Raw genomic sequence first — 72,089 nt, 5'->3', positions numbered from 1 at the left:
AAAAATGGGTATGTTTGAAGGAATAGTGGTTCCAACAATGTTGTATGGTTGCGAGGCGTGGACTATGGATAGAGTTGTGCGCAGGAGGATGGATGTGCTGGAAATGAGATGTTTGAGGACAATGTGTGGTGTGAGGTGGTTTGATCGAGTAAGTAACGTAAGGGTAAGAGAGATGTGTGGAAATAAAAAGAGCGTGGTTGAGAGAGCAGAAGAGGGTGTTTTGAAATGGTTTGGTTACATGGAGAGAATGAGTGAGGAAAGATTGACCAAGAGGATATATGTGTCGGAGGTGGAGGGAACGAGGAGAAGAGGGAGACCAAATTGGAGGTGGAAAGATGGAGTGAAAAAGATTTTGTGTGATCGGGGCCTGAACATGCAGGAGGGTGAAAGGAGGGCAAAGAATAGAGTGAATTGGAGCGATGTGGTATACCGGGGTTGACGTGCTGTCAGTGGATTGAATCAAGGCATGTGAAGCGTCTGGGGTAAACCATGGAAAGCTGTGTAGGTATGTATATTTGCGTGTGTGGACGTATGTATATACATGTGTATGGGGGGGGGGGTTGGGCCATTTCTTTCGTCTGTTTCCTTGCGCTACCTCGCAAACGCGGGAGACAGCGACAAAGTATAATAAAAAAAAAAAATATATATCCCTGGGATAGGGGAGAAAGAATACTTCCCACACATTCCCTGCGCATTGTAGAAGGCGACTAAAAGGGGAGGGAGCGGGGGGCTGGAAATCCTCCCCTCTTGTTTTTTTTTTAATTTTCCAAAAGAAGGAACAGAGAAGGGGGCCAGGTGAGGATACTCCCTCAGAGGCCCAGTCCTCTGTTCTTAACGCTACCTTGCTAACGCGGGAAATGGCGAATAGTTTGAAAGAAAGAATATATATATATATATATATATATATATATATATATATATATATATATATTGTAAATCATACTTAATCGCTGTTTCCTGCGTCAGCAAGGTAGCACCAGGAAACAGACGAAGAATGGCTCATCCACTCATATACAAAAACATATACATAAACGCCCATACATGCACATATATATACACAAACATATACATATATACACATGTACATATTCATACTTGCTTGCCTTCATCCATTCCTGTCGCTACCTAGCCACACAGGAAATAGCATTGCTACCCCCTGCTTCAGCAAGGTATCGCCAGGAAAACAGACAAAAAGACCACATTCGTTCACCCTCAGTCTTTAGCTATCATGTGTAATGCACCAAAACCATAGCGCCCTATCCACATCCAGGCCCCACAGACCTTTCCCTGGTTTACCCCAGATGCTTCACATGCCCTGGTTCAATCCACTGACAGCATGTTGACCCCAGTATACCACATCATTCCAATTCACTCTATTCCTTGTACGCCTCTCATCCTCCTGTATGTTCAGGCCCTGATTGCTCAAAATCTTTTCCACTCCACCCTTCCCCCTCCAATTTGGTCTCCTGCTTCTCCTTGTTCCCTCCACCTCTGACACATATATCCTCTTTGTCAATCTTTCCTCACTCATTCTTTCCACATGTTCAAACCATTTCAAAACACCCTCTTTTGTTCTTAACCACACTATTTTTATTTCCATGCATCTCTCTTATCCTTTCATTACTTACTCGATCAAACCACCTCACACCACATAGTCCTCAAACATTTCATTTCCAATTCATCCACGCTCCTCTGCACAACCCTATCTATAGCCCATGTCTTGCAACCACATAACATTGTTGGAACTACTATTCCTTGAAACATACCCATTTTTGACTTGCATTTATTCATATTCATTCTCAACTTTCTCTTCTCACATGTTTTACTTAACACAGTCCCCAACTTCTGCAGTTTCTCTCAAATCTGCCACTAGTGCTGTATCATCAGCAAACAACAACTGACTTACTTTCCAGGCACCCTAATCCCTCACAGACTGCATACTCGACCCTCTCTCCAAAACTATCACATTTACCTCCCTCAACACCACATTCAAGAACAAATTGAACAATCATGGTGATATACTCCCTTACCACAGACAAACCTTCACTAGGAAACACTCGCTCTCCTCTATTCCCATTCATACACAAGCCATACACCCTTAATAAGAACTTCTCACTGCTTCACGCAGCTTTTCTCCCATCCTGTATATTCTTAAGACCTTCCATGAAACATCGCTATCAACCCCATCATTTGCTTTCCCATATTTATAAGTATTTCTTGCACATATTCTTTAAAGTAAACAAATGATCCACACATCCTTTACCACTTCTGAAACCAGGCTGCTCCTTCCCTGTCTGATGCTCTATACTTGCCTTTCCCAATAACTATGACCTGGCACATTTCAGAATACAGGTCTTTCATTTTCTTAAAAATTCATAAATACTTTCCCTTGTCTTTTTTCCTTCCGTTTCATAATTCTCTCTATATTTCAATTAAGGCCCGGCCTTGATGTGGACTTCTGTCTGTGACTGGAGCCTTCAAGAAGATAAAAAAAATCAGCCCCTGGGAAATACTATTCTGAATTAAAATCAGAGGCTGTATACAAACTGGTGCATTTAACTAAAATACTAAAAGCTAGCTCAACAGAAGCTTAGCAGTACAACAACTAAAGGAAGCTGGTTATGGCTAAAGTTTATGTGGGAAACATGCTACTTTACAACATACTTAATACAGGTATAATATGGCTTTCATGAATAACAGTATGACTAAACTCTATGTGATACTGGACTCCACCTGCAAGTCATTATACTGCAAGGAAAAATCACCTCTGACAAGACTGTATCATCATTAATATCTGGAAAACAGCACTGTCTCATCACGGACACACTTGCTCCAAAAGAATCCATCATTTCCTTGCTTCTACAGTTAGTGCAGCCTCTAAGCTGCAGGAACCTCTTAAAAGGAGCCCTAGAGTAGTATAATAACAATAACAGTCAAACTATTCCTGATTAACATGTCTTCAATGAAAACATTTGCTCTTAGTTCTCTAATGATCCAAATACTTTGGAAAGTAATATTTCCGTAACAGACTAAATCTGCTTTAAAATATGACCATCTTATGACATAAAGTTTTTGTGATTTTAAAATCAATGTAAAGACAATAAAAGCAGGATACATAATGTTATATTAAAAAAAATTATTAGAACAGAATAAAGTCAACAACTATGAAGCAAGGCAACAAAAGCAAAGAATTCAGAGTCAAAAGGAACAAGAAAGCTTGAGGGAATGAAATGAAATCTGGATACTGAGAAAAAATGCAATTACATCTAAATTCAATTATGTTTTAATAGTGATGAAAACTGACTTGTGGTATCTTCTCTTGTCCGAAATAGGGTACTTTAGATTTATACTAAATATTCTTAATCAGTGAGTTCATAAAATATAACCAAAGAAGTGTAAATTGCTTTGGCTTAAATCTTAGATATAACCATGATACTTTTAGATTTTACAAGCCTTGCTATTCATTCTTGCTTTTCATCTTTTTTCAATCATACACAAGTCTCCCAAATACTAATGGGCAGATGCATATTTAACTCTGGTGCAATCAGTACAATGCACAGATAGGCCTTTTATATTGCAGGTCCCTATAGTTATGTGAAAAGTAATTCTGAGTAATAATGTAAAATTTCTGAAATTAAACACATGAATTTCTATAAATGATCAGTACAGACAGGTCACCTAAATAACTGCACCAAGTAGTTTGAAGTGTTAAATATGCCTTTGCTTATGGAGTGTCATATCTCCAATGATTTATTTCTTACTACACAAACGATTTTAGTGTGTCTGGTACATTATATATGTATAACTTACCTTGCAAAATCAATGGAAACACGATTCTCTGCGATTCTACCTATACAACTTGCTTGGAAAGTGAAAAACAACTTACCATATGTGCCCTAAATTTTGGAAAATTCCCTTATATTTTCAATTAGGTTTTTACAGATAATCTTGGTCTTCTATTTCATAAAATTCTAATGAAATATTCAAGTCTATTTTTGTCATACATGCTGTATCTAATTTCAATGTAGAATGGTGTGCAAATATTTTTTAAATATTCCCATTAAAACTCATTCATATATCAATGCACAGAACTTCCATCAGTATTCAAAACAAGGGCTAATGTATTCAATAAGTTTTACTGACTAATGTAAAAGAAGCACTTATAAAAGTGCAAAGAAAAAAAATCACTGAAAGAGCAGTTAATGATGATAAAAATGAGAAAAACTTCAATTTTAAACAAGACAGAAAAACAAGAAATACCAGTGTCTTTAATACTATTAAGCTTAAACAAGAGATAGACCACAGAGTGTAACTTTAATAAACAGTCTTTGTTAAAAAAATTGATAACAGGATTACTTTTTAGATAAACAATAAAACTGTCCATAAGCACAACCTCAATGCATGTATCAATTGTATTAATATTCATCCGAAGGACTTAATCTAAAATAAATATATCTTCCCCCTGTACTTAGTTTAAATGTATGCAGTCATTATAGAAATATACATCGTGTCTTTTTCCCATGAAAAAGGCATAAGGAGATTAAGTTTTTAAGAACTACGTGTATATTTCACATTACGGTATCTCTTTAAACATGCTATAATCTGTCAAAAACTGCCATTAACATTAGCCTTTATGTAACAGCACAAAAATCGTCTAGTGATACACTAAAACTTTCGGAATTAATGTTAAATTCCTTTTGCAAACATACGCTGCTTTGACAAACTACACAAGTTTAAAGAAATGAGTGAAAAAGATATAACGTCTAATATGTTCCTCTATCTCAACTGCTACTATCTATATAATGATTTCCTATATAATTCGCTTATGGTATCAATGTTTTGATAACAAAACGTGTCTGTAATTTTGGCTATTTCCTCAATAAAGAATTGGTATTTGAATAAAAAATGTATCCACTGGATATGAATACTCACTCTTGTTTTTGATTATACAGGTAGCAGGGTTAAAAAACTTGACCTAAATGCAAAACTCAACCTAACAATGAACCAAAGAGACAACTCTTTTTATACTTTTGTCACTGATGTAGCACTCAAAAATATATAAAAGCATATATGAAGTTACATGATTGCAGTGACAACAGTGCCTGAAAAAATCAAATGAATGTGAGCCCTTCCATATTAATATTACTGCAGAAAACACGATTATTTTCCTCTCTTCATATCATGTTTCACTTATTTCAACGAAGCATGAATTCTGAGGGGCAATGAGTAATATTTAGAGATGGAGTAAATAGTAACTCAATTACTAGAATCAGAGCTGTGTGTTTATCAAAACTTCACCTACTTTCTATGACTCTCTTCACTATGCACCACAACATATTTTAATATAATGAATTACATAATCTTTTCAAACCACTTTGATAATAAATAAATCAAACCTTAATGCTTTTGGAAATACTAACACCAAACGAAAAAAAAAAAAAGCCAACTGATGGCATAAGTCATCCAGTCACCTGAACTTTCTAGACTAGAATATTGTTTTAATGCCCTTACTTACTGACTCGGATTATAAGAAAAAGAATCATATGATCTACAAACTATCTATCCATCTATATCTGACACCCATTCCTTTTGGGAACTCCCTCAAGAGGGTGGCCAAGGCAAAATTCTCCACAACTCCCAATGCCACTTCTTTGCCTTCAGTGCCTTACCCTTAACATGCCACTGGCTGAGGGCAACTCAAGCAGTGTTTTCAGAGGTTCATACCAAATGTTCCGAGTGACTACTACTACCTAATGTGTCTACCTAATTTTCCAACCGACTACTACAACCTAATGCCCCTTCTTAAACTTCTACCCTTATGTTTCTACCTAATGCTCCTGTCTAATGTTCTAATCTACAACTTCTATCTGTTGCTCATACCATTTTGTCAAAAGGCAGGACTAGTGCATAGCCCTCACTGCAGGAAAATATAGAGTTATGAAGAAATGAGTTATGTGTTGTCAGGTGTTATATGTGACAAAGAGATATTGTATGTTTGAGGACAGATTCCCAGCAGTCCACATGTGGGTGAGGCAGAAAATACAACTTGACAACCAATGAAGTGATGGCTAACTACGCAGCTGTCAAAAACCCTTCCAGTACCCAGGTGGATTGCTCTGGTAATGTTACCAGTAGTCTAGAAACCCTAGGTAATACCACCCTTATAGGGTCATTCTAAGTTAAAATAAGTATGTTTATTACTCATATATTTATATCATTTATTCATTATACTTAACTGCTGTCTCCCGTGTCAGCGAGGCAGCGCAAGGAAATAGACGAGGAATGGCCCAACCCACCCACATACACATGTATATACATAAACGCCCACACACGCACATATACATACATATACATTTCACCGTATACATACATATACATACACAGACATATACATATACACACATGTACATATTCATACTTACTGCCTTCATCCATTCCCGTCACCATCCCACCACACACGAAATAGCATCCCCCCCCAGTGAGGTAGCGCCAGAAACAGACAAAAAGGCCAAATTCGTTCACATACAGTCTCTAGCTGTCATGTGTAGTGCACTAAAACCACAGCTCCCTTTCCACATCCAGGCCCCACAGACCTTTCCATGGTTTATATCTTTGACGCTTCATTTGCCCTGGTTCAATCTACTGACAGCACATTGACCCCGATATACCACATCATTCCAATTCACTCTATTACTTGCATGCCTTTCACCTTCCTATATGTTCAGGCCCTGATTGCTCAAAATCTTTTTCACCCCATCCTTCAACCTCCAATTTGGTCTCCCACTTCTCATTCCTTCCACCGCTGACACATATATACTCTTTGTCAATCTCTCCTTACTAATTCTCTCCATGTGACCAAACCATTTCAAAACACCCTCTTCTGCTCTCTCTCAACCACACTTTTTATTACCTGGGGATAGGGGAGAAAGAATACTTCCCACGCATTCCCTGCGTTTCATAGAAGGCGACTAAAGGGGACAGGAGCTGGGGGCTAGAAACCCTCCTCTCCTAGTATTTCAACTTTCTAAAAGGGGAAACAGAAGAAGGAGTCAAGCAGGGAGTGCTCATCCTCCTCAAATGCTCAGATTGGGGTGTCTAAATGTGTGTGGATGTAATCAAGATAAGAAAAAAGAGAGATAGGTAGTATGTTTGAGGAAAGGAACCTGGATGTTTTGGCTCTGAGAGAAATGAAGCTCAAAGGTAAAGGTGAAGAGTGGTTTGGGAATGTCTTGGGAGTAAAGTCAGGGGTTGGTGAGAGGACAATTCTGAACACCCCATGCACCAATTATACCCTCAACTGCCACATTACTCACCTTTCAATTCAAATCACCCATCACTATAACCTGGTCTCGTGCATCAAAGCTGCTAACACACTCACTCAGCTGCTCCCAAAACACTTGCCTCTCATGATCTTTCTTCTCATGATCAGGTGCACCAATAATCACCCATCTCTCTCCATTCACTTTCAGTTTCACCCATATGAACGTAGAGTTTACTTTCATACACTCTATCACATACTCTCACAACTCCTGCTTCAGGAGTAATGCTACTCCTTCCTTTGCTCTTGTCCTCTCACCAACCCCTGACTTTACTTCTAAGACATTCCCAAACCACTCTTCCCCTTTACCCTTGAGCTTCATTTCACTTAGAGCCAAAACATCTAGGTTCCTTTCCTCAAACATACTACCTATCTCTTGGATAGTAAAGAAATACTTAGAAAAACAGATGGATTTGTATGTGGCATTTATGGATCTGGAGAAGGAATATGATAAGAGTTGACAGAGATGCTCTGTGGAAGGTATTAAGAGTATATGGTGTGGGAGGTAAGTTGCTAGTAGTAGTGAAAAGTTTTGATCGAGGATGTAAGGCATGTGTACGAGTAGGAAGAGAGGAAAATGATTGGTTCCCAGTGAATGTTGGTTTGCGGCAGGGGTGCGTGATGTCTCCATGGTTGTTTAATTTGTTTATGGATGGGGTTGTTAGGGAGGTGAATGCAAGAGTTTTGGAGAGAGGGGCAACTATGAAGTCTGTTGTGGATGAAAGGGCTTAGGAAGTGAGTCAGTTTTATAGTGACCTCTATACATGCTTTTAATACTGTTAATTTTATGAAAATAATCTCCAGACAACAGGATAATTTTAATTTCAAACCATATCTAGTTTTAGTCCTAACCAAAGCTTTTTTTAAAAGCAAAGTGTGGAGTGAAAAATTCAGTAGATGAATGAAGTGAGAAGTTTTCATTGTGGGTGTAAGGCACGTGTACAAGTAAGATGAGAGGAAAGTGAAGGTTGGTCTGTGAAAGGAGTGTGAGATGTCACCATGGATGTTTGTTTATGGATGGGGTAGTGAGCGAGGTATTTGTGAAATTCCTGGAGAGATGAGTATGCAGTCTGTTGGAAATGAAAGGGCCTAGAAAGTTAGTTGCTAGTTATTGATGATACAGCACTAGTGTCGGATTTAAGTGAAAAATTGCAGAACTGATGACTGCGTTTGGAGGTGTGTGTGTGAAAGGGGGTAGTTGACCATAAATGTAAACAAAAACAACATTATTTTGTTTAGTAGGGTTGAGGGATTAGTTAGTTAGGGTGTGAGTCTGTATGGAGAAAAATTGAATGAATGAAGTATTTTCGATACCTGAGAGTGGACATGGTAGGGAATGGAACCATAGAAGCAGAAGTGAGTCATAGTGTAAGTGAGGGGACAAAGGATCTGGGAGCACTGAACAATGTGTGAGAGAGATTGTTATCTGGGAAGAAAAAAATAGGCTATGTTTCAAGGTATAGTAGTCCAAAAAATATCATGTGAACGTGTGGATTGGGATATAGATAAGGCACAGATAAGGCTCTGTGGAGGAGGGTGGATGTGTTGAAAATGAAATGATAGAGGACAATATGTGGCATGAGGTGGTTTGAGTGAAGAAGTAATGAAAGGGTAAGAGAGAGGTGTGGTGATAAAGAGTATGATTGAGAGAGCTGAAGGGAGTGTGCTGAAATGGTCTGGGCATATGAAGAGAATGAAGAAAGGTTGACATACAGGATATATGTGTCAGAATTGGAGGAAACAAGGAGAATAGGAAGAGAAATTGGAGATGAAAGGATGGAGTGAAAAAAAAATTGAAGTGATCAGGGCTTGAAGCTGTAGGAGGGTGAAAGGTGTGCTCAAGATAGAGTGAACTGGAACAACACATACAGGGGTTGACATGCTGTCAATGGAGTAACCCAAGGCATGCGAAGCATTTGGGGTAAACCATGGAAAAGTCCTTGGGGTCTGTTTGTGGATAGGGAGCTGTGGTTCCAGTGCATTACACATGACAGCTATAGAATGGATGTTAGCCAATACAGACTTTCTTTGTCCATTCCTAGCATTGCCTCACTCATGTGGGAAACAACGATCAGGTGTGGGGAAAAAATTGCCACTGTTATTTAAGATGAAGAGAAAACTTTCTTCATTATACTAAACAAAAGTACTTTTAAAGGGAAAGTAAAAAATATTACAGCATTTTCTCCAGTAAAAGATACATCATGTTTTCAAAAAGCTGTTAAAAAATAAATAAATTCAAATCATATTTTCATTGGGTTGGGACTGTGGAGAAAGAATACTACTTATGTATCTCCTGGTATCATAAAGGGCAACAAAGAAGGGCAAAAGTGAAAGCTGCAAATTTTCCCCTCGTGAATTAGCTTTCAGAAAGAAAAAAAGAGCCAAGAGAGAAATAACAAATGAGCAACTGTCCATTCCTGATGCTACCTCACTGTGGCAGAAGGGGAAAGAAGACAGACATGCATATGTGTATGTAATTAATAAATTATATAACTCCATGGCTCACGTTATGGGGCTCCTTCAGCTCCAAGACAGCTCTATAATCAGTAGCAGGGAAATGATAACTTCTTTGGAGTCAAAATTTCTTTGACAGGATTGCAAGATAAAACTCAATTCATCCACTGACAATGACAAAATCTCACCTATGGTGACTTTTCAATTTTAGCATAACCTCATGCAGGAAGAGTCCAAAACCACACTACACACAAACATGGGATGACCTTGTGACAGCCTTTAACTTTTTAAAAGAAACAGGTGATGTAGACAGTTAACAGTCCTGCACAAGATGTGTGAACAGAGCAACCACAGGACATGACAAGAAGTTCAGCAAAAAATTTGCTAAAAGAGATGTAAAGAAGTTCTTTCACAGTGCTGTATAAGATTGGAAGATGAATGCAGAAAGGATCATGAAGAATCATCCTGGACCCATCTTACACCACCTACCAAGCTGCCCTCATCCTGCTAAACCTATTGATCCTCTATGACCAGTATACCAATACAGGCAGCTCACAAAGCAGTTTGACAATAAGCTGTTGACACCCCGTCACTGAGACCCCTTTCCCCTGATGCCCCACCCCCTCAGACTGCTATCCATCACACCATTTAACTTGTATCAGAGTTAGTACAAACAAATATGTGAACAGTCCTATACCTACCATTGTGAATGTAATAAACAGTCCATGAATAGGTACACTGCTAAGCATGTGAAAAGATTTATTCTTTCTTAGTTAATCTAAGTGATATATCAACTACTGTATAACCATAATGCAGAGTTTGTACTTGCAGAGTTTGTATTAACAAATATGTGAACAGTCTTATACCTACCATTGTGAATGTCATAAACAATCCTTGAATGAGTATATTGCTAAGCATGTGAAAAGTTAATTAATCTATGTGATATATCAACTACTGTATTACTGTATTTAAGTATTCATCATTTAACATTCAACTAATCATTACCGTATGCATAATCTATAAACTATTTACTCTACAACTTCCTGTATATCTGCCACTCTGACTATCTAGATGTACCTCACTCACGTGCTTGTCCAAAGTATGGAAATATCCAACCTTACCTTGATCTTAAGCTCTTTAATGATTAGTTAACTAGTTATTATTATGGCCTACCCATTACATAATACCTGTAATATCTCAACTATGCATTTTCAACTGAATGGCTGCCCAAATTCAATAGACTGTTCATTATTATCAATAACATTATTATTCTGTTATCATATACTACTGTTCAAGATGTCATTGGAAAGAGGTAAAGTGCCAAAGGAATGGGAAAGGGCAAAAATTCATATTCTCAGTGAGCCATGTAACTGAGATCTACTTGACTTGAAAACATCATATGTACTATATTGGCCAAATACATTGATAAACATAAAAGTTACATACTGAAATGGATAATCTTTCTTTGGAAGCCTTGACAAATCATTCACTTCACCACCACCTACTTCAAGCCTTCATCATCCACATTCTCAGTATCAGTGAATCTTTGGAAGGCTTGACAAACTATTCACTCCACCACCAACAACCTCAAGCCTTCATCATCAATGTTCTCAGTATTAGTGAATACCATCCAAAATACCAATGAAATCAAACAAATGCTGAATAAATTAATTTACATCATGACAGTGCTAAAGTGTTGAACTAAGCTATATTAGGTATAATCCATACACAAGAAATAAATTGGGAGAAATTTCTACTCAAGAAAGTAAACTGCTTATAACATGGTTTCAATTACTTGCACAGTGATAATCCACTAGAACAAAAGATCTCTGGTAATGTAGCCCTACTGCCCTGCAAGAACCCCGTGCTTATGTATGACCGTCTCTGTAAACAAGGTATTCCCAATTTAAGAACACAACCCCACAAGCTGTACATCCAAACTTACTTCCCAATTAACTTGACCCTCAACCCTACTGAGCCTAAAAACCTTATTCACATTTACTCTTAACTTTTACCTTTTACACACTTTACCAAACTCAGTCACTAACCTCAGCAGTTTCTCACCCGAATCAACCACCACAGCTGTATCATCGGCAAACAACAACTGACTCACTTCCCAAGCCCTCTCATCCACAACAGACAGCATACTTGCCGCTCTCTCCAAAACACTTGCATTCACCTCCCTAACCATCCCATCCATAAACATATTAAACAATTATGGGGACATCACACACCCCTGATGCAAACTGATATTCACTAGGAACCAATCACTCTCCTCTCTTCCTACTCACACATGCTTTACATCCTTGGTAAAAACTTTTCACTGCTTCTAGCAACTTACCTCCCACACCACATACTCTTAAAACCTTCCACAAAGCATCTCTATCAACCCTATCATATACCATTTCCAGATCCATGAATGCTACATACAAATCCATACATACATTCTTCAAAGCAAACACCTGACCCACACATCCTCTACCACTTCTGAAACCAGACTGCTTTTCCCCAATCTGATGCACTGTACATGCCTTTACCTTCTCAATCAATACCCTCTCATATTATTTCCCAGGAATGCTAAACAAACTTCTGCCTCTGTAGTTTGAACACTCAACTTTATCCCCTTTACCTTTGTACAATGGCACTATGCTTGCATTCTGCCAATCCTCAGGCATTTCACCATGATCCATACATACATTGAATAACCTTATCAACCTATCAACAACACAGTCACCCCCTTTTTTAATAAACTCCACTGTAATACCATCCAAAACCACCACCTTGCCAGCTTTCATCTTCCGCAAAGCTTTCACTACCTTGTTCTCTGTTTACCAAACCATTCTCCCTGACCCTCTCACTTCATACTTCACCCCAACCAAAACACCTTATATCTGCCATTCTATTATCAAATACGTTCAACAAACCTTCAAAATACTCACTCCATCTCCTTCTCACTTCATCACAACTTGTTATTACCTTCCCATTTGCCCCTTCACTGATGTTCCCATGTGGTCTCTTGTCTTATGCACATTATTTACCTCCTTCCAAAACATCTTTTCATTCTCCTTGAAATTTAATGATACTCTCTCACCCCAACTCTCATTTGCCCTCTTTTTCACCTCTTGCACCTTTGTCTTGACCTCCTGCCGCTTTCTTTTATATATCATCTAGCCATTTAAACTACTTCCCTGCAAGAATCGTCAAAAGCCTCTATCTTCTCTTTTCACTAAAAACCTTACTTCTTCATCCCACCACTCACTACCCTTTCTTATCTGCCCACCTCCCACCTTTCTCATGCCATATGCATCTTTTGCACATGCCATCAATCCTTCCCTAAATACATTCCATTCCTCTCCCACTCACCTAACATATATATATATATATATATATATATATGATTTGGTAAACAGCGAAGAGGTAGTAAAAGCTTTGCGGAAGATGAAAGCCGGCAAGGCAGCAGGTTTGGATGGTATTGCAGTGGAATTTATTAAAAAAGGGGGTGACTGTATTGTTGACTGGTTGGTAAGGTTATTTAATGTATGTATGACTCATGGTGAGGTGCCTGAGGATTGGCGGAATGCGTGCATAGTGCCATTGTACAAAGGCAAAGGGGATAAGAGTGAGTGTTCAAATTACAGAGGTATAAGTTTGTTGAGTATTCCTGGTAAATTATATGGGAGGATATTGATTGAGAGGGTGAAGGCATGTACAGAGCATCAGATTGGGGAAGAGCAGTGTGGTTTCAGAAGTGGTAGAGGATGTGTGGATCAGGTGTCTGCTTTGAAGAATGTATGTGAGAAATACTTAGAAAAGCAAATGGATTTGTATGTAGCATTTATGGATCTGGAGAAGGCATATGATAGAGATGATAGAGATGCTCTGTGGAAGGTATTAAGAATATATGGTGTGGGAGGCAAGTTGTTAGAAGCAGTGAAAAGTTTTTATTGAGGATGTAAGGAATGTGTACGAGTAGGAAGAGAGGAAAGTGATTGGTTCTCAGTGAATGTAGGTTTGCGGCAGGGGTGTGTGATGTCTCCATGGTTGTTTAATTTGTTTATGGATGGGGTTGTTAGGGAGGTGAATGCAAGAGTTTTGGAAAGAGGGGCAAGTATGAAGTCTGTTGGGGATGAGAGAGCTTGGGAAGTGAGTCAGTTGTTGTTCGCTGATGATACAGCGCTGGTGGCTGATTCATGTGAGAAACTGCAGAAGCTGGTGACTGAGTTTGGTAAAGTGTGTGAAAGAAGAAAGTTAAGAGTAAATGTGAATAAGAGCAAGGTTATTAGGTACAGTAGGGTTGAGGGTCAAGTCAATTGGGAGGTGAGTTTGAATGGAGAAAAACTGGAGGAAGTGAAGTGTTTTAGATATCTGGGAGTGGATCTGGCAGCGGATGGAACCATGGAAACGGAAGTGGATCATAGGGTAGGGGAGGGGGCGAAAATTCTGGGAGCCTTGAAGAATGTGTGGAAGTCGAGAACATTATCTCGGAAAGCAAAAATGGGTATGTTTGAAGGAATAGTGGTTCCAACAATGTTGTATGGTTGCGAGGCGTGGGCTATGGATAGAGTTGTGCGCAGGAGGATGGATGTGCTGGAAATGAGATGTTTGAGGACAATGTGTGGTGTGAGGTGGTTTGATCGAGTAAGTAACGTAAGGGTAAGAGAGATGTGTGGAAATAAAAAGAGCGTGGTTGAGAGAGCAGAAGAGGGTGTTTTGAAATGGTTCGGGCACATGGAGAGAATGAGTGAGGAAAGATTGACCAAGAGGATGTATGTGTCGGAGGTGGAGGGAACGAGGAGAAGAGGGAGACCAAATAGGAGGTGGAAAGATGGAGTGAAAAAGATTTTGTGTGATCGGGGCCTGAACATGCAGGAGGGTGAAAGGAGGGCAAGGAATAGAGTGAATTGGAGCGATGTGGTATACCGGGGTTGACGTGCTGTCAGTGGATTGAACCAAGGCATGTGAAGCGTCTGGGGTAAACCATGGAAAGCTGTGTAGGTATGTATATTTGCGTGTGTGGACGTATGTATATACATGTGTATGGGGTTGGGTTGGGCCATTTCTTTCGTATGTTTCCTTGCGCTACCTCGCAAACGCGGGAGACAGCGACAAAGCAAAAAAAAAAAAAAAAAAAAATATATATATATATATATATATATATATATATATATATATATATATATATATATACATTTTTTTTCATACTATTCGCCATTTCGTGCGTTAGCGAGGTTGCGTTAAGAACAGAGGACTGAGCCTTTGAGGGAATATCCTCACTTGGGATAATATATATATATATATATATATATATATATATATATATATATATATATATATATATATATATATATATATTTTTTTTTTTTTTTTTTTTTTTTATATATATATATGTGAGGTGAGTGGGAGAGGAATGGAATGTATTTCTCCCCTATCCCTGGGGATAGGAGAGAAAGAATACTTCCCACGTATTCCCTGCGTGTCATAGAAAGCGACTAAAAGGGAAGGGAGCGGGGGGCTGGAAATCCTCCCCTCTCATTTTTTTTTAATTTTCCAAAAGAAGGAACAGAGAAGGGGGCCAGGTGAGGATATTCCCTCAAAGGCCCAGTCCTCTGTTTTTAACGCTACCTCGCTAATGCGGGAAATGGTGAATAGTATGAAAGAAAGAAAGATATATATATATATATATATTTTTTTTTCTTTTTTTTTTTGCTGCTGTCTCCTTCGTTTGCGAGGTAGCGCAAGGAAACAGACGAAAGAAATGGCCCAACCCACCCCCATACACATGTATATACATACATCCACACACGCAAATATACATACCTACACAGCTTTCCATGGTTTAACCCCAGATGCTTCACATGCCCTGATTCAATCCACTGACAGCACGTCAACCCCTGTATACCACATTGATTCAATTCACTCTATTCCTTGCCCTCCTTTCACCCTCCTGCATGTTCAGGCCCCATTCACACAAAATCTTTTTCACTCTATCTTTCCACCTCCAATTTGGTCTCCCACTTCTCCTCATTCCCTCCACCTCCGACACATATATCCTCTTGGTCAATCTTTCCTCACTCATTCTCTCCATGTGCCTAAACCATTTCAAAACACCCTCTTCTGCTCTCTCAACAACGTTCTTTTTATTTCCACACATCTCTCTTACCCTTACGTTACTTACTCGATCAAACCACCTCACACCACACATTGTCCTCAAACATCTCATTTCCAGCACATCCATCCTCCTGCGCACAACTCTATCCATAGCCCACGCCTCGCAACCATACAACATTGTTGGAACCACTATTCCTTCAAACATACCCATTTTTGCTTTCCGAGATAATGTTCTTGACTTCCACACATTCTTCAAGGCTCCCAGGATTTTCGCCCCCTCCCCCACCCTATGATCCACTTCCGCTTCCATGGTTCCATCCGCTGCCAGATCCACTCCCAGATATCTAAAACACTTTACTTCCTCCAGTTTTTCTCCATTCAAACTTACCTCCCAATTGACTTGACCCTCAACCCTACTGTACCTAATTACCTTGCTCTTATTCACATTTACTCTTAACTTTCTTCTTTCACACACTTTACAAAACTCAGTCACCAGCTTCTGCAGTTTCTCACATGAATCAGCCACCAGCGCTGTATCATCAGCGAACAACAACTGACTCACTTCCCAAGCTCTCTCATCCACAACAGACTTCATACTTGCCCCTTTTTCCAAAACTCTTGCATTCACCTCCCTAACAACCCCATCCATAAACAAATTAAACAACCATGGAGACATCACACACCCCTGCCGCAAACTTACATTCACTGAGAACCAATCACTTTCCTCTCTTCCTACACGTACACATGCCTTACATCCTCGATAAAAACTTTTCACTGCTTCTAGCAACTTGCCTCCCACACCATATATTCTTAATACCTTCCACAGAGCATCTCTATCAACTCTATCATATGCCTTCTATATATATATATATATATATATATATATATATATATATATATATATATATATATATTGATACAGTGCCTGCCAATGAAATAAGTATGAGGAGGTTGCAGCCAATCATCAAGGATAAACATGAAATAAAACCATGAAAACTGTATTTTCACCACAACTAGTACTTTATTGGTATCCCTTTCCTCTTCTGTTTATACACTCCTTGAAATGTCCAGGAACTGAATCAGCATGGTTCTGAAGCAATTTAAGGTCCATCTTTGCCAACTTTCTTGAATGGCTACCTCTAGCTTAGGTAGCGATGAAGTATTCTAGTAATTTCATTTCCATAACTGCCCACAAATTTTATATTGGATTCAAATCCCATGAATTCCTAGGCTAGTCACTGAAAAATTTTTACTCCACCACCCTTAAGCCAATCAGTGACTTGACTGGCCCCATCCTGCATGAACACTAAGGCCTTGTACTTTTAGAGGTAACTAAAGTCTGTTTAGAGTTTCATTCTTTGGCAATACTGTAAGGTCCCCAACACCTTAATTACTGAAACAACCCACACCATAAGTGAGACTGGGAACTTTACACTGCTTACGATGTGCTTGAGGTCAAATGGATCAGAGCCTGGTTGACTGTACACAATACCCAATATTGCAGCTTGTTGCAGAAAAGGTGGACTCATCACTCCACAAGACAATTCTAAACTTAGCCGTATTCCACACTACATATTTTCTGTGGAAATAACTACTTTCTTCTGGTACCTACAGCATGTTGACCCCTTCATAAAAAAAGTAGCCAATTCACTCTATCCCATGCACACCTTTCATCCTCCTGCATGGTCAAGCCTCAATCACTCAAAGTCTTTTTCACTACATTTTTCCATTTCCAATTTGGTTTCAACTTCTTGTTCCCTCCAATTATAACACATATATCCTCTTTGTTACAGTCCCCTCATTCATTCTCTCCATATGTGCAAATAATTTCAGTACGCCCTCGTCAGCTCTCTCAACTACAAATTTTATTACCACACTTCTCTCACCATTTCATTACTTAATCAATTAAATAACCTCACACCACATACTATCCTCAATCATTTCATTTCCAACACATCCACCCATACATTTGTTTATGGATAGGGATCATTGGGAGGTAAATGCAAGAGTTTTGGAGAGAGGGGTGAGTATGCAGTCTGTTGGGGATGAGAGGGCCCGGGAAGTGAGTCAGTTGTTGTTTGCCCATGATACAGCTCTAGTGGCTGATTCATGTGAGAAACTGCTAAAGTTGGTGACTGAGTTTGGAAAAAAGTGTGAAAGGAGAAAGTTGAAAGCTAATGTGAATAAGAGCAAGGTTATTAGGTTCAGTATGGTTGAAGGGCAAGTTAACTGGGATGTAAGTTTGAATGTTGAAAAATTGGAGGAAGTGAAGTGTTTTAGATATCTGGGAGTGGACTTAGCAGCAAATGAAACCATGGAAGTGGAAGTGAGTCACAGGGTGGGGGAAGGGGTGAAGGTTCTGGGAGTGATAAAGAATGCATGGAAGGAGAGAATGTTATCTCAAAGAGCAAAAATGGGTATGTTTGAAGGAATAGTGGTTCCAACAATGTTGTATGGTTGCGAGGCGTGGGCTATGGATAGATTTGTGCGCAGGAGGGTGGATGTGCTGGAAATGAGATGTTTGAGGACAATATGTGGTGTGAGGTGGTTTGATCGAGTAAGTAATAATAGGGTAAGAGAGATGTGTGGAAATAAAAAGAGCGTGGTTGAGAGAGCAGAAGAGGGTGTTTTGAAATGGTTTGGGCACATGGAGAGAATGAGTGAGGAGAGATTGACCAAGAGGTTATATGTGTCGGAGGTGGAGGGAACGAGAAGTGGGAGACCAAATTGGAGGTGGAAAGATGGAGTGAAAAAGATTTTGTGTGATCGGGGCCTGAACATGCAGGAGGGTGAAAGGAGGGCAAGGAATAGAGTGAATTGGATCGATGTGGTATACCAGGGTTGACGTGCTGTCAGTGGATTGAATCAGGGCATGTGAAGCGTCTGGGGTAAACCATGGAAAGCTGTGTAGGTATGTATATTTGCGTGTGTGGACGTATGTATATACATGTGTATGGGGGTGGGTTGGGCCATTTCTTTCATCTGTTTCCTTGCGCTACCTCGCAAACGCGGGAGACAGCGACAAAAAAAAAAAAAAAAAAAAAAAAATAATATATATATATATATATATATATATATATAATTATTATATATATATATATATATTATATATATTATATAATTTATTTTGCTTTGTCGCTGTCTCCCGCATTTGCGAGGTAGCGCAAGGAAACAGAAGAAAGAAATGGCCCAACCCACCCCCATACACATGTATATACACACACGTCCACACATGCAAATATACATACCTATACATCTCAATGTACACATATATATACACACACAGACACATACATATATACGCATGCACACAATTCACACTGTCTGCCTTTATTCATTCTCCCATCGCCACCTCGCCACACATGGAATACCATCCCCTACCCCCTCATGTGTGCGAGGTAGAGCTAGGAAAAGATAACAAAGGCCCCATTCGTTCACACTCAGTCTCCAGCTGTCATGCAATAATGCCTGAAATCACAGCTCCCTTTCCACATCCAGGCCCCACACAACTTTCCATGGTTACCCCAGACACTCCACATGCCCTGATTCAATCCACTGACAGCACGTCGACCCTGGTATACCACATCGATCCAATTCACTCTATTCCTTGCCCGCCTTTCACCCTCCTGCATGTTCAGGCCCCAATCACTCAAAATCTTTTTCACTCCATCTTTCCGCCTCCAATTTGGTCTCCAACTTCTCCTCGTTCCCTCCACCTCCGACACATATCCTCTTGGTCAATCTTTCCTCACTCATTCTTCCTATGTGCCCCAAAACCCTTTCAAAACACCCTCTTCTGCTCTCTCAACCACGCTCTTTTTATTTCCACACATCTCTCTTACCCTTACAATTTCTTACTCGATCAAACTTACTTCCCAATTAACTTGACCCTCAACCCTACTGAGCCTAAAAACCTTATTCACATTTACTCTTAACTTTTACCTTTTACACACTTTACCAAACTCAGTCACTAACCTCAGCAGTTTCTCACCCGAATCAACCACCACAGCTGTATCATCGGCAAACAACAACTGACTCACTTCCCAAGCCCTCTCATCCACAACAGACAGCATACTTGCCGCTCTCTCCAAAACACTTGCATTCACCTCCCTAACCATCCCATACATAAACATATTAAACAATTATGGGGACATCACACACCCCTGATGCAAACTGATATTCACTAGGAACCAATCACTCTCCTCTCTTCCTACTCACACATGCTTTACATCCTTGGTAAAAACTTTTCACTGCTTCTAGCAACTTACCTCCCACACCACATACTCTTAAAACCTTCCACAAAGCATCTCTATCAACCCTATCATATACCATTTCCAGATCCATGAATGCTACATACAAATCCATACATACATTCTTCAAAGCAAACACCTGACCCACACATCCTCTACCACATCTGAAACCAGACTGCTTTTCCCCAATCTGATGCACTGTACATGCCTTTACCTTCTCAATCAATACCCTCTCATATTATTTCCCAGGAATGCTAAACAAACTTCTGCCTCTGTAGTTTGAACACTCAACTTTATCCCCTTTACCTTTGTACAATGGCACTATGCTTGCATTCTGCCAATCCTCAGGCATTTCACCATGATCCATACATACATTGAATAACCTTATCAACCTATCAACAACACAGTCACCCCCTTTTTTAATAAACTCCACTGTAATACCATCCAAAACCACCACCTTGCCAGCTTTCATCTTCCGCAAAGCTTTCACTACCTTGTTCTCTGTTTACCAAACCATTCTCCCTGACCCTCTCACTTCATACACCACCCCAACCAAAACACCTTATATCTGCCATTCTATTATCAAATACGTTCAACAAACCTTCAAAATACTCACTCCATCTCCTTCTCACTTCATCACAACTTGTTATTACCTTCCCATTTGCCCCTTCACTGATGTTCCCATGTGGTCTCTTGTCTTATGCACATTATTTACCTCCTTCCAAAACATCTTTTCATTCTCCTTGAAATTTAATGATACTCTCTCACCCCAACTCTCATTTGCCCTCTTTTTCACCTCTTGCACCTTTGTCTTGACCTCCTGCCGCTTTCTTTTATATATCATCTAGCCATTTGCACTACTTCCCTGCAAGAATCGTCAAAAGCCTCTATCTTCTCTTTCACTAAAAACCTTACTTCTTCATCCCACCACTCACTACCCTTTCTTATCTGCCCACCTCCCACCTTTCTCATGCCATATGCATCTTTTGCACATGCCATCACTCCTTCCCTAAATACATTCCATTCCTCTCCCACTCACCTAACATATATATATATATATATATATATATATATATATGATTTGGTAAACAGAGAAGAGGTATTAAAAGCTTTGCGGAAGATGAAAACCGGCTAGGCAGCAGGTTTGGATGGTATTGCAGTGGAATTTATTAAAAAAGGGGGTGACTGTATTGTTGACTGGTTGGTAAGGTTATTTAATGTATGTATGACTCATGGTGAGGTGCCTGAGGATTGGCGGAATGCGTGCATAGTGCCATTGTACAAAGGCAAAGGGGATAAGAGTGAGTGTTCAAATTACAGAGGTATAAGTTTGTTGAGTATTCCTGGTAAATTATATGGGAGGATATTGATTGAGAGGGTGAAGGCATGTACAGAGCATCAGATTGGGGAAGAGCAGTGTGGTTTCAGAAGTGGTAGAGGATGTGTGGATCAGGTGTCTGCTTTGAAGAATGTATGTGAGAAATACTTAGAAAAGCAAATGGATTTGTATGTAGCATTTATGGATCTGGAGAAGGCATATGATAGAGATGATAGAGATGCTCTGTGGAAGGTATTAAGAATATATGGTGTGGGAGGCAAGTTGTTAGAAGCAGTGAAAAGTTTTTATTGAGGATGTAAGGAATGTGTACGTGTAGGAAGAGAGGAAAGTGATTGGTTCTCAGTGAATGTAGGTTTGCGGCAGGGGTGTGTGATGTCTCCATGGTTGTTTAATTTGTTTATGGATGGGGTTGTTAGGGAGGTGAATGCAAGAGTTTTGGAAAGAGGGGCAAGTATGAAGTCTGTTGGGGATGAGAGAGCTTGGGAAGTGAGTCAGTTGTTGTTCGCTGATGATACAGCGCTGGTGGCTGATTCATGTGAGAAACTGCAGAAGCTGGTGACTGAGTTTGGTAAAGTGTGTGAAAGAATAAAGTTAAGAGTAAATGTGAATAAGAGCAAGGTTATTAGGTACAGTAGGGTTGAGGGTCAAGTCAATTGGGAGGTGAGTTTGAATGGAGAAAAACTGGAGGAAGTGAAGTGTTTTAGATATCTGGGAGTGGATCTGGCAGCGGATGGAACCATGGAAACGGAAGTGGATCATAGGGTAGGGGAGGGGGCGAAAATTCTGGGAGCCTTGAAGAATGTGTGGAAGTCGAGAACATTATCTCGGAAAGCAAAAATGGGTATGTTTGAAGGAATAGTGGTTCCAACAATGTTGTATGGTTGCGAGGCGTGGGCTATGGATAGAGTTGTGCGCAGGAGGATGGATGTGCTGGAAATGAGATGTTTGAGGACAATGTGTGGTGTGAGGTGGTTTGATCGAGTAAGTAACGTAAGGGTAAGAGAGATGTGTGGAAATAAAAAGAGCGTGGTTGAGAGAGCAGAAGAGGGTGTTTTGAAATGGTTCGGGCACATGGAGAGAATGAGTGAGGAAAGATTGACCAAGAGGATATATGTGTCGGAGGTGGAGGGAACGAGGAGAAGAGGGAGACCAAATAGGAGGTGGAAAGATGGAGTGAAAAAGATTTTGTGTGATCGGGGCCTGAACATGCAGGAGGGTGAAAGGAGGGCAAGGAATAGAGTGAATTGGAGCGATGTGGTATACCGGGGTTGACGTGCTGTCAGTGGATTGAACCAAGGCATGTGAAGCGTCTGGGGTAAACCATGGAAAGCTGTGTAGGTATGTATATTTGCGTGTGTGGACGAATGTATATACATGTGTATGGGGTTGGGTTGGGCCATTTCTTTCGTATGTTTCCTTGCGCTACCTCGCAAACGCGGGAGACAGCGACAAAGCAAAAAAAATATATATATATATATATATATATATATATATATATATATATATATATATATATATATATATATATATATCTATATATATATATATATATATATATATACATTTTTTTTCATACTATTCGCCATTTCGTGCGTTAGCGAGGTTGCGTTAAGAACAGAGGACTGAGCCTTTGAGGGAATATCCTCACTTGGGATAATATATATATATATATATATATATATATATATATATATATATATATATATATATATATATATGTGAGGTGAGTGGGAGAGGAATGGAATGTATTTCTCCCCTATCCCTGGGGATAGGAGAGAAAGAATACTTCCCACGTATTCCCTGCGTGTCATAGAAAGCGACTAAAAGGGAAGGGAGCGAGGGGCTGGAAATCCTCCCCTCTCATTTTTTTTTAATTTTCCAAAAGAAGGAACAGAGAAGGGGGCCAGGTGAGGATATTCCCTCAAAGGCCCAGTCCTCTGTTTTTAACGCTACCTCGCTAATGCGGGAAATGGTGAATAGTATGAAAGAAAGAAAGATATATATATATATATATTTTTTTTCTTTTTTTTTTGCTGCTGTCTCCTGCGTTTGCGAGGTAGCGCAAGGAAACAGACGAAAGAAATGGCCCAACCCACCCCCATACACAAGTATATACATACATCCACACACGCAAATATACATACCTACACAGCTTTCCATGGTTTACCCCAGATGCTTCACATGCCCTGATTCAATCCACTGACAGCACGTCAACCCCTGTATACCACATCGATTCAATTCACTCTATTCCTTGCCCTCCTTTCACCCTCCTGCATGTTCAGGCCCCATTCACACAAAATCTTTTTCACTCTATCTTTCCACCTCCAATTTGGTCTCCCACTTCTCCTCATTCCCTCCACCTCCGACACATATATCCTCTTGGTCAATCTTTCCTCACTCATTCTCTCCATGTGCCTAAACCATTTCAAAACACCCTCTTCTGCTCTCTCAACAACGTTCTTTTTATTTCCACACATCTCTCTTACCCTTACGTTACTTACTCGATCAAACCACCTCACACCACACATTGTCCTCAAACATCTCATTTCCAGCACATCCATCCTCCTGCGCACAACTCTATCCATAGCCCACGCCTCGCAACCATACAACATTGTTGGAACCACTATTCCTTCAAACATACCCATTTTTGCTTTCCGAGATAATGTTCTTGACTTCCACACATTCTTCAAGGCTCCCAGGATTTTCGCCCCCTCCCCCACCCTATGATCCACTTCCGCTTCCATGGTTCCATCCGCTGCCAGATCCACTCCCAGATATCTAAAACACTTTACTTCCTCCAGTTTTTCTCCATTCAAACTTACCTCCCAATTCAATTGACTTGACCCTCAACCCTACTGTACCTAATTACCTTGCTCTTATTCACATTTACTCTTAACTTTCTTCTTTCACACACTTTACAAAACTCAGTCACCAGCTTCTGCAGTTTCTCACATGAATCAGCCACCAGCGCTGTATCATCAGCGAACAACAACTGACTCACTTCCCAAGCTCTCTCATCCACAACAGACTTCATACTTGCCCCTTTTTCCAAAACTCTTGCATTCACCTCCCTAACAACCCCATCCATAAACAAATTAAACAACCATGGAGACATCACACACCCCTGCCGCAAACTTACATTCACTGAGAACCAATCACTTTCCTCTCTTCCTACACGTGCACATGCCTTACATCCTCGATAAAAACTTTTCACTGCTTCTAGCAACTTGCCTCCCACACCATATATTCTTAATACCTTCCACAGAGCATCTCTATCAACTCTATCATATGCCTTCTATATATATATATATATATATATATATATATATATATATATATATATATATATATTGGTACAGTGCCTGCCAATGAAATAAGTATGAGGAGGTTGCAGCCAATCATCAAGGATAAACATGAAATAAAACCATGAAAACTGTATTTTCACCACAACTAGTACTTTATTGGTATCCCTTTCCTCTTCTGTTTATACACTCCTTGAAATGTCCAGGAACTGAATCAGCATGGTTCTGAAGCAATTTAAGGTCCATCTTTGCCAACTTTCTTGAATGGCTACCTCTAGCTTAGGTAGCGATGAAGTATTCTAGTAATTTCATTTCCATAACTGCCCACAAATTTTATATTGGATTCAAATCCCATGAATTCCTAGGCTAGTCACTGAAAAATTTTTACTCCACCACCCTTAAGCCAATCAGTGACTTGACTGGCCCCATCCTGCATGAACACTAAGGCCTTGTACTTTTAGAGGTAACTAAAGTCTGTTTAGAGTTTCATTCTTTGGCAATACTGTAAGGTCCCCAACACCTTAATTACTGAAACAACCCACACCATAAGTGAGACTGGGAACTTTACACTGCTTACGATGTGCTTGAGGTCAAATGGATCAGAGCCTGGTTGACTGTACACAATACCCAATATTGCAGCTTGTTGCAGAAAAGGTGGACTCATCACTCCACAAGACAATTCTAAACTTAGCCGTATTCCACACTACATATTTTCTGTGGAAATAACTACTTTCTTCTGGTACCTACAGCATGTTGACCCCTTCATAAAAAAAGTAGCCAATTCACTCTATCCCATGCACACCTTTCATCCTCCTGCATGGTCAAGCCTCAATCACTCAAAGTCTTTTTCACTACATTTTTCCATTTCCAATTTGGTTTCAACTTCTTGTTCCCTCCAATTATAACACATATATCCTCTTTGTTACAGTCCCCTCATTCATTCTCTCCATATGTGCAAATAATTTCAGTACGCCCTCGTCAGCTCTCTCAACTACAAATTTTATTACCACACTTCTCTCACCATTTCATTACTTAATCAATTAAATAACCTCACACCACATACTATCCTCAATCATTTCATTTCCAACACATCCACCCATACATTTGTTTATGGATAGGGATCATTGGGAGGTAAATGCAAGAGTTTTGGAGAGAGGGGTGAGTATGCAGTCTGTTGGGGATGAGAGGGCCCGGGAAGTGAGTCAGTTGTTGTTTGCCCATGATACAGCTCTAGTGGCTGATTCATGTGAGAAACTGCTAAAGTTGGTGACTGAGTTTGGAAAAAAGTGTGAAAGGAGAAAGTTGAAAGCTAATGTGAATAAGAGCAAGGTTATTAGGTTCAGTATGGTTGAAGGGCAAGTTAACTGGGATGTAAGTTTGAATGTTGAAAAATTGGAGGAAGTGAAGTGTTTTAGATATCTGGGAGTGGACTTAGCAGCAAATGAAACCATGGAAGTGGAAGTGAGTCACAGGGTGGGGGAAGGGGTGAAGGTTCTGGGAGTGATAAAGAATGCATGGAAGGAGAGAATGTTATCTCAAAGAGCAAAAATGGGTATGTTTGAAGGAATAGTGGTTCCAACAATGTTGTATGGTTGCGAGGCGTGGGCTATGGATAGATTTGTGCGCAGGAGGGTGGATGTGCTGGAAATGAGATGTTTGAGGACAATATGTGGTGTGAGGTGGTTTGATCGAGTAAGTAATAATAGGGTAAGAGAGATGTGTGGAAATAAAAAGAGCGTGGTTGAGAGAGCAGAAGAGGGTGTTTTGAAATGGTTTGGGCACATGGAGAGAATGAGTGAGGAGAGATTGACCAAGAGGTTATATGTGTCGGAGGTGGAGGGAACGAGAAGTGGGAGACCAAATTGGAGGTGGAAAGATGGAGTGAAAAAGATTTTGTGTGATCGGGGCCTGAACATGCAGGAGGGTGAAAGGAGGGCAAGGAATAGAGTGAATTGGATCGATGTGGTATACCAGGGTTGACGTGCTGTCAGTGGATTGAATCAGGGCATGTGAAGCGTCTGGGGCAAACCATGGAAAGCTGTGTAGGTATGTATATTTGCGTGTGTGGACGTATGTATATACATGTGTATGGGGGTGGGTTGGGCCATTTCTTTCATCTGTTTCCTTGCGCTACCTCGCAAACGCGGGAGACAGCGACAAAAAAAAAAAAAAAAAAAAAAATATATATATATATATATATATATATATATATATATATATATATATATATATATATATATATATTTATTTATTTTGCTTTGTCGCTGTCTCCCGCATTTGCGAGGTAGCGCAAGGAAACAGAAGAAAGAAATGGCCCAACCCACCCCCATACACATGTATATACACACACGTCCACACATGCAAATATACATACCTATACATCTCAATGTACACATATATATACACACACAGACACATACATATATACGCATGCACACAATTCACACTGTCTGCCTTTATTCATTCCCATCGCCACCTCGCCACACATGGAATACCATCCCCCTACCCCCTCATGTGTGCGAGGTAGAGCTAGGAAAAGATAACAAAGGCCCCATTCGTTCACACTCAGTCTCCAGCTGTCATGCAATAATGCCTGAAATCACAGCTCCCTTTCCACATCCAGGCCCCACACAACTTTCCATGGTCTACCCCAGACACTCCACATGCCCTGATTCAATCCACTGACAGCACGTCGACCCTGGTATACCACATCGATCCAATTCACTCTATTCCTTGCCCGCCTTTCACCCTCCTGCATGTTCAGGCCCCAATCACTCAAAATCTTTTTCACTCCATCTTTCCGCCTCCAATTTGGTCTCCAACTTCTCCTCGTTCCCTCCACCTCCGACACATATCCTCTTGGTCAATCTTTCCTCACTCATTCTTCCTATGTGCCCAAACCATTTCAAAACACCCTCTTCTGCTCTCTCAACCACGCTCTTTTTATTTCCACACATCTCTCTTACCCTTACAATACTTACTCGATCAAACCACCTCACACCAAACATTGTCCTCAAACATCTCATTTCCAGCACATCCATCCTCCTGCGCACAACTCTATCCATAGCCCACGCCTCGCAACCATACAACATTGTTGGAACCACTATTCCTTCAAACATACCCATTTTTGCTTTCCGAGATAATGTTCTCGACTTCCACACATTCTTCAATGCTTCCAGGATTTTCGCCCCTTCCCCCACCCTATGATTCACTTCCGCTTCCATGGTTCCATCCGCTGCCAGATCCACTCCCAGATATCTAAAACACTTTACTTCCTCCAGTTTTTCTCCATTCAAACTCACCTCCCAATTGACTTGACCCTTAACCCTACTGTACCTAATAACCTTGCTCTTATTCACATTTACTCTTAACTTTCTTCTTTCACACACTTTACAAAACTCAGTCACCAGCTTCTGCAGTTTCTCACATGAATCAGCCACCAGCGCTGTATCATCAGCGAACAACAACTGACTCACTTCCCAAGCTCTCTCATCCACAACAGACTTCATACTTGCCCCTCTTTCCAAAACTCTTGCATTCACCTCCCTAACAACCCCATCCATAAACAAATTAAACAACCATGGAGACATCATACACCCCTGCCGCAAACCTACATTCACTGAGAACCAATCACTTTCCTCTCTTCCTACACGTACACATGCCTTACATCCTCGATAAAAACTTTTCACTGCTTCTAAAAACTTGCCTCCCACACCATATATTCTTAATACCTTCCACAGAGCATCTCTATCAACTCTATCATATGCCTTCTCCAGATCCATAAATGCTACATAAAATCCATATGCTTTTCTAAGTATTTCTCACATACATTCTTCAAAGCAAACACCTGATCCACACATCCTCTACCACTTCTGAAACCACACTGCTCTTCCCCAATCTGATGCTCTGTACATGCCTTCACCCTCTCAATCAATACTCTCCCATATAATTTACCAGGAATACTCAACAAACTTATACTTCTGTAATTTGAGCACTCACTCTTATCCCCTTTGCCTTTGTACAATGGCACTATGCACGCATTCTGCCAATCCTCAGGCACCTCACCATGAGTCATACATACATTAAATAACCTTACCAACCAGTCAACAATACAGTCACCCCCTTTTTTTATAAATTCCACTGCAATACCATCCAAACCTGCTGCCTTGCCGGCTTTCATCTTCCGCAAAGCTTTTACTACCTCTTCTCTGTTTACCAAATCATTTTCCCTAACCCTCTCACTTTGCACACCACCTCGACCAAGACACCCTATATCTGCCACTTTGTCATCAAACACATTCAACAAACCTTTAAAATACTCACTCCATCTCCTTCTCACATCACCACTACTTGTTATCACCTCCCCATTTGCGCCCTTCACTGAAGTTCCCATTTGCTCCCTTGTCTTACGCACTTTATTTACCTCCTTCCAGAACATCATTTTATTCTCCCTAAAATTTAATGATACTCTCTCACCCCAACTCTCATTTGCCCTCTTTTTCACCTCTTGCACCTTTCTCTTGACCTCCTGTCTCTTTCTTTTATACATCTCCCACTCAATTGTATTTTTTCCCTGCAAAAATTGTCCAAATGCCTCTCTCTTCTCTTTCACTAATAATCTTACTTCTTCATCCCACCACTCACTACCCTTTCTAATCAACCCACCTCCCATGCTTCTCATGCCACAAGCATCTTTTGCGCAATCCATCACTGATTCCCTAAATACATCCCATTCCTCCCCCACTCCCCTTACTTCCATTGTTCTCACCTTTTTCCATTCTGTACTCAGTCTCTCCTGGTACTTCCTCACTCACGTCTCCTTCCCAAGCTCACTTACTCTCACCACCCTCTTCACCCCAACATTCACTCTTCTTTTCTGAAAACCCATACAAATCTTCACCTTAGCCTCCACAAGATAATGATCAGACATCCCTCCAGTTGCACCTCTCAGCACATTTACATCCAAAAGTCTCTCTTTCGCGCGCCTGTCAATTAACACGTAATCCAATAACGCTCTCTGGCCATCTCTCCTACTTACATACGTATACTTATGTAAATCTCGCTTTTTAAACCAGGTATTCCCAATCACCAGTCCTTTTTCAGCACATAAATCTACAAGCTCTTCACCATTTCCATTTACAACACTGAACACCCCATGTATACCAATTATTCCCTGAACTGCCACATTACTCACCTTTGCATTCAAATCACCCATCACTATAACCCGGTCGCGTGCATCAAAACCACTAACACACTCATTCAGCTGCTCCCAAAACACTTGCCTCTCATGACCTTTCTTCTCATGCCCAAGTGCCTATGCACCAATAATCAATCACCCACCTCTCTCCATCAACTTTCAGTTTTACCCATATTTACTTTCTTACATTCTATCACATACTCCCACAACTCCTGTTTCAGGAGTACTGCTACTCCTTCCCTTGCTCTTGTCCTCTCACTAACCCCTGACTTTACTCCCACAACATTCCCAATATATATATATATATATATATATATATATATATATATATATATATATATATATATATATATATATTTGTTCTCCATCTCCTGTGCAGCTAGGTAGCACTATAAATGATGAAGAATGGCCTCATTTACTCACATTCACCCTCAAGCTGTCAAAGATAATACATCCAAACCAGAACCCCCTATCTGTAGTCAAGCCCAACACACCTTTTTGTGATTTCCCCCAACCACTTCACATACCCTGCCTCAGTCCCTAAACAGCACATCACCCCCCATATCCCACATCACTCCAATTCATTATATCCCATGCATGCATACATAGTCCCTGGAGAAGATAATGTATCCAGGCAGTTCCAGAGACTCACCCTTTTTGCTGGTTGTCCTGTATGGTCAACTAACAAATCCTATACTGCACACACATTTCAACTAATGGCAAAAAATTACATGTGATGACTAACAGCACCCTGCCATGTAACTGAAGATTGATGTCCGTAGCACCAACGAGTTAACCAAAGCTAGATTAGGCTTATCAATTTCATCTCAATCAAATGGTCAAAAAGCTGCTCAAGAAGGCCTACAGGAATTAACTGAAAATAATACAATTGAGATGAATGACTTATGAGGAAAGGAAAAATATATCAGCCCATACTAATGTATGAAGCATCAGGAAAGAAAAAAAAAATTCTTAGGGGGCTATTATGACGTTCACAAAGGAGTGTTCTCTGAAGAGAAATGGGGCTCAATAACAAGAAAATATGAGAAGATATGTATGCAAAGCACTAGGATGATGTAAGGATGCACTTGCTCACAAACTGAGTGATGGATATGTTGAGCTTCATAAATAAAGTCATTGCAAACAAAATGTATATTCGTAAGTCTATATGACATAAATGCAAGGTTGAGATGGGACCCCAAGAGTATGTATCTATCTCCCATAAGCACATACCAGTATGAGTAACCACACAACTATTTACAAAAAAAAAAAAAAAAGAAAAAAAAAAAGGGCAAATACAAAAACACACACATACACAAGCACATACTACATCCATCCAATCAGCAATTTTCTTCAAATTTTTGATGGTTCCTGAAAAATAGATTGTGATATCTGCAACTTTTTACTGACATTAAAATTTTGTGCTTTGCTTACTTATTATATTCAACTTTAAACTAAAATCCTAACAATGCCCTCACAGGAATTAATCATTTAAACTTTGCAACAGTATGTATATATATATATATGCACATCACCTATATGATTTATGTTGCATGTAACATAAATCACTTCAAGTTGTATCAACTACAGTATAACAAAGAAATTTCAAGGATATAACCATAATCCTATTAAAATTGACAAAGATCTTCAAAAGTCATATCACCCTTTTCTTTTTGGGGGATCTTTTTATTAAAATAATGATACTGGGATTCTTTTGGATGATCACTTACAGTTACACTAGCCTCAAAACCAAAAACAAAATCATGGTTTGTACTTGAATAAGAATCACTTGTCAACCATGATTCAAAAGAGATCTGATTTCGCTGTGTAAGTTTAGCATCTGTATCAACAGACAACTGTAATCTGGTCTTTAGTTCTTCCTTTTTCTTAGCTGCCTTTTCTATTTCCTCTTGCTTTTTACGTAATGATTTTTTAATGGGGTTTTCATATCTTTTCCAAGTTGTTATACTTGCTTCTGGTACTTTGAAGGCACCCCAGGAGCTATCACTGGGTGATTTTGATAAAACTGATGAAAAAGATGACAAATCAACCTCACCACTATTTATAACAAATGTAGCCACTGGGAATGGACTTTCTCTTGACTGAGATTTGAACTCATTTATAACAGTCACATTTCTAGTTTCACCCACATTCCCATTATCACCTTCACATTTCAACAATGGACTATCAGGCATATTCTGGTCTGTTATAGGATCTTGTGCTACATCACTTTCAGTGTTTAATTCACTTGCATTTGATTCAGGAAGTTCAGTTGTATCACAGGTACCATTTTGTGCAACTTTTGTAGGGCGCTGAAGCTTCCCAAAATTGACAAATCTCACAACCTTTTCATTTCTGACACCTTGCATATTTTCCATACCCTCTACATTGGATTCATCTACAAGTGGGGGAGTACTTGATACTACAGGCTCCTCAGTCACCAGATGCTTGGCATCATTGTTATGTTTTTCTACGTGCAGGGCCAGCTCACTACGGCTTGCAAATGACATTAAACAATCCTTACATCCATATATTTTGCACTTATGACTATCAAAAGGACGATTAACAGGACAGGCCTCTCCACAATGCTTACAGGCAAACCATACATCATGTATTCGCTTTAAGTGACTCACAATTTTTCCAGGATACAAAAAATCATCACCACAATACTGACAAATGTATGGTGGGCGGCCACTATGATTGACTAAGTGAATCTTCATTTTCCAAGCTTTATTAAATTGTTTGTGACAGTAGAAACACTCATATTCCCCACCAACATTATGAAAAAGTGAGTGCATCCTCAGCCTTTTTTCAGTTTCAAAAGATTTTTTACATACTGGACACACACTTTTCCATCTCATATTGTGCTCTTCCCTTTTATGCTGTATCAGTTCTATCCTCTTGCTAAACACCTCATTACATTCATTGCAATTAACCATTTTTGGTTTATTTGCCATCCTTTCCTCAGCTGGGTTATTTTCTGTGTGTCTCACCATGTGTACGATGGGGTCAACTTTGCTACTGAACACTTTTACACATTTGCAATTATTCAAGAACCAACTTAATCACCTGATCTATCTATCAAAATACTTCTAACTGATAAAGGTTATCTGATCAAAAATTTCTATCCATAAGTTATATACAACCAATATCTAGACATTAAAAGGCAATTCATGTTTAACCAGATATTCTTTTTAATTGAAGCTTTCCACATTGATAAAAAATTGTGTACCCAGGAAGTCAGTATGGTCTTCGAAATGATTCTCCTTTTCATCTCCTTTTACAGAGTCCTAGTTTGTCCAATTCAGTATAAATATCAAACCAAAATAATCATTTTTTAGGGATTTCTTCTTTCTCTGAATAACAAAGTGCAGACCTCAACTTCTATCTTCAAGTGAACTGCATGATAAACCTGAAAAAAGAAATAAATCCTGACAATCATCCCAATAAGAGAAAAATAATATATTTCATTTGGTACAATCATTTTATCTATCTATGAATGAGGTCTATTCTACATTGTATGTTGCATATGACTGATCATGAAGGTATTATATGTCATTCTGTTAGTGGGAGTATCTTGTTTTTCCTCAAGTTTCATCTTTTGATTCTTCTAGCAATTACCACTTTAATCCTGGCCTTTGACCTGACCCTGGCCATTATGGGTCAGGTCAAAAGCTTGAGGTGCTGAAGGTACAGTGAATTTGGCCTTTAACTTGGCCAGTAAGGACCAGGAGACAGGCTTGTGGCATCAAGAGTCTCCCTCAATAGTGAACATAGTGAGTGAAAGTGTGGTGGGATGCATACTGCATTCACTCATGAATGATGGTGTCTCTAGTTCTCAATTGTATCCACATATAAATCCACTTCTTCATTTTGAAAAAATCAAAGTTGAGGCAATTTCATCATATCCATTGATTTCAGTTGCTATCTATAATCAAATATGTTACAACACATTCCATTAAAAAACATTTTTACCTTAATAACATTTCCTAACACAAAGCATGTGGATCCTCAGTCTATGTCACTCCTTACAATATACCCTCAACTCTTTTTCCAAGCACATCAGAGACCATAAAAACCCCATTTATCATCTTCTGAATGCAGGAACAGTAAACATGGAAAAATGCTACAAGGCAATAGTTCAGATCCAGGAACAAAAATTTGAAATACCAAATGGCATTAGTCCAGATCTGGTTAAAAAAAAAAAAAAAAAAACCAAACAAAAGTACCAAGTGCACTCAGGTACAGACAGATGTAGTTCTTAAGTCTGGTGACCTGAGAAGCAAGTTGTACTTATGGAGCCCTAATATAAATCAATATGACAGGAAATGTAGCTGTTAGCATTTCTGACTGTAAAGCACTCACAGGCCGTCCCGGTCAAGCACTTAGGGTCGAATCCTGGTAGCAACAGTCAGTCCATAGTCAACCCAGCTGTTCATCCACTCCTAGGGGATGGTTGATAAAATGGGTACCTGGCTCAGTCTGATGTATATGAAAGAATGGCCCTTACCCACACACACATGTATATACATAAACCCTCAGACACGCACATATACATACCTTTACATTTCAATGTATACATACATATACATACAAAGATACATACATATATACACATGTATATATACATAACTGCTACCTTCATCATTCCGTTGCCACCCCACCACACATGAAATGGCATCCCCCTTCCCCCGTGCAAATGTGAGGTAATGCTAGGAAAAGACAACAAAGGTCACATTCGTTCACACTCAATCTCTAGCTGTCATGTGTAATGCGACAGCTCCATTTCCACATCCAGGCCTCACAAACTTTCCATGGTTTACCCCAGATGCTTCACATGCCCTGGTTAAATCCATTGACAGCACATCCACCCCGGTATACCACAATCTTCCAATTCACTTTATTCCTTGCATGCCTTTCACCCTCCTGTATGTTCAGGCCCTGATCACTCAAAATCTTTTTCACTCCATCCTTCCACCTCCAATTTGGTCTCCCACTTCTCCTCGTTCCCTCCACCTCTGACACATATATCCTCCTTGTCAATCTTTCCTCACTCATTCTCTCCATGCGACCAAACCATTTAAACACACCCTCTTCTGCTCTCCCAACCACACTCTTTTTAATACCATACATCTCTCTTACCCTCTCATTACTTACTCAATCAAACCACCTCACATCACATATTGTCCTCAAACATCTCATTTCCAACACATCCACCCTCCTCTGCACAACCCTATCTATTACCCATGCCTCGCACCCATATAACATTGTTGGAACCACTACTCCTTCAAACATACCCATTTTTGCTCTCCAACATAACGTTCTCACCTTCCACACATTCTTCAACACTCCTAGAACCTTTGTCCCTCCCCTACACTGTGACTCACTTCTGCTTCCATGGTTCCATCAACTGCTAAATCCATTCCCAGACATCTAAAACACTTCACTTCCTCTAGTTTTTCTCCATTCAAACTTACCTCCCAATTAACTCGTCCCTCAACCATACTGAACCTAATAACCTTGCTCTTATTCACATTTACTCTCAACTTTCTTCTTTCACACACTTTATCAAACTCAGTCACCAACTTCTGCAGCTTCTCACCCGAATCAGCCACCAGAGCTGTATCATCAGCAAACAATAACTGACTCACTTCCCAAGCCCTCTCATCCACAACAGACTGCTTACTTGCCCCACTGTCCAAAACTCTTGCATTCACCTCTCTACAGGTGACTGAGTTTGATAAAGTGTGTGAAAGAAGAAGAAAGCTGAGAGTAAATGTGAATCAGAGCAAGGTTATTAGGTACAGTAGGGCTGAGGGACAAGTCAACTGGGGAAAAACTGGAGGAAGTGAAGTGTTTTAGATATTTGGCATCGGATGGAACCTGGGAAGCAGAAGTGAGTCACAGAGTGGGGAAGGGGGCAAAAGTTCTGGGAGCACTGAAGAATGTGTGGAAGGCAAGAACATTATCTTGGAAAACAAAAATGGGTATGTTTGAAGAAATAGTTGTTCCAACGATGTTATATGGTTATGAGACATGGGCTATAGATAGGGTTGTGCGGAGGAGGGTGGATGTGTTGGAAATGAGATGTTTGAGGACAAGATGTGGAGTGAAGTGGCTTGATTGACTATGTAATTTAAGGGTAAGAGAGATGTGTGGTAATAAAAAGAGTGTAGTTGAGAGCAGAAGAGGGTGTATTGAAATGGTTTGGTCACATGGAGAGAATGAGTGAGGAAATATTGACAAAGAGGATATATGTGTCAGAGGTGGAGGGAACAAGAAGTGGGAGACCAAACTGGAGGTGGAAGGATGGAGTGAAAAAGATTTTGAGCGATCGGGGTCTGAACATGCAGGAGGGTAAAAGGCATGCAAGCAATAAAGTGAATTGGAATGATGTGGTATACTGGGGTCAATGTGCTGTCAATGGATTGAACCAAGGGATGTGAAGCATTTGGGGGTAAACCATGAAAAGTTTTGTGGGACCTGGATGTGGAAAGGGAGCTGTGGTTTCGGTGCATTATACATGACAGGTAGAGACTAAGTGTGAATGAATATGGCCTTTGTTATCTTTTCCTAGCGCTACCTTGCACACGTGCGGGGGGAGGGGGGTGTCATTTCATGTGTGGCACGGGTGGCGATGGGAATGAATATAGGCAGCAAGTATGAATTACGTACATGAGTATATACGTATATGTCTGTGTATGTATATATATGTATACGTTGAAATGTATAGGTATGGATAAATGCATGTGTGGACATGTATGTATATACATGTGTATGTGGGTGGGTTGGGCCATTCTTTCGTCTGTTTCCTTGTGCCTTTACCCTCTCAATCAATACCCTCCCATATAATTTCCAAGGAATACTCAACAAATATATACCTCTGTAATTTGAACACTCACTTTCATCCCCTTTGGCATTCAGTACAGTGGCACTATGCATGCATTCTGCCAATCCTCAGGCACTTCACCATGAACCAAACATACACTAAATATCCTTACCAACCAATCAACAATGCAGTCACCCCCTTTTTTTTTTTTTTTATAAATTCCACTGCAAGACCATCCGAACCCGCTGCCTTGCCAGCTTTCGTCTTCTGCAAAGCTTTCACTACCTCTTCTCTGTTTACCAAACCATTCTCCCTGACCCTCTCACTTCGCACACCACCTCGACCAAAACACCCTGTATCTGCCACTCTATCATCGAACATATTCAACAAACCTTGAAAATACTCACTCCATCTCCTTCTCACTTCACCACTACTTGTTATTACCTCCCCATCTGCCCCCTTCACCAATGTTCCCATTTGTTCTCTTGTCTTATGCACTTTATTTACCTCCTTCCAAAACATCTTTTTCTCCCTAAAATTTAATAATAATTTTTCACGCCAACTCTCATTTGCCCTCTTTTTCACCTCTTGCACCTTTCTCTTAACCTCCTGCCCCATTCTTTTATGCATCTCCCAGTCATTTACACTACTTCCCTGCAAAGATTGTCCAAACACCTCTCTCAACCACACTCTTTTTATTACCACACATCTCTCTTACCCTTTCATTACTTAATCAAACCACCTCACACCACATATTGTCCTCAAACATCTCATTTCCAGCACATCCACCCTCCTGCGCACAACTCTATCTATAGCTCACGCCTCGCAACCACACAACATTGTTGGAATTACTATTCCTTCAAACATACCCATTTTTGCTTTCCAAGATAACATTCTCGACTTCCACACTTTTTTTCAACGCTCCCAGAACTTCCCCACCTCCCCAACCATATGATTCACTTCCGTTTCCATGGTTCCATCCCCTGCCAAATCCACTCCCAGATATCTAAAACACTTTACTTCCTCCAGTTTTTCTCCATTCAAACTTACCTCCCAATTGACTTGTCCCTCAACCCTACTGTACCTAATAACCTTGCTCTTATTCACATTTACTGTCAGCTTTCTTCTTTCACACACTTTACCAAACTCAGTCACCAGTTTCTGCAGTTTCTCACCCGAATCAGCCACCAGCACTGTATCATCAGTGAACAACAACTGCCTCACTTCCCAAGCTCTCTCATCCACAATAGACTGCATACATGCCCCTCTTTCCAAAACTCTTGCATTCACCTCCCTAACAACCCCATCCATAAACAAATTAAACAACCATGGAGACATCACACACCCCTGTCACAAACCAACATTCACAGAGAACCAATCACTTTCCTCTCTTCCTACTCGTACACATGCTTTACATCCTCGATAAAAACTTTTCACTGCTTCTAACAACTTGCCTCCCACACCATACATTCTTAATACCTTCCACAGAGCATCTCTATCAACTCTATCATATGCCTTCTCCAGATCCATAAATGCTACATAATATCTTATATTATCATTATTATACTTTGTCATTGTCTCCCGCGTCAGCAAGGCAGCACAAAGAAATAGACGAAAGAATGGCCCAACCCACCCACATACACATGTATATACATACACATCCACACACGCACATATACACAACTATACATTTCAATATATTTTTATTAATTTTTATTTTGCTTTGTCGCTGTCTCCCGCGTTTGCGAGGTAGCGCAAGGAAACAGATGAAAGAAATGGCCCAACCCACCCCCATACTCATGTATATACATACATGTCCACACACGCAAATATACATACCTATACATCTCAATGTACACATATATATACACACACAGACATATACATATATACACATGTACATAATTTATACTGTCTGCCTTTAATTATTCCCATCGCCACCTTGCTACACATGGAATAACATCCCCCTCCCCCCCCTCATGTGTGCGAGGTAGCGCTAGGAAAAGACAACAAAGGCCCCATTCGTTCAAATTCAGTCTCTAGCTGTCATGTTTCAATGTATATACATATATACATACACATATGATAGAATTGATAGAGATGCTCTGTGGAAGGTATTAAGAATATATGGTGTGGGAGGCAAGTTGTTAGAAGCAGTGAAAAGTTTTTATCAAGGATGTAAGGCATGTGTACGTGTAGGAAGAGAGGAAAGTGATTGGCTCTCAGTGAATGTAGGTTTGCGGCAGGGGTGTGTGATGTCTCCATGGTTGTTTGATTTGTTTATGGATGGGGTTGTTGAGGTGAATGCAAGAGTTTTGGAAAGAGGGGCAAGTATGCAGTCTGTTGTGGATGAGAGAGCTTGGGAAGTGAGTCAGTTGTTGTTCACTGATGATACAGAGCTGGTGGCTGATTCGTGTGAGAAACTGTAGAAGCTGGTGACTGAGTTTGGTAAAGTGTGTGAAAGAAGAAAGTTGAGAGTAAATGTGAATAAGAGCAAGGTTATTAGGTACAGTAGGGTTGAGGGTCAAGTCAACTGGGAGGTAAGTTTGAATGGAGAAAAACTGGAGGAAGTAAAGTGTTTTAGATATCTGGGAGTGGATCTGGCAGCGGATGGAAGCATGGAAGCGGAAGTGAATCATAGGGTGGGGGAGGGGGCGAAAATCCTGGGAGCCTTGAAGAATGTTTGGAAGTCGAGAACATTATTTCGGAAAGCAAAAATGGGTATGTTTGAAGGAATAGTGGTTTCAACAATGTTGGATGGTTGCGAGGCGTGAGCTATGGATAGAGTTGTGCGCAGGAGGGTGGATGTGCTGGAAATGAGATGTTTGAGGACAATATGTGGTGTGAGGTGGTTTGATTGAGTAAGTAATGTAAGGGTAAGAGAGATGTGTGGAAATAAAAAGAGTGTGGTTGAAAGAACAGAAGAGGGTGTTTTGAAATGGTTTGGTCACATGGAGAAATGAGTGAGGAAAGATTGATAAAGAGGATATATGTGTCAGAGGTGGAGGGAACGAGGAGAAGTGGGAGACCAAATTGGAGGTGGAAAGATGGAGTGAAAAAGATTTTGAGTGTTCGGGGCTTGAACATGCAGGAGGGTGAAAGGCGTTCAAGGAATAGAGTGAATTGGAACGATGTGGTATACCGGGTCAACGTGCTGTCAATGGATTGAACTAGGGCATGTGAAGCGTCTGGGGTAAACCATGGAAAGTTCTGTGGTGCCTCGATGTGGAAAGGGAGCTGTGGTTTCGGTGCATTATTACATGACAGCTAGAGACTGAGTGTGAGCGAATGGGGCCTTTGTTGTCTTTTCCTAGCGCTACCTCGCACATTGAGGGGGGAGGGGGTTGTTATTCCATGTGTGGCAAGGTGGCGATGGGAACAAGGGCAGACAGTATGAATTATGTACATGTGTATATATGTATATGTTTGTGTGTATATATATGTATACATTGAGATGTATAGGTATGTATATTTTCGTGTGTGGACGTGTATGTATATACATGTGTATGTGGGTGGGTTGGGCCATTCTTTCGTCTGTTTCCTTGCGCTACCTCGCTAACGCGGGAGACAGCGACAAAGGAAAATAAATAAATAAATATATATAATTCATACTTGCTGCCTTTATTCATTCCTGTCGCCACCCTGCCACTAATGAAATGACACCCCCCCCATGTGCGCGAGGTAGCACTAGGAAAAGACAACAAAGGCCACATTCATTCACACTCAGTCTATAGCTGTCATGTATAATGCACTGAAACCACAGCTCCCTTTCCATATCCAGGCCCAACAAAACTTTCTATGGTTTACCCCAGACACTTCACAGGCCCTGGTTCAATCCATTGACAGTACGTCAAACAAACTTTACTCCTTGCACACCTTTCACCCTCCTGCATGTTCAGGCCCCGATCGCTCAAAATGTTTTTCACCCCATCTTTCCACCTCCAATTTGGTCTCCCACTTCTCCTTGTTCCCTCCACCTCTGACACATACATCCTCTTTGTCAATCTTTCCTCAACTCTTTCTTTCCATGTAACCACACCATTTCAAAATACCCTCTTCTTCTCTCTCAACCACACTCTTTTTATTACCACACATCACTCTTACCCTGTTATTACTTACTCAATCATACCATCTCACACCACATATTGTCCTCAAACATCTCATTTCCAGCACATCCACCCTCCTCCGCACAACTCTATCTATAGCCCACGCCTCGCAACCATATAACATTTTTGGAACCACTATTACTTCAAACATACCCATTTCTGTTTTCCGAGATAATGTTCTTGCCTTCCATACGCCCCCAGAACCTTTGCCCCCTCCTCCACCCTGTGACTCACTTCCACTTCCATGGTTCCATCCACTGCCAAATCCACTCCCAGATATCTAAAACACTTCACTTCCTCCAGTTTTTCTCCATTCAAACTTACCTCCCAATTGTCTTGTCCCTCAACCCTACTGTACCTAATAACCATGCTCTTATTCACATTTACTCTCAGCTTTCTTCTTTCACACACTTTACCACACTCAGTCACCAGCTTCTGCAGTTTCTCACCCGAATCAGCCACCAGCACTGTATCATCAGCGAACAACAACTGGCTCACTTTCAAGCTCTCTCATCCACATAGACTGCATACTTGCCCCTCTTTCCAAAACTCTTGCATTCACCTCCCTAACAACCCCATCCATAAACAAATTAAACAACCATGGAGACATCACGCACCCCTGCCACAAACCAACATTCACTGAGAACCAATCACTTTCCACTCTTCCCACTCACAGACATGCCTTACATCCTTGATAAAAGCTTTTCACTGCTTCTAACAACTTACCTCCCACACCATAAATTCTTCATACCTTCCACAGAGCATCTCTATCAACTCTATCATATGCCTTCTCCAGATCCATAAATGCTACATACAAATCCATTTGCTTTTCTAAGTATTTCTCACATACATTCTTCAAAGCAAACATCTGATCCATACATCCTCTACCACTTCTGAAACCACAATGTTCTTCCCCAATCTGACACTCTGTACAAACCTTCACTCTCTCAATCAATACCCTCCCATATAATTTCCCTGGAATACTTAACAAATTTATACCTCTGTAATTTTAGCACTCACCTTTATCCCCTTTGCCTTTGTACAATGGCACTATGCATGCATTCCGTCAATCCTCAGGCACCTCACCATGAGTCATACATACAGTAAATATCCTTACCAACCAGTCAACAACACAGTCACCCCCTTTTTTAATAAATTCCACTGCAATACCATCCAAACCTGCTGCCTTACTGGCTTTCATCTTCCGCAAAGCTTTTACTACCACTTCTCTGTTTACCCTAACCTTCTCACTTTGCACACCACCTCGTCCAAAACACCCTATATCTACCACTCTATCATCTAACACATTCAACAAACCTTCAAAATACTCACTCCATCTCCTTCTCACATCACACTACTTGTTATCACCTCCTCATGAGCCCCCTTCACTGATGTTCCCCTTTGTTCTCTTGTCTTATGCACTTTATTTATCGCCTTCCAAAACATCTTTTTATTCTCTCGAAAAATCAATGATACTCTCTCACCCCAACTCTCATTTGCCCTCTTTTTCACCTCTTGCACCTTTCTCTTGACCTCCTGTCTCTTTCTTTTATACATCTCCCAGTCATTTGCACTATTTCCCAGCAAAACTCGTCCAAAAGCCTATCTCTCCTCTTTCACTAATAATCTTACTTCATCCCACCACTCACTACCCTTTCTAATCTGCCCACCTCCCATGCTTCTCATACCACAAGCATCTTTTGCCTAAGCAATCACTGCTTCCCTAAATGCATCCCATTCTTCCCCCACTCCCCTTACATCCTTTGTTCTCACCTTTTTCCATTCTGCACTCAGTCTCTCCTGGTACTTCCTCACACAAGTCTTCTTCCCAAGCTCACTTACTCTCACCATTCTTTTCACCCCAACATTCTCTCTTCTTTTCTCAAAACCTCTACAAATCTTCACCTTCGCATCCACAAGATAATGATGAGACATCCCTCCAGTTGAACCTCTCAGCACATCAACATCCAAAAGTCTCTCTTTTGCAAGCCTATCAATTAACACATAATCCAATAATGGTCTCAGGCCGTCTCTCCTACTTACATACGTATACTTATGTATATCTCTCTTTTTAAACCAGGTATTCCCTATCACCAGTCCTTTTTCAGCACACAAATCTACAAGCTCTTCACCATTTCCATTTACGACACTGAACACTCCATGTACATCAATTATTCCCTCAACTGCCACATTACTCACCTTTGCATTCAAATCAACCATCACTATAACCCAGTCTCGTGCATCAAAACTACTAACACACTCAGCTGCTCTCAAAACACTTGCCTCTCATGATCACCCATCTCTCTCCATCCACTTTCAGTTTTACCCATATCAGTCTAGAGTTTACTTTCTTATACTCTATCACATACTCCCACCACTCCTGTTTCAGGAGTAGCGCTACTCCTTACCTTGCTCTTGTCCTACCAACCCCTGGCTTTACTCCCAAAACATTCCCAAACAACTCTTCCCCTTTACCCTTAAGTTTCGTTTCACTCAGAGCCAAAACATCCAGGTTCCTTTCCTGAAACCTCATTTTTTTTTTAATTTTCCAAAAGAGGAACAGAGAAGGGGACAAGTGAGGATATTCCCTCAAAGGCTCAATCCTCTGTTCTTAACGCTACCCAGGGGATGGGGAGAAAGAATACTTCCCACGTATTACCTCTGTGTCGTAGACGGTGACTAAAAGGGGAGGGAGCGTGGGGGCTGGAAATCCTCCCCTCTCGTTTTAATTTTCCAAAAGAAGGAGCAGAGAAGGGGGCCAAGTGAGGACTTCCCTTAAAGGTTCAGTCCTCTGTTCTTAATGCTAACTCACTAATGAGGGAAATGGCGAATAGTATGAAAAAAAAATACATATCTTTGGAAAGAGCTGTTGTGGTATATTCCTTGAAGTGATGTATTGGTTGTTTTTGTTTTGTGGTCTTACCTTTAGTGTGTTATGTAATCCTGCGCTTTACAGTGACTAGTGTATATGCCAGATCTCACCATATTGTAACTCATTCTATGTGAGAGCCCCATTGGTTCTTGAATGTATCCTCTGTGTAAGTATATTCATGTTTGCCTGGAAGAATAAATAAGATAAACTATCATACATCTTATTCCTAGTTTGGATGACTGGATATGTAAGTGAACAACTTAGGTGTGAAGGTTGCTACATGACTTCCCAATACAAAATAACCAAAGGCTGTAGTTCTCTGTAGAGATGGGGGAAATTAATCTGTCATGTTACACTCCTCTCTGGAGCTCTTTCAGGACAATTATGGCCAATGAGGTAAGGTAAACGAACTCTAGTAGTGGGGCTTTGTTTACTTACTTGGTCACTTTTTGTGGATGAGTACCAAATTTCAGTCGCACCCAGAAGGTGAACCAAAATTTAGTTCACTTTACCATGTATGACCAAACAGGCTGAAGTATGAGGACTTTGTTCCAGAGGCTTGGGTCTGTGTGGCTCAGAGGTTGTCACCTTCTCTTTACCACTCACAACTTTATTAGCAACTGTATACATTACTATCAATCTGAGATTACCATCACCTAACATTCCTGACCTTTTTCTGGTGCTGACAAAGGAGTTCCATCGATCAAATCTGATTCCTCACTATTCCAATTTTGGTCTCTTCCTTTATCATAAGGGAAATTGTAGGATTAATTAATGCAAAAGTACCTTAGGTAATAGACTTACAGAATATTAACAAAAACTATAAAAACCTCGTCTTAACTCACCTACTAGCTTTAATGATTGTATATATTTTTTTCATACATACTCCTCATTTCCCACGTATTTGAGGTAGCATTAAGAACAGAGGACTGAGCCTTAGAGGAAATATCCTCACTTGGCCTCCTTATCTGTTCCTTCTTTTGCAAAATCAAAAAAAGTACCAACATTAAATTTACATCCTGCAAGGGATTAATAGCATGGTCATTCCGTCATGTTTGCATACCAAGGCCACTCACCTTGATAATGAGATGGCTGATGCACTGAGCCTGCAATGTTAATTTGGTGCTCCCCTAGGTGCTTGATTAATGGTCCAATATTGGCCTTAAAATTATTCACCATTTTTGCTGAAACCACCTGTAGGGGCAGTTTATTCTATACGAGTCTTCAATTATTTTCTGATGTTCAGTCTTGACCACTGCAAGTAGATCTCGCAGTCATGCCCTCTCTTTGTCCCGAGTGGTATTCAAAAAAGTCATTTGGGTTAAGTCCTCCTAGTCCATGTACAATCTTGTACACTTCAATCACACCACGTCTTAGATTTCTCATGTCAAATGTCATCTGATTGATCTTTTCCAAATATTGCTCCACTCTTTTCTGTGAGCAGCCTTATCAGTCTTCTTAGCCTCCTCTGCAGATTTTCTGTGTTATTCATGTCTCCATGATTGTAATGACACCATGCCTATACACAGCATTCTAAGTGTGGGTGAACAAGAAACTTCTAGACACACTTTAAATCAAACCAATTCTTATCCTTAAATGTTCTGGTAATAATGCCCACTATCTGATTTAGTTTCTTACACTACTAGTAATGTGATGACTGGAAATTTTGGTTTCACAGACTGTAACATCTACATTCCTTTTCTCTGTCAGCACTTGAAACATACACCCGACCTAGTACATATGTAATTCTGTTACTCCCATGCCTCAAGTGACCTTGCTTGCAATTGTCCACATCAAAGAGCATCATCCAAACCTGTGAACATTGTATGTTGCATGATATTTGCATCATCATGTGTAGTTATCTTTCATAAAATTTTGGTACCATCTACAAATTTAAATATTTAAGCCACAATACCATCACCACTGTCATTTATATATAACACAAACAGAAGTGTCTGAAAATCAAACCATGAGGTACACCACTTTGTACCTATGACCACTGATTTTGATTTCCTCTTATCACCACTCTGCTTCTAATTTTTCAAATATGACAGTATCCAACCAAAAACACTGTGGCCTATACCATGAGCCTATATTTTTCTTATCAAATGTACATGTGGTACTGCACTACATCAAAGGTTTTGGAGAAGTCTGGATACATTGCATTAAATCTACAGGAAGGCCTTCATCAACAAAGTTTATCACTATCTCCAAATATAAATGAGAGATTTGTTAGGCATGATCTCACATGAAAGATCCTATATTTTCCCTTAACTAGCCAATATTTCTGAAGATGCACAATAAGGAATCCCTAATCAATGATTCCATACTTTTCACAGTGGAAATTCAATGAACAGGTCTATAAATATATATTAGCCAGTTCTTTGAACCTTTCTTAAATAATGGTTCTATATTTGCCACACAATAGCCTTATGGAACATCTGGAGATCCCATTCAGTGGATTCAAAACTGCTCCTCCCAAACCTTCAAGAATGACTGGGTAAATTGTATAATATCCAGAGGAACTTTTATGTTTCAATTCCTTAATATTCCCCATCAATGCTTCCTTGATAAGGTAACACCTTCCACTACTTCTCACCAACAAATAATAGTTTAGGATTAAGTAAACTGCGTAATAACTTCAGAAAAGATGGTGGCAAAACAATTATTCAGCAATTTTGCCATCTCTCAGTCATATAGCAGGCTTTGATCAAATGCTCCAGTCAACAGCCATCTTGCTACTAGCATATACACAATAAGCTTTTTGGGGTAAATTTTGACATTAGCTATTTTATGATCATACATCTATTTAGTTTTGTAACTTTCTCTCCAAATTCTATTCACTGCTTTTTTTTTATTTTACCTGAATTTCTGCCATCCTCTACTCTTATTTTCCCATGCTCAAAATATATTCATTTCTACCTTAAGTGATATCTGTTCCCACCCTTTCATGTTGTTTTAGGCACATGGTTTTCCACTACCCTATTGTGTTCTGACTAAAATAAGATCAACATTTCCTGGTTGTTTTGGATTTATATTTACAGTTAATTTCCATAAAATTCCTTATTTCATTTAGGTTAGCTTTTGTGTAATCATAGTTTACCTGCTTCCAGTCCATTTTCACATTCAATACAAAACTCAAATTCTACCATATAATGGTTACTTGTGCTCAGCAATCCTGATATCAACCAAAATGAGATATGAACTCAATAACTGGTCTAAAATGCTTTATCCAAGGTAGTTTCACTGACATATTGGTCGTGAACATGTCCATAACCAAAATGAAAAAAATCTTTCACCCTCTTTCCCTGAATTTAGAGTTCCCCAGTTAATCATACTGTGATTAAGTTGCCTCATATTACCACCTGTCTATATCTAAAATTTCCCTAAGTGCAGTGTCTTCATTTTCTCCTGACCTGGAAAGACTCCAAGAGCATACTTCAACTAAACAAACACTTCTTTTGGAATATATGACACCACACTGTCTGTCTGTCGATACATCAATGATAAAATCCTCTGTCAACTTTGCCTTAGTCAAACTTTGGACATATTCATTGCCTTTTCTGTCATTCTAAATATATTCTGGCAAATTTCTGCAATGCCTAAGCATTAACCAGCACATGTCTCAGTTTTCATAATAATCTCACGTTGTTTCCCTTTTACAAAAGTCAAAATAATGAATTTTCTTTACCATACTTCTTGGCTTAATTAAAGCACAATTTAGGGATAATCCCATTTTTTGCCTCTGACATGCTATATTACAAGCGTTTCCTATGTCTCTGCTTTGACTACTAGATCCCAAGTATCCAACTTTATTTTCAAAGTACTTTATGAGTTTTTCTTATTACCAGTATATAACATATTTACACTATGCACATGCACATCCCTTATGCTTGAGAGGTCCATGGAATGCTTCTTCATATTCTTCCTGTCTCCATCTTCATTATCTTTCCCCTTTTTTACGATCAATTTTTTTCACCCTTTACTCTCTGCTCCTTTGGCAGCTCAAAGCTTTTCTTCTCTCTGGTCTCTCTGCTCCTTTGGCAGCTTAAAGCTTTCCTTCTTTCTGCTTTTCTTCTATCAGGAAACAAATACAGTATGATTTCAATTTAACTGACAAACTAGAGGGAAAGAGTGTTCGTTAATTCCATATGGTTTATTATGATGTGTTATACACAGTACATCAATAACCACATCTTATGGTTAGAAAATACACTAACATACAATTGAACATTTCATGTTATTGTAAATAACATGAAATGTATGTAAAATATTCTTATTGGTTTTGTGCAACACTCAAATTCATACACCTTTTTCATATTACTATATTTAGGGGCTATGATTGCTTAGTTCTGTTCACTTTATATGCTAAAAATACAAAGGTAAACACTAATATGAAAGCAATAGTGTCGATGATGTTGCTGTCAACTTAGTCTGAAAAGGATGTCACCAGTTAGTTTGTGTTAAATGTCAAACTGAATCCTCTTCAAAACTGACAACTTTCTTGGAATAGATGGACAGTGTCCATTGTTTCCAAAGCCTGTTGAATCCAGGTTTTTTATATACAGCTTTCCATGACCATGTTACTTAGTTTCTTTATGTTCCCGAGAACTTTCTGTTTCTGGTCTCTGTTTTTGAGATTTATCACCAACAATCTAGGCCTATTTTGGTTCTGTTCTGATTCCAGAACCTCTTAGTTTCCATTTGTCTACACCAGGGATCAACAGCACATCCTTAATCATGTGACTGACTACTTAAATATCACTTACCTTAATACCTAACCCTGTTATCTTCAACCATTTCCTAAGCTTCCATAATTCCTTTAACAACAATGGTACATTCCCTATTTTCTCAACTTCAATTGAAAAAATTTCCTCTTCCTATTATTAGTTTTCTCCATAAGTAGTTTATTCTTCATGCCTTCCAACTTTCCTAAACATTTCTCTGAATTTTCACACCTGACCTTCAATTCATCACAGCTCTTTTACAACAAAAACAATTCTGAAAATTTTCATTACCTTAGGACTGCACTTTTTGAAGAACAAGTGCATATGCTTATCATTCTCACCAGGCACTTTCAAAGCCTTTTAGTTAACTCCAACTATCCCTCTGTATTCTTTATTGATCCACTTTTTATAGTTTTCACATTTGACTGCCTGGTTACTTTCTCTTACATCTTGTGCCCTAGCTATCAACTTCATGTTGCTTATACTTGTTTCTCCATAAACTATTTAAAATTCATGCTTTTCATACTTATTTGATCCAAAATTCTTCCACTTCTTAACCTTCCAGGTAAAACATAGTTCTTACAGGCACTTTAGCTTATCAAGAGGGATACTACCAATAGCCTATTCAGCCACCTGATTAAAAAAAAAAAAAAAAAATGTCCAATGCATAAAGCTCAAAGCAACATATCCTCTCCTATCAAACTTATCCCAATCTAAACATTTAATGCAATTTTTGCACCTCTCAATCATGGATGTGACTGGTTTATTTCAACTTCAACTAAAATATACAATATAAAGACAAATATTGGTTGCTAGGTAGGTTAGGTGAGGTTTTCAAGTTTTGTAAATTTATTACAATGTAATATCTAATTATAGTTACCACACAATTTCCCTGATAAACTACTATTGCTTTATCTAATAACGTTTATTAAACAATAATGTTCCAAATCATGCTCCACAACTGTCACTGTATTCGCTGAAAACTATAATGGCAAATCTGAACAAAATTATTAAATACTTAATAAGTAATGCCAAGTTAAACTGGTAAATTACCACTCAATCAATCTTTAAAGCTAGTAGCCATATAGAGCTAAACTGGCAAACATCTAAACACTCTGTGGTACTTTATCCATTTACAAATGCACTCAATATTCAAAACTGGAAGCGATGTACAGATAACCTGGCAAACTGCCTGTATTCTAATTCACATTTTCTCTAATGTACAAGAACTTAACCGGGTTTATTTTGATAAAATACCTGCCGATTTAATAACATTCACTGAACTAAACACTAAACAAGCAATGCAGAAAAAAAAAGCATTTGATATCCAGAGGTAACGGCAATGCAACTTTCACCAAATAATGGGTAATAGTTTAGAATACAGAACACCACTTTTGTAGGTTTTAATGTCTCATGAAATCTTTGTTGCTACCCTAAGAAATGATATTAAAAGTCTATGATTTTGCTTTACTACCCTTTAAATTTATCTTTTAACATTAATTAACTTGTTAGTGGTAGGGCAATGAGGGATGGGGATAATGTGCAGTGAAGTATTGTAAAGTTTGAAAATTATTTCATATGTACTCTTTATTTTCAAAGACATCATTTATGAAGATCTCTATGTTATTGTGTATTCTTAGAAATAACATACAGTACTCCACTTGTCACTCAGGTGTGTAAAGAGAAGAATTTTTTTTTTTTTTACACTGCAGAAGACTCATAAGCTTTATTAATTTGAGCAATAAATTAATGTAAACAGTTGAAATCAACCATAATATTCTGCAAAACTCTATTAAGTCAGATTCAAATGTTGCAAGGCATGGCAGCATTTACTGGAATGCATAAAATAATAAAGGGAATAAAGAGAATTCTATATTCTACAGACAACTTTTCTTGTCTTATTATATCATTTGTTTTAACACATTGGCATAAGAAACAAATGAAACTGTAAAAGAAGAAAAGTGCCAGACAATTGTTTATGGTCACCCATTTGAAGTGAGATCACTTTTCTAGAGTTTTGCACTAAGCACAAAGGACATCAGAAATTTATGTTTGGACACCATTCATAAGCAGTCCTCCAGTTCGTTTATTATTTGCAAGTATTACGAATTCATCACTTAAACTGCCTAATGTAAATTTTGACTATCTTATCACCACAATATACCTATATTTTAAGGCCCTGCCTACTATACGAAAACTTAAAAATGATAAAGTTATACGCATTCTACCTACTCTTCCTAACCCTATATCACCTCTGCAAATTGTATTGATGTATTCCTAAAAATGTCATTGATGTAGAATACTGGTGTCCATCAGGTAGAAAAATACTAAATAATGACACCAATTATGCTCCTGTACTCTTATTTTATCATCTTAACATAACTTCAGTTCACCAAGAAATTCTTCATACATTAAAGCTTGTTAAATGGATTATCTTCAAGAAATTTACCACATTAAACAAACAAACCTTCTCTATCCCCAATACATAAACATACATTACTATATAACCTTGGACCATATCTAACAGACTTCAGGTACCAAAAACTGCACGTTTAACTGGGAAGGTAATGTAAAAATAAAAACTGCACAAAGATTATATAAAAAAGAAATAAAACAGAAAAATCAGGTTAATTAAATGCGTTAACTAGAAACGAAATTGCATTATCCCATGTCAATACCAACCAAGTACGACAACTATACCTCATAGGTGAAAGTCTTCATGACTTGTTCCATTTGTTAAAAACACCTTAATACGCAGGCGAAGTATTCAATTGATTAATTAACTAGGAAAATAGTTGTTTGTGGTACAGCAAAGACACGATAACAAATATGAGTCGTTTTCTCCACCAAACTGGACTCTGCCTGACAAAGAAAGTGGGAAATGCCATTATCCTTTTATACATATATACAATTGTTTCCTACGTTTCCGCTACATATCCCCCTTTCATTTTTCATTCTATGTTTTGCTTTGCTTTTATTGAAACGTGAAATGGTGCTGCCCGTTTACAGAAATAATTTCCCCGTTTCTGTCCTCATACTTTTACTTTTATAGTTTACATCTTGTTTAATCCCTTTCCATCATCTTATCGTAGTACTAATTTCCCATCCACCAGAAAAATTTATTTTAACAGTGAATATAAATACCATTGGTCTTGATATCCGTCTCTTCTGGTAATATACTTTGTTTTCATAAGAACATATCACATCCAAGTTTTAGGCGACTTAAAGTCTTCTAAGCTTAAGCGTAAACCACCTAAGTACTTTTTTCTTTATATTTTGGAGGCTCCAGTTACGGACAGAAGCCCACTTCAAGACCGGTCCTTAATTGAAATATAGAGGTTAAAGGAGGGAAAAGGAATAAAGGACAAGTACTTACGAATTTTAGAGGAAGTGAAAAACCTCTTTTAAAATTGATAGCTTATAGTTACTTTAAAAGGCACGATCCTATGAAGTTCCAATGATTCGTGTCGGGGAAGAAACAGTTATCAAAGTGGCCTACCCTTAAGTTGCCAACGACCACACAATAATAATGCGATGCAGCAGCTTTCTTAGTACTGCGTGGTCTAACTTAGTGTTGGGGACAAACAAACAGCTAGCTTTCGGGAGCCAAAGAGTTTGATTGGGAGCAAAATCAAAGTAATACCTATAAAAGAGGAAAAGGTGAACCAACAATGCAGTGTAAAGCAAGTGGCTCAAGTTTTGTAGTTATCCCGGGAGAATTGAGAGGTCGGACCGCTTTCGACTAAACTGTCAAGGAAGGATGCGGGTATAGAACCACCCCAGCTGTGAGAGAAGTAATTTCATACAAGAATGGATCAATCCTTTATATAAAGGGAACAACTTTTCCTCGGGAGAAAGAGAATTCTAAACAGGACTCCCAGTTTCTTAGAGGCAGACTTAGGTGTTTCTGTAATGTAAGGTTTCCAAGATAATGTGGCTGTTCCAGTAATACCAAGTATGTTCATTGAGTCAAGAGGCAATACAGGACCGTCGAAGGAAAGAAGACGGCCTGTGGCACTCCCGCAACCCAAAGCACACACCAGGAAGCCACCAGGACCCTCTTGCAACCCAAGCACACTACAGTAGTCGCGATACGTGGCTGTAAGCCCACACGCAAGTCCTGCCGAAGGTAGACAATCATAGATGCCATGAAGGTGCCTGGCAGAAGGGTGAAACGTCAGGAGGCACGTTGAGACTTTTACTGATGGAGGAGAGGCCCCCTAAGGGCAGTTTGAGTGTGAAGTTACACTGTCAAGACTTTTATCATAATGGTATACTCGTTGTCTAGACTCTAGAGCATGTCAACTGGCTCATTACTGCGAACAAACGAACGAATGCATGGATCGGAAAGTCATTCCACAGAACAAGAAAAAAATGGAAGCTGCGAAAGAAAATTAGAGCGGAGGAAGAGAATTTTAGTGGAAGAGCAAGAGCCAGGGCTTGACTTAGCTTGCATGAATTTGACAGGATAGGGCAGGACGCCGAGACAGTGAATGGTGAGGGGGGGGAGGTTTGATTTTCATTTCATTAAGGAATCAACAGGATACATCAGATGAGAGGGTGAGGTGCACTGGGGAAAGGGTTGGAGTAGACGCAGGTTATATTCAGGATTTGGGAGAGGGTCGTTAAATTTTGAGAAAGAGGCTCGTGTTTCTTCATTGTCCCCAGGAAATCAGTGACTAAGGCATGGTAGGTTTGTAGACAGCTTATATGTTTATCTTTGAGTATATCTTTGACTGTAATGAAATCCTGCCATTAGGTGTTAATTATCCAGCGCAGATCCTTGTTCTAGACCCACTGTAGTTTTAAGATGGTTTTAGCTGAAAGTGCCGTGGCGTTGGGGCCATATAATAGGAGAGGACATATTAGGGCTTTGTATTGTTTTGGTTTGTGCAGAACGAAATCGATAGTACAACTTGGGCTTGATATGTGGGGCTTTGTATTGGTTTTGGTTTCTGCACAACGAAATCGATAGTCCAACTTGGGCCTGATATGTGGGGGAAGTGTCGAATGTGGCGCCAAGTACGGTGTTACAGCTGGTTACTTGATTGTGGGTAAGGGAGTATGTTATCTTCAACTTTCCCAGGTTAACTTTGATTTGCCACTTTTGCTCCCACTGGGAAACGTGATCAATCTCAGCTTGGGCTCTACCTGTATGTTTATTAACTAAACTGTCTGGAGGTGAGAGAGTGTCATCCAGGTATGATCTGAATCTTTTGTTGATCAGTCTCTCGAAGTTTTTTTTTCGGAGAGTTCAAGCAGGCTATTGGGACTGTAATTGCTGGTATTTTTGTGGTAATTACCATTTGTAAGGATGATTATTATTGTGGCCTCTTTAAAGGGCTGGAAAATAGCCGGAGGCGTTGTGTATGTTGTTTATGGCCGTGGTTGTCGAGTCAGGTAGGTTTCTACACATTCCATAACCAATGCCTGAAGCGCCTGGAGTTTATTTAGGCATTTTACCTAGCAAAGCCTTGACTTCCACATCCGTTATGGGGATGGTTAATGTGTTGTCTGGGTTTAGTTTGGCACGGTTAATTGTTACTTCTTGTGTTGTGGTGTCCGATATGTTGACTCCTGGCATCTCATAATCTGATCGAGCATTGCAACGTTGGGTGGGAACTGAAGACTTGTTCCCACTGTTCTTTGAACACCCTGGTTATCTCTTCTGGGTCAGTAACGGGTCTGTCGTTTTCAGTCAGTTAGCAGTTACCGGGTAGAGAATTCACTTTGTCTTAATTTGTCTTAAGAAGTGACGCGGGGATGTGGTTACACAGGTTAGTGAGATCCCAGTTTACTTGGCGAATAATGAATGGGTTTTGTTGGAGTCTGTGTCTGTAGCATGCAAAAAGTTTCTTGTTTTGTTCGAGGGAATGAAGGTTTAGTGTGATGTGAATGTAGTTTTGGGGATTGCTGCATCCACTGTCTGATATTGATAAGTGGATGTGTTCTAGTCATGTGCCTATCTGTTGTTTGCCATCGTAGTCAAATCTTAGTTTGCTATCGTGAGGTTTTTTGTAATGTAAGTATCATAGTGTGCTTTTTCGTACCTAAATTTTGGTTGTCTCAATGAGGATTGGGTTTGGAGATATGTGTAAAGCCCCAGGTGTGTAAGAGGTAGGAATGTCAGGTCATGAAGGCGGTCTGGGAGGGAAGCTATTCTTAAAGGGAATTGAAGGCGTCTTAGTTGAATGTCGCAAGGTCTGACCTCTATGCTGTTGGACTGAGGGTACGTCCACAAGAGCGGCTCTTTTCATGGAAAGGGTCGGGTCATCTATTTAATGGAATAATTACAGCGGAGGCTTTTGACCTGCCACCGCCAACCATCGAGTATGGGTGTCATGAAGTAATACTACAGGTGCACCCGTAGGCTGGGCCATCAAACTTATTTCCCCTGAATTATTATGTCAGGTTAGGTCACACGACAAAGTCAAGGCGCCGTCAGTAAAATAACTTTGTGGAGCGACGGGCTAAATGCGAGCGGCGGTAAACACGGTTTATTAATAGAGCAGTGATTATCATGCGATTGTCGTCACTATGTAACCAGGAGGTATCATGTTTATTCATATTCTGTATTTAACATATCTCCTATGTGCTCTGTAATTATCCTGTTTCCATTTACTATGTGGTCATCCTGTCTCTATATGCTGTGACTCAAGTTTCGTCTCGGTGGTAATCATGTCATTGTGTAGGTATGATGGAGTCTTGATTTTTTATTATGTATCCTGTGCTGTCTGCATGACCTCCTCATCCTCTGATTACCATGTTTCTCATTTAGTTATGTTTTTTCTTGGGATCATATTTCTTTCTTCCTCCCCTTTGTGCCATCCTAAGAATATTTTATGGCAATCTTACCGTAAAGGAAGTTAAGCTGGACCGTTTATCCTTGATTAACTTTCTCCAGGTGTTGACCATGACGGTGCAGTACCTCCGGGTTAGATTGGTTTGACCTCTGTTACTGTACATTATTCCATTTCTCCGACAACCTTGAACAATAATGTTTAACTATCACTACGACTGACAGACTGTTTATCAAATATTACTCAAAAGGAAACTTGCTTAGTCTAGTTCCCACGTTAAACAGTCGGAGTTTAATCATTTCTATACTTTTCTTTCATGCTCATTGACATCTTTTTAGTGCGTTTTGACCTTGTTGATAACACTATAGTTCAACAAATTATGCTCTCTCGAACCATAAGTTTGGCACCACCTGCAAAAATATAAAACAAGGGGTAAATTGCAAGCTGCCAAGGCTCGGGGTTCCGGCTGAAATCTATGAGTGGCAATTGGTTTGTGCGGTTTGCTCTGCCATATCTTCTTACAGAAGTCTGAATCTATATTTCAGGGGGTGTTCTTGTGGGTTGGAGTGTTATGGTTCAAAGAACTGAGAAAGGGTTACGAAAACGTAGATAACAACAGCAGCAACAATAGTATTGGTTAAGATGTAGAAGGTCGGGTGTCTATGGTATAGTGCTTCAGGTGTATACATGTGGTGGGAAGGAGTGGCCAATTGAGGTAGTTTGAGAAATAGGAGACAGCCAGACAGGCTTCCCTGGGGTCCCAGGATGCAGGTGGAGATGCATGAGATAAAGTTGCAGCACATGGGAGAAGTGTGTGACTGCCGGGTCTACTATGTGGAGCTTCCTTGAGGTGGATGTGGCCTGTGTCGCGGCTCCTGGAGTGAGTGTTGGCGGTTGCCGGTTTGTGATTGGGTTGTAGGACTGATGCAGGTGGCCGATCATCCCGTTGTTACAGCTGTTTCGTATGACGGGCGGAGGCGATTTCACACGCGAGTCCTGCCGAAAGTGGGCGTGAGATGAGGCACCTGCTCGGAAGAAACGTCAGGAGTCACGCAGGGGACTGACGGAGGAGACACCCTAAATTTAGGGAGCTTAAATCTGCTATCACATGGCTAGAACTTTAGGTGCCAGAGTTACCACTTGTTTAGGGCAAGTTAATTGCCCGCCTGTCGTCCCTCGATACTCGGGTGTATAAGAGGCAGGGAGAACAGATTACTAAGACTGTCTGGGACGCGGTGTCCCTCAGGGAATTAGAAAACCGTTAATTGATGCATTCATGGATTGACCACCAAGCTCATTCCTCTGGAGATTAAGGAGTTCAGGTGAGGTACATTCCGTGTGACCTGCCACTACCAGTCGAAGTCAGTAAGGTAACACTGTGTAAGATTGGTAATAAATACATCTGCAACTGAAGACATTACATGGGAGATTGTAATTAAAAATAAAAAGAAATAACCCTGGCGTTGTTTTTCAGCTCTGCTGTGTCAAAGTAAGACAAGTGTAGCAATGTTCTATTGTTCTCTTTTAACATGTGTTAATCAAACTATTGGATATTCACTTTCTGTTCCAGTCTCTTAAAATTCGTATTCCTTACATTTTCCTTTCGAAAGGAATGTGTATGATTTTCTTTGAGTTCAGTTTACATGCTTTCTTATCTTTGGGCATGAGCTAGAACATCAGGTGTATATATCTGGATGGTATCTTGCTGATTATCTGCAAAAGTACCAAGAGTTTAGTCCAAAAGATGATTTCTAAACACTAAACTCAACTTTGTGTATTGTGTAGTTGTATATGAAGCTTAAGGGTCAAATTTGAATTTGCTCTTGCCGTGAGTTTCCGTAAAATCAGTTTTAAGAAATTGAACCTTTCTACCTTAATTTGTGTATGAAATGACATTTTTCTTATAGATGAATGATTTATTCAGATGGAGGAATATCTCTTTGGTTAATACCATTTATGGTATTACAACAGTTCTTATTCAGTCAGTGAGGAATGACCTTGAAATTCCGAGGCATCATTATTCCAAGACATTATCATAATCTAACCTAACATAAGAATGGGTACGTTTCTCTAATTTTGGACTATTTAGTGATATTCTTTTGTTTTCCGGAATCAGATGCTATGGATTTACGATGTTTCAAAATAATGTAAAATCAACAGTACCATTGAATTACCATTTCATACGTGTGCATTCATGACATGTGTCTGAACTGTAAAACGGTTGTTTTGTCGTCTCTCAGTAAAAATAGTTTGGGATATTTTGGGAGGTTTATTAAACCGTGTTCCTGGTCTCCAGTAAATGCTGAGTGTTTAGATACAACACGTGGATGTTTCAGTTATTGGGAAAAAATTAAGCAATAACAAAATGGATTTACTGATATGCTTAGTTGACGGTCAAAATTGCTCGTGGTGATGTGTGAGGTTCATATTTGAATTAGGTTGTGATAATCCTTTACTTATCTATATAATCTACAGTTTATTGTATACAACAATACCGTGCTTGTCAATGAATACATTTTCTTGATGGTCGAAGAGGGGCAGTTCTACTGTCTTTATACATTATTACTGTAGCATTAATACAGGAATCAAAGTTTTCATACATATTGATATCACATTTCTTGGATGCAATAGAGCCTAAGTCATATCTGGATAGATTTGACAAAAAATCTAATTGTGGGGAGAGAGATTTGGTAAAAAGATGTGTTAACTCCATACCAGTTAAGAAAACCAACTCAATGCAATCAGCACAGTTTGGGGTATCTAGGCCAGTGCACTAATACCTTCCAGGAAGACAAGAGTAAATGTCTCAAGAAGTCAATAAAGCTGAGCAGATATGATCGTTAGGCTCTTCTGTAGTGTCAAGGTTGGCGTTGTACGAAGGTAATTGAAGAGGAGGGGGAGGGGAGGGTGTGAGCAAGCAGGAAGTGACATTAGTAAGATTGAGGTTGGAGAACCCTAAGGGAGTGAAAATAGTGTACGTAAGGTGAAAGAGCTCACAGGTAAAACAAGTCAGATGTGATGGAAGAAAGATTGTGACTAACGCATATTGGTTATTTGATAATTTGCTTCAGATCATCAGTGAGCGAAAAGGAAGGGCTTTAACTTCACCAGGATCATTGCAAGGAGATTCTAACAAATTCCTGTGTTGCATATCAAAGTATCCCGCATCGGTGATTTTTAAGGTGGGGCATGTGAAGAGAGCAGCTTTAAAGCTGTTCAAATAGCTTAAGAGCTGTACATAGTTGGAGGAATTGAGGAAAATAGATGAAACAATAAATAGCAAGGTTATAGAGGCGAGAGAAATTTTTGGACGGTTCTAAAAGTTGAGATCTATGAGGTGAGCTCTTGGTGTTTTTGTACTGCACCTAAGCATATAGGCAGCCATTGGAGCACGAGCAATAGCAGAAATTATGGTTGGAGTGTAAAAGGAAAGCAGCCTTATATGGTTGGGTTGCAGAAAGATCAGAGGAAGCTGGCACTTAGTGTTCTACAAAGGGAAGGTTGAATTTTCAGAAATGAAAGGAGAGAGAGAGGTGCAGGAGCAGTGCGGAAAGAGATGAGGTAGGTTCCCTCCAGTTCTTTGGTGCCAGCCGAAGGAGCTTTGGGAACATTCATCACTTTTCTGAAGTTTGTCACAGGGATTTTTCGTTGTATAAAGGGGAAAATCTGGAGTAAAGATGGTTCAAGGACTGTTTCCCAACTACCGTGCTCTTCCTTTGCTTCGCCAGCTGCTCACATAATTCTACAATTTTTTTTTTAATCTTTTTTTGACTAGTGAAACTGCCATGAGGCCATGGCATCCTCTCACCTGTAAGCAGATCCTCCACCTAGAGGATTTCAATGTTCACCGCAGGAATGGTCGAATTCCTTCCATACGGATGGGGAGGGAGGGGGTGGATTGAAGCCCATTGTTTGTTCTCAATGGTGTAGAACAAATTAGCACCCACCCAACCCATATTACTGACCGCTGTGAACACTCCGTATAGTCAGGATCTGTTTTCACCTATAATCCCTCATGTTGTAGCTACACAATCTCGCCCTTCAATTGGGTCATGTGACTTCACTCATAAATATATCTATTTTAATGCACCCTCCCGGAGCCCCTACTAAACGTAGATATTAGTGCTCCAACAAAGCTGACTTTACTTTGGTAAATTACAGTTTCATATGTGGTGATCATTCCGTCTTCACCAAAAAACATAGTAGAGGTCATTGTTGCAGGTATGGAGGCATTCATCCCCTTTTTCTTCAAGCCTGCCTCTTCTTCCAATTCTTAATTCAACCGTTCCTGGTCTGAGGCCACTCAGGAAAGGGATCATGCATGTTGGGTTTGGAAAAAACTCTCCATCCTCTGACTCCCACAAGCAAGGATTCATCCCTGTGTACCGAGTGTGCCTCTGAACTTGCACCTGTTCTGTTTTTTTTTTTTTTTTTTTTTTTTTATACTTTGTCGCTGTCTCCCGCGTTTGCGAGGTAGCGCAAGGAAACAGACGAAAGAAATGGCCCAACCCCCCCCATACACATGTATATACATACGTCCACACACGCAAATATACATACCTACACAGCTTTTCATGGTTTACCCCAGACGCTTCACATGCCTTGATTCAATCCACTGACAGCACGTCAACCCCGGTATACCACATCGCTCCAATTCACTCTATTCCTTGCCCTCCTTTCACCCTCCTGCATGTTCAGGCCCCGATCACACAAAATCTTTTTCACTCCATCTTTCCACCTCCAATTTGGTCTCCCTCTTCTCCTTGCTCCCTCCACCTCCGACACATATATCCTCTTGGTCAATCTTTCCTCACTCATCCTCTCCATGTGCCCAAACCACTTCAAAACACCCTCTTCTGCTCTCTCAACCATGCTCTTTTTATTTCCACACATCTCTCTTACCCTTACGTTACTCACTCGATCAAACCACCTCACACCACACATTGTCCTCAAACATCTCATTTCCAGCACATCCATCCTCCTGCGCACAACTCTATCCATAGCCCACGCCTCGCAACCATACAACATTGTTGGAACCACTATTCCTTCAAACATACCCATTTTTGCTTTCCGAGATAATGTTCTCGACTTCCACACATTCTTCAAGGCCCCCAGAATTTTCGCCCCCTCCCCCACCCTATGATCCACTTCCGCTTCCATGGTTCCATCCGCTGCCAGATCCACTCCCAGATATCTAAAACACTTCACTTCCTCCAGTTTTTCTCCATTCAAACTCACCTCCCAATTGACTTGACCCTCAACCCTACTGTACCTAATAACCTTGCTCTTATTCACATTTACTCTTAACTTTCTTCTTCCACACACTTTACCAAACTCAGTCACCAGCTTCTGCAGTTTCTCACATGAATCAGCCACCAGCGCTGTATCATCAGCGAACAACAACTGACTCACTTCCCAAGCTCTCTCATCCCCAACAGACTTCATACTTGCCCCTCTTTCCAAACCAGAATTTCTTCTCGAAAGCAAGTGATGTATTCTGTCCCTAGGAAAGTTGATTGTTCTAACCCCTTTAACCATCGTCCTGTCACACTGACATCTACCATTTTCAGTCTCTGAATCCCTCCTCAGCTCCCATATCCTCACACATCTAGAATCACAGTTTCCTCTCTGATCACTAGTATGGCTTCTGTAAAGTGAAATCCACTCCTGATATTCTTTTGGGGGGAATCCTATGAATCCTATGTAGATGCCCTTGATATATCGAAAGCTTCTGACAGGGCGAGGTACCTAGTCTCATCTCTAAGTTCCCCTCCTTTGACTTCCCTCCCTTGCTGTTTAGCTCTGGCTAATCTGTCTACTTGGTTGTTGATGGATCAGCCTCTCTCCCTTTCTCCATCAACAGTAGCATCCTCATGGTTTTGTCCTGTCTCCAACAGTTTTTCCCCTTTTCATCAAATTTCCATTTTTCTCCAAATGACCAAATGCTCTCATATGCTGACAACAATGCATTCCTCCACATCTTTCAGTTCTGCACCTCCTTCACTCGTCTCATCACAACTTCTATAAACTCAGACATGGACAGGATACCTAAGTGGAGTAGACAAAATCTGGATAAGTCAGTGGATTGAACCAGGGCATGTGAAGCATCTGGGGTAAACCATGGAAAGTTTTGTGGGGCCTAGATAATGAAAGGGAGTTGTGGTTTCGATGCATTATTCGTGACACCTAAAGACTAAGTGTGAACAAATGTGGCCTTTGCTGTCTCTTCCTAGCACTACCTCACATGCTTTCAGGGGGGGTTGTCATTTTATGTGTCGCGGGGTGGCGATGGAAATGAATAAAGGCAGCAAGTATGAATTATATACATGTGTATATGTGTTTATGTCTGTGTATGTATACATATGTATTTGTTGAAATGTATAGGTATGTATATGTGCATGTGTGGATGTGTATGTATATACATGTGTATGTGGATAGGTTGGGCCATTCTTTCATCTGTTTCCGTGTGCTTCCTCGCTAATGTGGGAGACAGCGACAGTATAATAATAATAGTGTTGTGAAGGTTTGTATGATTATTTTCTGGAGTAAAATAATTAATACTATTTTGGTTTTATGTTGTGTATTTCCTTTGTTTATCTTGCTTATTTGCCTGTCTTTTTTAGACTTTAAATGCTTAAATAAATGGACTCGATGTTGCATAAAGCTTTGTCCCACCAGTGAGGTGATTTTGCATTTGGTCCTTGTCAACCTATGTCTCTCATATGGGTATAGTCATACAGTCAGTAATTTGTTTGTAACAAATGTATATGTAAAATTCAAAGGTTATAAAACTGATCACCCTATTTTTACCACAGCAGCTTATGGACGATGAAGTAACAGTTGCAACCTTACTGCTGTAGTCTTCAGAGTAGATCTAAGATTCTCTTTTTTGTAAACATGCTAGTTCGTGGCTATCAAATCTGGTTGTCAATCTTATCCTTTTCTTTCAGGTTGCAAAGAGAAGAGAGCTCAAAGATCTAATTTTATTCTGCAATGCAGAAGTAAAATTAAATATAAAACATTTACCTCATAACAACTTTGACAGTAGGTAACTTTCAATAATTATAAAATATAATACAATGGTTTCAAGTATACTCAAATCTTACATCCTTTGCACTAACAACCAGAATTACCACCTACAGTATTTATTGCCACTCATTTGATTATGAAAAAACACCAAATTGTCCTAAATACTTTAAAACTGAGATTGCATTTCCCTGACAATAATTGTATGGGAAGAGAGTATGTAACTAAACATCTGAAACAGAAAATTGGCACAAAATGTAGGATAGTATTTTGATTTGGCAGCAAGTCTCCAAAACTGAGCATTCGCCAGTGACTAGGTGACATCAGATACAGCTCCTCAAGAATAACAATACCTTCCTGCCTAGAAATATACCAGCAGTCAATATCCCCTACATGTATGCCTTTGCAAATGGGAAAAACATCCTAAAAGCAACATCAACAATGCTAAGAAGTTATGAATGGACAAGACATACAAGACAAGATTATACTCGGATTACATTTTCTTTTTTTATCGAGAATGATGTACGAAGCTTTAAAATTATGATGACTATACAATCTCAGTATAGTGCCTCAAATCTATGTCCCAGTGCTATCTTCCAAAAGTGAGAATTCCCAACAATCCCAAGCAGACATAACATTTACTTGTCACTTGAAGCCTCAGATTCACGAGGCTCATGAGGAGCAGGGAGTTTCTCCCAGGACGGCTCTACTCCCCAAATCTGTCGCCCATATTCAGCAATTGTGCGGTCACTAGAAAACTTCCCTGATGATGCAATATTTAGAAGGGCCTTCTTGGTCCATTCTAATGGCTTTTGATACAATTTATTTACTTTGTCTTGGCACTTAATGTAAGAATCATAATCAGCAAAGAGGAAGAAACGGTCATGGTGCATAAGAATGTTAACCAAGTCCTTAAACTGATCAGGATTATTTGGAGAGAAGAAACCGCTCTGAATCTGGTCAATACATTGTCGTAGCTCTGGCAACTTGTTGTAGTACTCATGAGCATTGTAACCCTTACGTTTAAGTTCTTCAACCTCACTTTCTGTCATACCAAAGATAAAGATATTTTCTTTACCCATTTCTTCCATCATTTCAATGTTAGCACCATCTAAGGTTCCAATAGTCAGAGCTCCATTGAGCATGAACTTCATGTTGCCAGTGCCAGAAGCCTCAGTACCAGCAGTTGAAATCTGTTCAGAAAGATCTGCAGCTGGAATAATTTTCTCAGCTAAAGTAACACGGTAGTTCTCTAAATAAATAACTTTTAGTTTGTCACCAACAATGGGATCATTATTGACAACATGAGCTACTGCGCAAATAAGACGAATTATCTGCTTTGCTGTGTGATAGCCGGGAGCAGCCTTCCCACCTATCATGACAGTGCGAGGTACAAAAGCAGCTCCTGGGTTGGCTTTGATACGATTATACATGGTGATTATGTGGAGGCAGTTAAGAAGCTGACGCTTGTACTCATGGATACGTTTAACCTGAATGTCATACATAGAAGAAGGGTTAACCTTGATACCATATTCCTGTTCCAGTTGCTTTGCAAGACGTAGTTTGTTCTCCTGCTTTGCTGTCTGGATAGTACGAATGAAACCACTGTCATTGACCATAGTTTTGAGTTTAGCTAACTGATCTAAATGAACAACCCAGTCTTCACCAATCTTCTCAGCAATGGCATCTGCAAGGGCAGGGTTGCAAAGCAACAGCCAACGACGAGGAGTAATACCATTGGTCTTGTTTTGGAACTTCTCAGGTGACATATCACTGAAATCCTTGAAAATATCACGTTTGATAATCTCAGAGTGAATGGCTGCAACACCATTGACAGCATGTGACCCAACAATACACAGATGAGCCATGTTGATGCGTTTCTCACCATGCTCTTCTACCAGAGACATGCGTCGCAGACGTTCAGTATCACCTGGCCACCTAGAAGGAAGAAGAAAAGAAACTCACAAAATGCAATACTTTTGCAAAACCATTTTGACTAGTTCTGTTTTGGGATCTAATGGCTAGACAGGACAAAACATATATACAAAACCGAATATCAATTAATCATGAAACCATCATTTGTTCCTTTTAGTGAAAACAAGTCATATATATACTAAAATTATTTACTGTGATATAAATATTCATCACTACAACTTCAGCTATGTCAAAATCACAGAAAGCCAAAATCTAGGAAAAAAATACGTAACTGCCTATCCTGCCTTAGCATAAATTAAAACAGCCTCATTTATACACACATCCACATTCTTAGTAGTGAGAAACTAAGCTAGCACCTTTAAATACATAAAAATTTAATGCATAGAATAAATCTTTTACATGTTAAAAATGTGTAAACTAAAAAATGTTTAAATCCACTACACTGAAGCAATGTATTTTTACACTGATGAAAGGGCAAGAAAAATACAAATGATTTTCACATTTATGACACGACCATTATGAAAAGACATCAAAGCATCTTTCACTCATCCTTCAACATTTTCCTTGGTTTCCCCACTTCTTGTTCCTTTCACTTCTGACATGTTATACCCTTTTAGTTATCCCCTCCTCATTCATCCTTTCCACATGACTACACCATTCTAACACACTTTCTACAGCTCTCTCATACATACTCTTCTTACTTCCACACTTTTCTCTTACCCTGTCATATATTATTTAGGTAACTCTCTTCACAAATTTCTTTTCCATACATCCATCCACATTTTCATAAATTGAAAAATATGAATTTTAAGGCTTGGAAAGGATAATTTAGTGGAATATTATGGGGTTAAATTGCCCGGACAGAGGCCTTGAAAATAATACAACCTTGATACACTGTCAAAACAAAGATACATGTATTTTGGATAGAAAATTTGTGTTTTACTATGCAGCTAACATGGAAACACTTATAGGCCAATGACTTCTTTGCTATATAGGTACAATATACACCATTACAACTTATAACCATTCATCTGTGCAGCTAAACTGTTTGTAACTTGTAGAATTATGCATAATCCATATTTACTGCATTCTGTTAAGAATATGCATTACATTTCATGTTGGTGTGCAATATGATGCTTCAATTACATGACCTGAAATCCCTACCTCCTTGCAACTTCCTGTAGGTGAAGATGGTTGATCTCATAGATAATCTGAAGGTGCCTGGGAAGAATATGCTCCAGCATACTCACTGGCCAGCGTTCAAGTGCTTCAGGCAAAACAGTGTGGTTAGTGTAAGCACATGTCTTTGTGCAGATATCCCATGCACGGGCCCAAGTAAGTCCTTCAATGTCAATCAGAATGCGCATCAATTCAGGAATGGCCAAGGAGGGATGAGTATCATTCAGCTGGATGGCAACCTACAATATAATAAGTAGACAAGTTAGGAAAATTATTTTAAACAAATTCTACATAACAGTGTTTTCAATACTCAGGTGGGATATTTTGAATTTAAAATTTCATAAACTACTTATGGTAATCAAAACATTTCAGTGTATCAATAAACTAATATGTTTCAAAAGACCCCAGCAGCTTTGGGACCTTTTTAAAAGCTATCTGGAATCAAGATACCTTTTACATTTTAATGAAATACAAATAACCAATGCAAAGTTACAAATTGGAGACGGAAAAATTAATGGGTAAATGGTCATGCAAACTGAAGTACAGTCAGAGACATGACTCATCCCATCATCATCACTAGAAAGCAGTTTTCAATGAACTATATTTGTATAAAAAGATAGGAAAAAACAATTTGTCCAAACTCAGTCTCTAAATCACTGAAGATCTCTTATAACTAGCTAAACTTTACACATGTATGACAGCTAAAATGATATTGTGAAAATGAGGTATCTCAGTTTATAAAATCCTAAAACACATTAACAGCAGCTGGTTTGAACCATCAGTCAGCAACTTGGACTCAACCTAGGTTGCCAGAAGGTACTTCAAAAATCACCATATGTTGGCAAGAAAACAGGACAGTAAGCAGACTCCATGAGAGATGAAAAAGTGTATGTAAATGTCAAAGAAAAAATCATTCTAGTGAAAAAAGCTGTGATGAGCCATGAACCGTTGGGGGAAAGGGGTAACTCTCATATCCTGCCCATTGCCCTGAGACATTGGAGGAAAGTGGCAGCTCTCATTTCCTACTCAGTACTGAATACTAAAAAAAAAAAAAAAAAAAAAAAAAAAAAAGCTTTTTATCATTCCTACATTACAGGATACTGCCCATGCTACTTAAAGACTTGGTTTTTCAGATAAGAACACAGTGATTCTCTGAACCTGACTATTTTGATGAAGTCATTTCTAGCTATCAACATACAAAATATACAGATACCAAAGTCTTTGTCCACCCTTTCTTCATATTTGGAATTACTTCCAGCACAGGTAAATTAAGATTCCAAATCATATTTTTCACATCCGATTGCCTTTCCTGCTATTGCATTGAAGGATCAGGAATTTTGCTTTCAAAGAAAAATCCTAGCTTTGCCCTTCCTTCAACTAGATGGTAAGCCTTAAATGCCTGTGATAAATGGATGAATTGTGACATAACTAATACTGAGACAATGTCACCGAAGAATCATGCTTTCATAGGTGATAAAACCACAGGAACACTGCATCTCTGACACAGCAAGGTACAAATACAGTAGCAAACCAGTCCATGTTACTCTTCCACATGAGCCTATTAGTGCCTCAGCATCAGCTCACCACATAAGTCCAACACCTGTTGCAAGAAGATATTGGCAGTGAAGTATTATCACTGTCTCTGATGCAGCACTACAGTTGAATCACCCAAAGAGCAGTGAAAGTGCTGAGGATGCACCTCAGAGCACCAAGCTCTTATTCACATTCAGGAGATGTAGCATAATTTTTAAGTCTGGTAAAGCTAACCATCACAGCTCTGTACCTCAGTCCAGGTGTGGGTTCCATGCAGCAACCAGGTGGAGAGAGCAGCAGCAGGAGTGCCTGTACTTTGCCCAAGACTAATTTGTCATAATTGTGACTGAAGTGAATGTGAGAGATATGCTACCTTCTCACCAAGATGTTGAATACGTTATTACAAGTATGTAAGACAACTCTTCTACAGTGACTTGCTTAAGTGTGTGACACTGATCTTTATTATGTATTCATACTCCACAAACTTTACTAGTACTGATCCTGTTCTCACATATTCCATGAACATTAGTGAAATATTTCCATGTAAGAAAATTTATGATATTAATAATGCTGTATGCTCCATCTTATCCAGAATTCCACAAATTTTTCTCTTGGTACAGTATGAAGTAACTGTCTCATATTAAATGACAAGAATTACCTAATGATGATTATTACTTAAACACAAAGACACCTTGTGTGACACGTAGTGCCTTTTGTATTTATCCATAATCATATAGCTCAGCCACTCAGCCTGACAATAAGGATTTTTTTCCCTAGTTTACCTGTACTGTATTTTTATGCTTATTCCCAATAGACAGCTTCCTTTGTTGTTTCATGTAAATATTCAAACTTGTAATTAGGAGTTCATGAGAAAGCATGGTTTTATAATGTAATTGTTTCCATACGAGTCACACAGTGGTACCTTATCTATACTGGTTAAGCATCCCTTATCTGAAATGTCTGGGACCAGAAGTGTTTTGGATACTGGAATGTTTGCATGTACATAATGAAATATCTTGGGGATGGGACCCAAGTCTAAACACAAAATCCGTTTATGTTTCACGTACATCTTATACACAAACCCTGAAGGTAAATTACACAATCATTTTAAAAATTTCCCACATGAAACAAAATCGGTGTAACACTGAACCATCAACAAGCTAAGGTGTCACAACCTCAACTGTCCATGTGGACAATCTGTGGTTGTTTGGCATTACCTTCATTCCTGACACTGAAATGATATGCTATTGATAAGCAATAATTTTCTTACACTGATTCACACATAAGTACTTAACAGTAAAAAAATATGAAATACTATTAATACCATAAATAATTTTCCACTTGTAACATCACATCGCCACTCTAAAAGTTCCGAATTTTGGAGTATATGGATTTAAGATTTTCAGATTAGGGATGCTCAACCTGTGCCAGAGTAAATAATGATAGTATCCTCAAGGGGTGCATGTGATTTGAGCATGATGACATCTAACAATGAAATGCACTCCTCTGTATCCTAAAAATTGACTGGGTCCAGCACAGGCTACCACCAGAGTATATATTTATTATTTTATTACACTTAATCACTGTTTCCCATGTCAGCGAGGTACTGCCAGGAAACAGGAAGAATGGCCCATCCACTCATATACACATATATATACATAAATGCCCATACATGCACATATACATATATATACACATGTACATAACCATACTTGCTTGCCTTCATCCATTCCTGGCACTACCCTGCCCAGGAAATAGCATAGCACCATGAAAATAGACAAAAAAAGGCCACATTTGATCACACTCAATCTCTAGCTGTCATGTGCAATGCACTAATGCCACAGACCTTTCCATGGTTTACCCAAGATCCTTCACATGTTCAAATTCACTCTATTCCTTGAACGCCTCTCACCATCGTTGTATGTTCAGGCACCGGTTGATCAATATCTCTTTCACTCCATCCTTCCACCTCCAATTTGGTCTCCTGCTTCTCCTTGTTCCCTTTACCTCTGACACATATATCCTCTTTGTCAATATTTCCTCTCTCATTCTCTCAATATGTCCATACCATTTCAACACACCCTCTTCTGCTCACACAACCAGAGTTGAGTCAAAACAGTCCAGCTTTTAAAGTCTCCCATGTTAACTTCAAATCTTGAACCACTTGCCCTAAACTGCAATTTTGGTTTGCTTTTCCTCTTCTTTAAGTATGGGTTTTACTTCCAAGAGGGCTGCTTGAGTGCCCCCACCACTTGCTAGACCAAGCAATATTCAGCAAGCTGCTGCACCACAAGATAACTGTGTAGCCATTGGCATCTCATGGGTGGGCCACTTTGATAACTGTTTCTTTCTCTACACCTCAAAGCTTTGGAACTCGCTAACTTCTCATGTATTTCTCAATACCTATGACCTGGCACATTTTAAAAGACAGGTGTTTAACTCACTCCTAACTTGTAAATACTTTCCCTTGTCTTTTTTCAATTTCATTAACCTCTCCATATTTTAATTATGGCCAGGCCTTGATGTGGAGTTTAGGCCATGACTGGAGCCTTAAATTAGAAGTGTGTTACCTTGATAACCACTGTAAAGAGCCTATTCTAAAGGATAAAACAAAATTAATATCAATTACGAATTAGTCAAAGGACACCATTAATCATTCACCACTTTATACAAATTATTCATATCTATTATACTTTGTCGCTGTCTACCGCGTTAGCGTGGTAGCGCAAGGAAACAGACGAAAGAATGGCCCAACCCACCCACATCCACATGTATATACATACACGTCCACACATGCACATATACATACCTTTACATCTCAACGTATACATATATATATATATATATATATATATATATATATATATATATATATACACACACTGTCTGCCCTTATTCATTCCCATCGCCACCCCGCCACACATGAAATGAAAACCCCCCTCCCCCTGCATGTGCACGAGGTAGCGCTAGGAAAGAACAAAGGCCACATTTGATCACACTCAGTCTCTAGCTGTTAGGTATAATGCACCGAAACCACAGCTCCCTTTCCACATTCAGGCCCCACAAAACTTTCCATGGTTTACCCCAGACGCTTCACATGCCCTGGTTCAATCCACTGACAGCACGTCAACCCCGGTATACCATGTTCCAATTCACTCTATTCCCTGCACGCCTTTCACCTTCCTGCATGTTCAAGCCCCAATCACTCAAAATCTTTTTCACTCCATCTTTCCACCTCCAGTTTGGTCTCCCACTTCTCGTTCCCTGGTTCCATGGTTTACCCTAGACGCTTCACATGCTCTGGTTCAATCCATTGACAGCACATCAACCCCAGTATACCACATCGTTCCAATTCACTCTATTCCTTGCACGCCTTTCACCCTCCTGCATGTTCAAGCCCCAATCACTCAAAATCTTTTTCACTCCATCTTTCCACCTCCAATTTGGTCTCCTACTTCTCCTCATTCCCTCCACCTCTGAAACATATATCCTCTTTGTCAATCTTTCGTCACTCTTGTCAATCTTTCCTCACTCATTCTCTCCATGTGACCAAACCATTTCAAAACAGTCTTCTGCTCTCTCAACCACACTCTTTTTATTACCATACATCTCTCTTACTTACTTATTTACTCGATCAAACCACCTCACACCATATACTGTCCTCAAACATCTCATTTCCAGCACATCCACCCTTCTCTGCACAACTCTATCTATAGCCCACGCCTTGCAATCACATAACATTGTTGGAACCACTATTCCTTCAAACATACCCATTTTTGCTTTCCAAGATAACGTTCTTGACTTCCACACATTTTTCAACGCTCCCAGAACTTTGGCCCCCTCCCCCACCCCATGATTCACTTGTGTTTCCATGGTTCCATCCCCTGCCAAATCCACTCCCAGATATCTAAAACACTTCACTTCCTCCAGTTTTTCTCCATTCAAACTTACCTTCCAATTGACTTGTCCCTCAACCCTACTGTACCTAATAACCTTGCTCTTATTCACATTTACTCTCAGCTTTCTTCTTTCATACACTTTACCAAACTCAGTCACCAGCTTCTGCAGTTTCTCACCCGAATCAGCCACCAGTGCTGTATCATCAGCAAACAACAACCGACTCACTTCCCAAGCTCTCATCCACAACAGACTGCATATTTGCCCCTCTTTCCAAAACTCTTGCATTCACCTCCCTAACAACCCCATCCATAAACAAATTAAACAACCATGAAGACATCACGCACCCCTGCCGCAAACCAACATTCACTGAGAACCAATCACTTTCCTCTCTTCCTACACATACACATGCCTTACATCCTCAATAAAAACTTTTCACTGCTTCTAACAATTATCTCCCACACCATATATTCTTAATACCTTCCACAGGGCATCTCTATCAACTCTATCACATTCCTTCTCCAGATCCATAAATGCTCATACTAATCCACTTGCTTTTCTAAGTATTTCTCACATGCATTCTTCAAAGCAAACATCTGATCCACACATCCTATACCACTTCTGAAACCACACTGCTCTTCCCCAATCTGATGCTCTGTACATGCCTTCACCCTCTCAATCAATACCCTCCCATATAACTTCCCAGGAATACTCAACAAACTTATACCTCTGTAATTTGAGCACTCACTCTTATCCCCTTTGCCTTTGTACAATGGCACTATGCAAGCATTCCGCCAGTCCTCAGGCACCTCATCATGAGTCATACATGCATTAAATAACCTCACTAACCAGTCACAATACAGTCACCCCCTTTTTTAATAAATTCCACTGCTATACCATCCAAACTCACTGCCTTGCCGACTTTCATCTTCTGCAAAGCTTTCACTACCTCTTCTCTGTTTACCAAATCATTCTCCCTAACCCTCTCCCTTTGCACACCACTTCGACCAAAACACCCTATATCTGCCACTCTATCATCAAACACATTCAACAAACCTTCAAAATACTCACTCCATCTCCTTCTCACATCACCACTACTTGTTATCACCTCCCCATTAGCCCCCTTCACTAATGTTCCCATTTGTTCCCTCATCTTATGCACTTTATTTACCTCCTTCCAAAACATCTTTTTATTCTCCCTAGAATTTGATGATACT

General features: G+C 39.7%; 2 protein-coding genes across 3 annotated transcripts in view; both read right to left on the bottom strand.

The window, feature by feature from the left end:
* Positions 1-28,982: 28,982 nt before the first annotated feature.
* On the bottom strand, positions 28,983-51,371 carry LOC139766031 (uncharacterized). 2 transcript variants are annotated; one of them, XM_071694149.1, is made up of 3 exons: positions 51,203-51,371; positions 43,827-43,961; positions 28,983-33,380 (listed from the first exon to the last, which is right to left on the bottom strand). In XM_071694149.1, the coding sequence occupies exon 3, from the start codon at positions 32,962-32,964 to the stop codon at positions 31,597-31,599; it is 1,368 nt and encodes a 455-aa protein (XP_071550250.1). In that variant the 5' UTR covers positions 32,965-33,380; positions 43,827-43,961; positions 51,203-51,371; the 3' UTR covers positions 28,983-31,596. The 2 variants fall into 2 exon arrangements, with proteins under 2 accessions (XP_071550250.1, XP_071550249.1); XM_071694148.1 differs by lacking the exon at positions 43,827-43,961 and having other exon boundaries at positions 51,203-51,370.
* Positions 51,372-62,271: 10,900 nt separating this feature from the next.
* Glyp (glycogen phosphorylase) overlaps positions 62,272-72,089 on the bottom strand; it is a 61,831-nt gene continuing 52,013 nt past the window's right edge. The window contains exons 6-7 of the mRNA XM_071694146.1: positions 65,428-65,681; positions 62,272-64,266 (exon numbers count right to left, since the gene is read on the bottom strand). Of these exons, the coding sequence (XP_071550247.1) occupies positions 62,967-64,266; positions 65,428-65,681 (1,554 nt within the window). The 3' untranslated portion in view covers positions 62,272-62,966. The remainder of the gene's footprint in view (positions 64,267-65,427; positions 65,682-72,089) is intronic.

The sequence above is a fragment of the Panulirus ornatus genome, chromosome 56, assembly GCF_036320965.1.
Source record: "Panulirus ornatus isolate Po-2019 chromosome 56, ASM3632096v1, whole genome shotgun sequence".
Classification (NCBI taxonomy): Eukaryota; Metazoa; Arthropoda; class Malacostraca; order Decapoda; family Palinuridae; genus Panulirus; species Panulirus ornatus.
Note: the sequence above shows the minus strand (reverse complement) of the source record. Positions and strands in the feature narration are given on the sequence as shown.

What these genes read in the sequence shown, in the direction of transcription:
- LOC139766031 (XM_071694149.1), bottom strand. Translation starts at nt 32,964, where the DNA reads ATGGTGAGACACACAGAAAATAACCCAGCTGAGGAAAGGATGGCAAAT.